The 64,489-nt window shown below is 32.8% G+C and overlaps 7 protein-coding genes across 16 annotated transcripts; 5 read left to right on the forward strand and 2 right to left on the reverse strand.

Annotated features, from left to right (window-relative positions):
* Nucleotides 1–9,932: 9,932 nt before the first annotated feature.
* LOC106770849 (protein LIGHT-DEPENDENT SHORT HYPOCOTYLS 4-like) lies at nucleotides 9,933–11,457 on the forward strand. The gene is made up of 2 exons (XM_014656678.2): nucleotides 9,933–11,123; nucleotides 11,261–11,457. Exon 1 carries the CDS (start codon nucleotides 10,517–10,519, stop codon nucleotides 11,075–11,077), a length of 561 nt encoding a protein of 186 aa, XP_014512164.1. The 5' UTR covers nucleotides 9,933–10,516; the 3' UTR covers nucleotides 11,078–11,123; nucleotides 11,261–11,457.
* A 6,390-nt stretch (nucleotides 11,458–17,847) lies between these two features.
* LOC106769711 (RNA-binding protein 42) lies at nucleotides 17,848–21,314 on the forward strand. Of its 5 annotated transcripts, XM_014655437.2 has the most exons (7): nucleotides 17,849–18,167; nucleotides 18,268–18,445; nucleotides 18,714–18,811; nucleotides 20,251–20,347; nucleotides 20,644–20,729; nucleotides 20,821–20,900; nucleotides 21,060–21,314. In XM_014655437.2, the coding sequence occupies exons 1-6, from the start codon at nucleotides 17,946–17,948 to the stop codon at nucleotides 20,872–20,874; spliced, it is 735 nt and encodes a 244-aa protein (XP_014510923.1). In that variant the 5' UTR covers nucleotides 17,849–17,945; the 3' UTR covers nucleotides 20,875–20,900; nucleotides 21,060–21,314. The 5 variants fall into 5 exon arrangements, 4 of the variants coding, with proteins under 4 accessions (XP_022640953.1, XP_022640955.1, XP_022640954.1 ...); XR_002669252.1 differs by lacking the exons at nucleotides 20,821–20,900; nucleotides 21,060–21,314 and adding an exon at nucleotides 19,024–19,081 and having other exon boundaries at nucleotides 17,848–18,167; XM_022785232.1 differs by lacking the exons at nucleotides 20,644–20,729; nucleotides 20,821–20,900; nucleotides 21,060–21,314 and adding an exon at nucleotides 19,024–19,081 and having other exon boundaries at nucleotides 17,848–18,167; nucleotides 20,251–20,348.
* A 1,447-nt stretch (nucleotides 21,315–22,761) lies between these two features.
* LOC106771816 (pentatricopeptide repeat-containing protein At1g08610) lies at nucleotides 22,762–26,904 on the forward strand. 2 transcript variants are annotated; one of them, XM_014657804.2, is made up of 3 exons: nucleotides 22,762–22,921; nucleotides 23,491–25,418; nucleotides 26,491–26,904. In XM_014657804.2, exon 2 carries the CDS (start codon nucleotides 23,576–23,578, stop codon nucleotides 25,346–25,348), a length of 1,773 nt encoding a protein of 590 aa, XP_014513290.1. In that variant the 5' UTR covers nucleotides 22,762–22,921; nucleotides 23,491–23,575; the 3' UTR covers nucleotides 25,349–25,418; nucleotides 26,491–26,904. The 2 variants fall into 2 exon arrangements, with proteins under 2 accessions (XP_014513290.1, XP_014513289.1); XM_014657803.2 differs by having other exon boundaries at nucleotides 22,763–22,921; nucleotides 23,472–25,418.
* Nucleotides 26,905–27,479: 575 nt separating this feature from the next.
* Nucleotides 27,480–29,499, reverse strand: LOC106771817 (pentatricopeptide repeat-containing protein At3g04760, chloroplastic). The gene has a single exon (XM_014657805.2). It carries the CDS (start codon nucleotides 29,332–29,334, stop codon nucleotides 27,622–27,624), a length of 1,713 nt encoding a protein of 570 aa, XP_014513291.1. The 5' UTR covers nucleotides 29,335–29,499; the 3' UTR covers nucleotides 27,480–27,621.
* A 434-nt stretch (nucleotides 29,500–29,933) lies between these two features.
* On the forward strand, nucleotides 29,934–41,030 carry LOC106771818 (probable serine/threonine protein phosphatase 2A regulatory subunit B''delta). 5 transcript variants are annotated; one of them, XM_014657807.2, is made up of 13 exons: nucleotides 29,934–30,311; nucleotides 30,897–31,133; nucleotides 31,772–31,877; nucleotides 32,144–32,240; nucleotides 33,526–33,631; nucleotides 33,846–33,936; nucleotides 37,693–37,834; nucleotides 37,948–38,095; nucleotides 38,272–38,381; nucleotides 39,422–39,578; nucleotides 39,818–39,943; nucleotides 40,051–40,202; nucleotides 40,286–41,030. In XM_014657807.2, the coding sequence occupies exons 1-12, from the start codon at nucleotides 30,162–30,164 to the stop codon at nucleotides 40,189–40,191; spliced, it is 1,611 nt and encodes a 536-aa protein (XP_014513293.1). In that variant the 5' UTR covers nucleotides 29,934–30,161; the 3' UTR covers nucleotides 40,192–40,202; nucleotides 40,286–41,030. The 5 variants fall into 5 exon arrangements, with proteins under 5 accessions (XP_014513293.1, XP_014513294.1, XP_014513292.1 ...); XM_014657808.2 differs by having other exon boundaries at nucleotides 40,472–41,030; XM_014657806.2 differs by having other exon boundaries at nucleotides 40,051–41,030.
* Nucleotides 41,031–43,617: 2,587 nt separating this feature from the next.
* LOC106771820 (phosphoenolpyruvate carboxylase kinase 1) lies at nucleotides 43,618–45,146 on the forward strand. The gene is made up of 2 exons (XM_014657810.2): nucleotides 43,618–44,552; nucleotides 44,648–45,146. The coding sequence occupies exons 1-2, from the start codon at nucleotides 43,775–43,777 to the stop codon at nucleotides 44,692–44,694; spliced, it is 825 nt and encodes a 274-aa protein (XP_014513296.1). The 5' UTR covers nucleotides 43,618–43,774; the 3' UTR covers nucleotides 44,695–45,146.
* A 14,728-nt stretch (nucleotides 45,147–59,874) lies between these two features.
* LOC106770559 lies at nucleotides 59,875–61,529 on the reverse strand. The gene is made up of 4 exons (XM_014656359.1): nucleotides 60,879–61,529; nucleotides 60,572–60,795; nucleotides 60,235–60,492; nucleotides 59,875–60,163 (listed from the first exon to the last, which is right to left on the reverse strand). Exons 1-4 carry the CDS (start codon nucleotides 61,527–61,529, stop codon nucleotides 59,875–59,877), a joined length of 1,422 nt encoding a protein of 473 aa, XP_014511845.1.
* Nucleotides 61,530–64,489: the final 2,960 nt, after the last annotated feature.

A 64,489-nucleotide genomic window follows, 5' to 3' on the forward strand; every position in this document is an offset into this window, starting at 1 on the left:
ATGAAATTGTATTTAATTTAAGTTAAAATTGTTTTGCACAATTCTATAACTTTGTATGCTTCAATTATTGAGATTTAAATGGGGCCATAGTTTTCTGAAAGTGAGCAGCAGAAGTAGTGGGTGATCTTGGGATGGTTGGAGTTTGAAAAGTTTGAATTCTGTAAGCTTGTACGTTTGTAGAAAAGATGGTATCTACTCCATTGTACTGTTGGATTCATCAGGTATCGGATTTTGCTGCAGATTGACTGGTTTCACACGGTTTCAACATAAATTGAACTAAATTGTAATTCTAGATAATTTTTTAACCTTTTTATAAATATTTTCTTTTTAAATTCTGAAAAAAAAAAATTGTAATGGTAGGCCTATTTTCGAAGGGTTTAATGGGCTTTTTTTTCTTTATATGATACCCGATAATCTTAAAAAATAAAAGACTAAGGTTAAGAGAGATATGTAACAGTAGATCAATTTTTGAAGAGTTTTATTAAATTCATTTGTGAACCATGTTTGTTAGTTATGATTAAGTACATAAGGGATTGGGGAACTTTTGAACAAATGATAAGATGCTATAAGAACTTTTTATTAAGGGAATATAATTCTTAAAACATAATTTTGAAAACTCCACGTACTCGATAACTCGTATGAATCTGTCCCGTAACAGTTTTTTCCCATGTTTATTGGTTCGGATCGGGTTTTGGCTCAGCCCGATTATCATTTTTGTTTTCGATTAGCGGCGACGAGAGGTGGTGACACGGCAACGAGAGTGACGAGACGGCACCGCGACGAGAGGCAGAGGGATATGGCACGTCTTCTGGGTTCAAATTCCAGGTCGAAGTGTTTTAGTGTACATCTAAGCTTGACAGGTTTTGTTCATGGAGTAAGATTTTGTTGAAAGGGAAGGGAGTTTTGGGTGTTTTGTTGTTGTTATTGATAGTGTTTTAGAGGATGAGGATGACAAATTACAACTACCACCATTAGGCCAAAGTGAAGAATTAGGATTTCTGTGTTTTGAAAAGGAGAATAAAGTTTGGGCCAGAAATTGGGCTTGGATAATAATGCATAGACTACTGGAAAACGGGTATCCAATTGGTATTCGTGGGTAGAAAAAAATCCACAGATATTTTTTATGCGGATACCCGATGAGTAACGGGACGAGTACGGGTATAATTTTTAACATGCGAGTTGACATTGTCTGTGTCTGACCCGACCTATTGTCATCCCTATTCACGTCTTTGTAATATCCGAAAAATTATGAAGTAAATAACAATTCTCTCACTTTTTTCAGTGCATTTACACGTATTTATGTTTATACACACAAAATATTTTAGGTTTAATTATGATTCTTTTATTTTTTGAGTTGTTTAAAGTAATTTCATCTCTTGTAAAAATTGTTTGATCATCTTTGCTAATGGCATTTAAAACGCTACGATGTAATCCAATTTTGAATGATTTGTCCAGTTTTGAAATATGTGGCATGAGAGTTCCTTCATTCTTCCATCAACCACGAATCCTCCATAACCTATAGCAAACCCTAAATCTCCAATTTTGATAAACCCTAAATCTTTAATTTCTAGAAACCTTTATCGTCAAACATGATAAACCCCAAATTCGAGAATAAATCTCGCGACTTTCTCCTTCATCATAAACCAAATCTCCAAAACCCTAAATCTCCAATTTCTAAAAACCTTCATCGTCAACCATGAGAACCCCCAAATTTGTGAATTAATTTCGCGGTTTTCTCCCTCATCAGAAACCAAATTGCGCTAGCAAAAACCTCACGAGCACCACCGCAAACCACTGTTCTCCTTCGACCTTCGAGCAACACTGTTCTCATGCAACCACACTCTTCCACCATGAAATCGCATTGTGACAAAACCCTCAAATTGTACCGCCACCATCATCAAGCTACTTGCAACCACAAATAAACCTTCAAATTCAACACATAAAGTAATCTTAATCACTGTAGCGCATCCTATTCGCGAGTCAACCTATAAGAAACCACAAAACGCAGAAAACCCCAATATCTGAAACCCAAATTGCTTAAATCGAACAACCCAGAAATAGGAAAATTGTCACGTCAATTGGGTTGATGTTGTCACGTATTACAAAAACGGACATCTCATTCAAAATTGGTAAGATAGACATTACGTTGTAAACGTCTTAAATGTCGTCAAGGACCAGGTTGAACTATTTTCACAAAAGATTGAAACACTTTGAACAACTCAAAAATAAAATGACTACTTTAAACAAAACTATCAAATAAGAGGACTAAAAATAAATATCAAACTAATATTTTATCTACTTATAAATTTGTCATCAGTTAACCACCATCAAACATATAAAATATCTTAAAAAACAGAATCTTTTTATCACTTTTAGATTCAAAGTTATTAATGACACTAACACAAAATCATTTATTCAAGTGAAAAGGTTTCGTATGAAGTAATGTAAAATGACATCTTATAGTTATTATGATACTTAAAAATGTCCTAAGAGTATGTATGTTGGGAAAGAGTTTTTGGATTAATTGTAATGAGTTGAGATCAAACTAATAAAAAAGTAGATGTGCTTTGAAAAGTCACAATTTTATACACTAAGGAATAAAATATAAAGATGGTGGGGTCTAAAAAAATATTTACCAAATAGGTGAGGATTTAGATAATTCATTAGATTTGACCTAAGATATTCTTAAGCGAAACTTGAAATCGTCTACTACCTCATCAACATCACCAGTGAGTATATTTCCATTTTGTACATCGATATACAATTTATATTTACGAGAAAGAAATAATTAATGATTATATCAATGATTCTAATGTAAAATACTTAACTAGATGATAACTTTGAAAAACAACTTTTAATGTTTATAGTGGATAATAAAATGTGAAATATGGATGCTTATGGATGATAAATTAAGATTAGTTTTATAGTTGCAGGTCAAGGTTTACAAAGACTTCAATCACTTTTATATTTTTACTTTCATATGTACTTCTGAATAAGTGAAGGAAAACTTATTCAATAAAATTTATTTGAGAAATTTTCAAAAAATACTTCACAACATCCACGTGTGAATATTAAAGAAATATTAAATATATAAATAGTCACACTGAATATTATATATATATATATATATATATATATATATATATATATATATATATATATATATATATATATATATATAAAGTTATATTATGACTAATGTTTTTTAAGTACTTGAAAACACTAAAATATGAGTAGAATAGTATTAATGGAAAAAAATTTCAACCTTTTTAATATAACATTCTCGCCAAATATAAAGATTTTTGTAAGTATAAGTTGTTAAACGCATAACCTTGCTATTAATTTAAATGATAAATTTTTTTGAGCGTTATTCATAATATTTGTTGTATTATTTGATGAAACTTTATCCTTAATGAATAGTTGTTTGGTATAAGAAACTCTTGTATTTAAAACGAAAATGTAATTGCACGTTTTTATAAAAGAAGTATTGAGAGAGAATAAAACAATAAATGCATAAATATTTTTTATACTGGTTCAGTACAACGAAACTGTGTCTAGTCTCTCCTCTAATCTTAGAGAGTTTCACTATAATCTTCAATAAGATTACAATTGAGTATTCTCACCACTCCTGGTATACCTAGGCAATTCTGGTATCCCCTGTCGTCTAGTTGAGTTTCGCCCACTCCTGATTGCGTAGTATTATTCACCACTCTTGGTATCCCTAGTCAGCGAATAACTCTTTTTATCCTAGACTAATTTAGTTTCACCCACTTATGGTTTCCATTAAAAAATCCTGGTATCCCCCGATACACCGTCTAGTATTCCTTAACTTTCCTGAGTTAAACAACAAATGTTTGAATTCTCTTCAAAATTTGCAATTACTTTAAATGCTTACAAGTCGTTAGACGATTACTCTCACAAAGAGGATATATGTTCAATACAATATTGTTTATAGACTCGCTAAGTGTTTCTTTCTTTTCTCTCTACTTATAAATAGTAAATTGATATTACAATGAAGCTTTAGAGTGTTTTTCAACGTTTTCTTTATCTCTTATCATATATTCTCTTTTGATCTTGAGCTTTTTTGTGTTTTTTCTCTGGACGATATTGTTTTTCATATGATATTATCTTTGTAAGCTATGCTTTTTTTCTTTCTTCAAATCTTTTTTTATTTAAAGGCTTCTGAAAAGATATCCATTAGATTTGAGCTTTTGCCTTGAATCTTATGTCTTCTTTGTATTATCATGGGAAACAGTTGTTGGTTAAAGTCAACTTGTCAGAGCAAACTTGTTTTTTTCAGTACTTTGATAGAAGTAGGTTGTACTATTTTCTTGGCATGACTTCTAATGGAAGAACATTCTGTGAATATCTTTTTTGTCTCAAACGTCCACTTTTGATATGTTTAATTTGAATATAGCAAGTGGATACGAAGTAGGTGATCTGCACAAAATAAAGTATATATGTAGGTTGTATGTATGTATTTTTTTTTATCACTTTTGTTGTTTTTAAACATTGCACATTTAATGATATTTAATGTTTGTTCATAACTATAGAGTGATTTTTACGTATTTTATCCTTCAGGTAACATTTTATCGTTTAATCATTTGTCTTAAGATAGTAGTTGTTGATTAAGGACTTCATCGTTGGACTAAGTATGATGTTTTGCTCATGGTATAGTCTAGATTGTTGTAAACGCTTTAATATTTTGCTTCCTTTAACTAGAGCGTTCAACAAATTTGTCTTCTATGGGTTTTTTGAATATTGATTGAGACTCTTAAACGACTTTATTAAAAACATTATTTCTGACAGTTTTACATTCTTTTGAAAGTTTGACTGATTATAGTTTGGAATGGTATAACTTTAGCACAACACTTATAGACACATCTTTGAGAATAGTTTAATACAGTTGTTTAGACTTAAGTGTTTTTCTAAGGTTTTCTTATGTTACTAGATATTTAAATATTTTGAGCTTATGATGTAAGTTTTTACCATCCTAATATTTTAGTATTGTCTTTTTTATTTTACGTAAATGTTATTTTGTTAAATTTCAAAATATATATGAAAACGTTGAGACATATTAGTTTTTTACATGATTTTCTCTTTAACATTTTTTTCCAACAAAATCTTATTATAAAAAAATATTTTTTAATTAAATAACAATTATTTATAAGAAAAAAAAATGGAGGAGTTACATTTGTAACGAGAGATAAAATTATAAATCAATTATTTTTTTATGATAGATACGTGTAAATTATGTTTTCTTTTAAATAAATGCATTATATTTAGAATGAAATTGGTATGGGTAGAAAATAATTTATAAAATAATTTTATTTAACTTATTTATACATAAATTAATTTTAGTTTGTAGAAACGTTTCATTTCTTTTCTTATTTTTTAAAGTATTAATGGAATAATTCTAAAAAAAACTATTCCGCTTTTAAAAAAACAAATCATTTAATACCATGGAAAACTGCATTTAATAAAATCCCTTCATGACAGAGGGAATTAAGGAATTTTTCCTTCTTCTAAGTTAAAGTTGTTTAGACATTTTTGGTATGGGTTATCACTCCTCCAACCAACAAAAAGTAATAGAGTACGGAATTTTTAACAGAAACAATAACGGGTTAATAATAATAGTTAAGGTGTGATTTAAGATAATTCAAACATACTTTTAGTTAAAATTGTATATTTCTTATTCTTACACCAATTTTTTTACTGAAAAACTGAGAAATTAAAATTATTCTTTAATCATATAAATAATGTAAAAAAACAAGCACAACTTAAACAGTATAAAAATATTATATATACAACTTTTAATAACATTATAATGTAAAATTTCATGTAACATGAGACATTCTTTTTTTCTAAATTTTATAACTTGAAAACTTTCAACAAAATTGCCATTTGCATTCACAAACTTTTATATTCTTTTTACTCAGTTTTCTTAACTTTTATTGTCATCATTCAGATTTTTTTAATTAAATTTTAGGGGCATTTAATTGTATATGTGTAAATTTATTTATTTAAGAGATTTGTCTTGAGTAGAAATTTATGTTGTTTTCTTTATTTTATTATTATGTTTATATGATAGAAAAAGGAATAAAAGGGAGGGTGAGAATAGAATTATTGCTGAAAGATTTTGGTTTGGCTTCAATACAACAATTCCTTTGTTTTTCTCTTTCTCTTCTCTCTCTTCATTTCACCTCTTCAAAGTTCATCTTCCAAAAATTTATTTATTATTTTCATTTCCGAAAATAAAAGGTCCAAACATAGAGTTTGTAGAAACCAGTTATTGTAATAGCTAACAAGATTTCTATCTTCAATTTTTAGACTATTTCCCTATTAAACCATTCTCTTCATTTTTTTTAAGCTTGCATGCAAGATTTTTGGAAGAAGGAAGAAATTCAAGAAAAATCTAAGTTGATCCATTGTGTTCTATATATTTAGGGTTTGTGGCCTTGGAAGAAAATTTGGAATGTCTTTAACAAATCCTAACTTTACTTTAATAAAAAAAAAGGTTAAATATGTTTTTTGTCCCTCAACTATTGGTCGTTTTTGTGTTTAGTCCCTCTTTTAAACTATAGTACAATTTAGTCCTTCAACTTCAGAAAACTCTGGTTTTAGTTCTTTTTACCAAATTTTTTTAACTTTATTTATTGTTTCAAACGCGTTTCTCAGTTAACATTGAAACAAAAATGTGTCAAACAGTATAAACAATCCAAATGTTATAATGTAACGTGCTTGAAACAGCAAATAAAGTTTAAAAAATTTGGTAAAAATGACTAAAACCATAGTTTTCTAAAGTTGAAGGACTAAATTGTACTATAGTTTGAAAGATGGACTAAACACAAAAACGGTCAATAGTTGGAGGACGAAAAACATATTTAACCCTAAAAAAAAAAGCTTATTATAAATTTAATTAACTGTCTTAGTAAGTGTTTTTCTATAGGTCCTCTAAGTTAATTTTTTTAAATTATATATTTTGATTTGTTGAGCATAAGTTTTGTCTTTGAAATCATACATTTGCTTTAACGGAAAAATATAACTTAATTATTCTAAATGTAACTCTCTTTTTTAACAGGACTAAACATTGTTTATTTTTCTTGAAGCTTGTTTAAATAATGTGTGAATAAACAAAGAAGATGCTAAGAATGTTTATACCATTATTTACAATTTTTTTCTTCTCATTTTCTACTAAATACAACAAAAAATTGTTTTTATTTATATTTTTCTCTTCCAATCAATGCATTAGTGCTCTTCTTATTTTCTTAGTTGTCCTTTTTTCCTTCTTTATTCTCATTCACAGTCAGATAAGTCAAACAAATTATTATAATAATTAAGATCGAGAAATTTGATTGTAATTTAATTTCGTTGAGCATGAAATATGTTTCTCACTATAAAAGAAGATAAGTATTTCTTTTAATCTAAGAAATATCTCCACCAATTAAAAATAATGTTCTAAAACACTTATATATGCATCAAGGATCATTCTCTTCAAACAAATATGTAAGAATCTTAGCCCCAAAAACATCTAACTCTTTAAGGAACATAATTACAAACCCACTCACAAAGTATATATATTTTTTTTAATAAAAGGAAGATAATTTAAAAAAAAAGTATTAATATTTCAAGCATAATTAATAAAAATATGTATCAAGGTTCAAAAATGAAAAGAAAAAGAAAAAGTTTAAATGAACAGCAGTGAATCATTTGCATGGTATATGTATATATATATGTAAAAGATGAACCATGAAGATGAGATGATTGGCAACATGCATGGATGTCTGAAAAGGTGGATGATATTGATGGCGATGATTCATTTGGTAAAATATATATAAATATTAATTTACCTGATATGTGATGGTGGCTCTTCTATAGATGTATCATGATGTTCTGCGTCTGTCTTGCGTGGTGCATGCACTGAGACAAAAAATGGATGACATAATTCATGCATTTTGATTGCTATTACATGGTGTTGAGGGTGGTGATTACAGTTTAAATGTTAATCCGTGATGAGCAGCAGCAGCAGCAGCATAAATGAAAAAAATCTGAACTGGTTTTTGTTGCTTTTGTTAGTCAAGTTTCTTTCATATTTTGGTTTTCACTTCCACTTGCTGCGATTTACCTCTGTCCTGGGAGGGAGTCTCTGACCTAAACCTGTCTCAGGTGTTGGTGCTTGTGGGCGGTATTGCTATCTATCTTCCATGAGGTTAACATATGTGTGTGGGGGGTCTTCTAGCTCACCTTAATTGGGCAAATACAAAAGGGAAAATCAGTGTCACATGTTGATACACCTGCAGAGCACATGATGAAGATGTCAGGGAGCCAAAATTAGGTTTGATTTTGTATAGAAGAAGGATGAAAAAGGTTGAGAAAGGAGTGGGTCCCACATTGGTGTAATGTAATTAGTATCTAAAAAGAAAAAGGATGAGTTTGTAGGAGGCACGTGGTAAGGAAATGGTTAATTAAAAATGCATCATGAGTAGACGCGCTGAGAAGCCATTGATGATTTGTGGAGTTGAGTTTTTATGGTTGGAGGCGATGAAGCACTAGCAAAATTTGCCACCCTCAAAGCAAATGTAGGAACATTAAGAAACAGAGGATGCCAGACTTGAGAAATGAAGGCGGGGACCATCTTATATTAGGCCTATTTAAATCTTTTATTCTTTCCATTTCAGGCGCAAACCTAGTTTACTCAAACTACAATACGTAGATCTATCTATTTATTGGTTCCTACCACAACCACATTAGCTTATAGGCCCAATCGTTGGACATCCCAAAATCACCCATGCTCCTCTGCCCCTATTTCTAGCTTTTGAGATTACAAATGCACCAAATCCACCACCACACCACACCTCTTTCTTACCCTAACTGGAACAAAACACATGCCAACACTCATACCATTTTTAACATCATTTTCACCACTTTTCACCTCATCAAACTCATACTTTTCTGCGCTCTTCTTTCCTAATTTATTATTAACTATTTCAAAAAATTTTAATTATAGTACAATGCCTGCCGTATATCTATCCGTATTTATTTAATATTTATACAAAAGATTATCAAATCTCTCCGTATTGCCACGGCACCCGGCCCCTACTGTCTTGATTGATTGATAGAAGGTCATAGAAGGTTGAAAGCTGTGTAAATAATACATTAAGGAAGATATTTTCTTAAAACTATAAATCTTGCTCCTATAATAATATATGTAGTTCTCTCTTTTTTTTTTTAATTAGTTACATGCATGTTTTAGCAGTGCCTTAATTAAAAATTACAATCTGAATAATGAGATTCCCTCTTTCTTAATTAGATGTGGTTTATATATTAAAAATACTTGTTATAAATTTTAGTTATATAGAAGTAACTATTTGTTTTATACTGTGCTTGAGTTAAAATACAGCTAACATAACGACATTTGTTATTTCAACGTTATTCATGTTGTTATTATGTACTTATTTTTTTTCACTTTTTTTTTGCTTTATAAGCACACGTATGTTAGAAATATTTAAAAGAGAACTAATATTGTCAATGCAAATAAAAAAAACGCGGAAAGTAAATGTCTATATACACTTTTTAGCCTTATCTTAATTATTTTTCTGTACTGCTAACCTTTATGACATGTTAAATGAAAAATTGAATACCTTTTTTTCTCGTAGGGATGAGAGAAAATTGTGAGAAATAATGTCTATAAAAGTGTAATTATTGTCATTGTTTTTATAAAGTATTGAAAAAGAAAATTTGATTTTAATTAAAAATTAAGAAAAAAAGATAAGCAACGTTTTAAAAGAATTTGTGAATATGTGTGGCATTTTATTTAGAAGAGAGTGTTGGTTGTTGTTTGATTGTTATAGTAGAGAGAAGAAAGAAGGGTGGTAAAAGTTGTAAGTCACGCGCTGAAAAGAAGAGTGAGGAATGTGCATAATTTGAAATGTCTGCTCATCTTTGGTCACCATCATCACTGCCTACTGCCAAACTTTGTCCTGTTTCGGCACAACACCCTCCTCTCCTTCCTTCATTTAACCCTCGGTTCTTCACCACTCTCCAACCCACCACTTTCTCTCACATAACTCTCAGTTCCTCGCGCTTTTCTGGAAACAAATACCTGAATACCTGATCCATCTCTAAGCTTTACCCAGGAATCATTCCACTTCCACCAATTACTGCCAACTTCCCACCCCAACCAAACTACACTCACTCCTCCTCCACTCTTCTCTAATCCTTCCCCCAAAACCTTCAAACCCCAACAATGGAACCTACCTTTCATCTCTCCTCCACCACCAACACCAACACCCATTCTTTCTTTCTCTGCATGATATAGATATATATAAATATATCTATATTATATGCAACCAAACCCTTTTCGCTTTTCCAGTTACTATCACTACTACACATCGTCACTATCAATATTATTATAAAACCAAAACCCTAGTCTTTCCTACAACAACCACCCCAAGATCTAAAGCAGATCCGAGGGTTTAAACCAAAAAACTCTTGCCGGATACATCAGATCAGATCCATGGATTTGGTTTCGGAATCGGCCATCGTTGTAAGCCCCAGGTACAAGATGGAGACCCCCACCACCAATCCTACCGCTGGAACCTCCGCAGTCTCGTCTCCTTCTTCCGGAAGCAACAGTGGCAGCTCCACTCCCAGCCGTTACGAGAACCAAAAGCGCCGAGACTGGAACACTTTCTGCCAGTACCTAAGGAACCACCGTCCACCACTCTCGCTTGCCCTGTGCAGCGGCGCGCACGTGCTCGAATTCCTCCACTACCTCGACCAGTTCGGGAAGACCAAGGTTCACAACCACCCTTGCCCGTTCTTCGGCCTTCCCAACCCTCCTGCGCCGTGTCCCTGCCCTCTCCGCCAAGCGTGGGGCAGCCTCGATGCCCTCATCGGCCGCCTCCGCGCCGCCTACGAGGAAAACGGCGGCCGCCCGGAGTCCAACCCCTTCGGTGCACGCGCCGTCAGGAATTACCTGCGTGACGTTCGTGATTTTCAGGCGAAGGCGAGAGGTGTGAGCTACGAGAAGAAAAGGAAGAGGCCGAAGCCGAAGCTCACTCCCGCTCCTACTTAGGCAGCCACCTTGAAAGAGAAGCTTTGCTAGCAATGTTTCACCACAGGTATCAAACATGAATCGTTCGTATATTCTATGGTGCTTTTGTTTTTGTTTTGGTTTTGTCCTTTGTATGTTGATCTTTATTATTGGTTTAGTAAACCGAGTGGTGGATGTTTTGTGCTGCTTTTTTCCAATTTTAAGGTGCTTTTGTCTCTTCGAAGACGTGCTTCGTCCTCTAGATTGTTGAGATGATGCCCTTGAAATTGTTCTTCTCGCTTCTTGAGTCGGGGGATGTTCAGAGCCACGACCTCTCTCTGCGTCAACTACTACTAGAAGATATCTTATCATATTTGTACTCAAGTTAATATTATATAGATATAAATATATCTCAGTCGTCATCTTCATCTAGTGTATATTTATGAAGCATGCACTTCAATCTCTCCACCCCCTCCTCCTCCTCCTCCTCCTGTAAGTGAGAGCTTCTTTGAAAAATATTTATTGACTTTTCAGGGGATTAATTAATTGGGTTTGGGTATATTAAATGTCTTCCATTAGTTACATGTATGCTTATGTACATGGGGATTGTATGAGCACGATGAGCAAAAGATAAACCTTTCTGTATTCACTTTGTTTTTCTTTCTCTCTTAGCATCCGAGAAGAAGTTCAGAGAAACAAACATATAACTTTAAACTTGAGATCGAATCTAACCTAGAAAATGTGCTTGAACAAGCAGCTAAAAGTTACGAAAATAAAGCGTTAATGAGTAGTATAGCTTGAGAGGACTCACGAGCCTAACATGTAAATGGTCTAATCCAGTTGAATAGTTAATTGGAGATTATTTAGCAAATTCTATGATATAGGGTATAAGACAAATATGTAGATTGTCTTTCTCTATTATAGATGCCAGCTAAAAGATGAGTATGTGAAAAGTAATTGGATATGGCTATGGAGAGATTAAGTTTTGTAGTATTGGCTTAGAGAACAACCTATTATTTTTTATGCAGAAAAGGTTGTTCTTTTTGGTGTGTTGATGAAGGACTGTCTCCCCTCGCTTCTTGGTTGGCTAGGTCATTTGGATGAAACGGTCCTATATTCAAATTATCACACTAAAGATCCAAACCTAATATATTGTTTGTTAGCTTGTTGATTGAATGGGAAAAGATATACATTAATTGCGCTTTAAAAGAGAGAAAGTTAGACCTTTGGTGACATGATTGATACTTTTCTTGATTCTGCGCAACACAATAAAATAATTCACAAAATTTCAAATTTTTAACCACTCAAATCAGCTTCATTTCAAAAAAGGCTTTGTTGACACAAGTTCATAATTATTCAGGAAAATTAACGTATTTTGATTTAGCTACTTTATCCCTAGCTACCAACTTAATTAAACCATGCTTTCATGTATGTTCATAATTGACACAATTGTTTTATTTTACCTGTAAATAATTGCATCCTGGGCTGTCATTAATTATACTTCAAAAGTTGGAATTTACTCTAGTTAATTATCACATTTTTTTTAAAAAGAAAGTATGTAAACAAGTGTGTTTTTTCTATATTTAGCAGTACATAACTTTTGACATTTTTATGATAATCAGTTTTAATTTTGTGGCAATGTAGGATAAAATTATAATTCCAAATATGATGCATGTTTGTGCTTATTATGCAAACAATTATCCGACAAAGATATTAATCAAGTCAGGACCAAAAAAGACATGGGACTGACTAGCTTCAACACTCTAAGTAGAAACTTTTATAGTTTCTTCATAAAATTTTGAAGAAAAAAAAGTAAGATTAATTTGTATTGAACTGGTATAGGAATTATTTTTAATTTACGAAATTGCTGGTTTTATTTATTTATTTTTAGAAAAAGAAAAAATCATCAAAAAGTTCTTTTAAATAAGGTAAATCCTAAATAAAAATCAAAGAAAATCTGTTTCTTCCCTCAAATAGTTTTTGTAACCCTTAATTAAACATGGGAATTGGCTTATTATTGCCAACTACGATTGCTACCAGGTGTGGACATAATTAATTGATGCACTGAAACTATAAAGCGAATTTTCTTGAGTAACAAAATGTTTTTTCTTTAAAACAAAAGATAGAAAAGAAATTACATTTTCCAATCTTTTTAGCTTGAAAATTGCATTCCTACCAATAATAGATTTGGGTAGTACCGAAACAAAATCTGAATTCCTATTTAAAAATGTTCATATTAATAACTTTTTTTTCTTCGGAAGAAAAATGCATGTATAAAGTAAAAGAGATCTTTTAAGAATTAACGTGTTACAGTTTAATGTGCTTTAGTCAGCTCTCAACATAATCAACAACGATTTCAAATCTACTTTTAAAAAAATAATTGTATTAAGGCTTTAACTTCAATGTGATTATTATATATGGTTAAAGTACAAATGTTTTTGTTACTAACATTCCAAAATCAATTATACAACTTACTAATTTTCGTAATGTGAATTTGAAATTTAAGATTTTTTTTTTTTTTTATCAAAAGTTATATAATAGCGCATTCCTACGTATTCCAATATTCTCTCCAGACAAACAAGGAAGAATAATATTTGCATTGACTTCAAACATATTATGTCATTTATTTTCTATTAGTCCTAAATTATATAACAATAAAGATATAAAAATAGCCGCCATTTGTGTATTATATATGATTTTAATACACTATAATAATTATTTCGGAAAATTCAGAGTAAATATTTCCATGTAAAATATTTACAAAGTTGTTTTTATAATGATTCAACATTACGATATAAAAATGAATACATAAAAAATACTATATATATATATATATATATATATATATATATATATATATTATATAAACGAATGAAGTACAAATTTTATTTTATTCATAAAAAAAATGTATCTATTCTTATGTTGGACATGTATAAGTTCATATGTGTTGGTTTAACAGAGAGAATTATATTCATCCATATCGATTAGAGATAAGACCAATTTATACTATATAAATAAAGTGTAAACATTATTTTATAAGTCAATTTTGTGGAATTAAGTTAGACTTAAAATTCACTTTTAACATGGTATCAGAGTCATGGTTAAAGTCTATCCTAGCGATATTTTTTGGTTTATTGGACATTTCTATTCCACTCGTTGTCGAACCACTATTGGACCACTCATTTCTACTATCACATCCGAAATGTCTATATCTCGATGTATGTTTGAAGTCCTACACCGACTAAAAATAAGATCAAATTATAATATATATATATATATATATATATATATATATATATATATATATATATATATATATATATATATATATATATATATATATAAGTAGGATAAAGACCTTATCCTAGTATTGTAGGGTTGAATTAAATCTAAAACTCTATTTCTTTAACATTTTTTGTTGTCCTATATGAAATAAGATATGACTCTTTCGTGCAGAAAAGAAAATAAACGGTAAGTCACAAATGAGAAGTGTTTTTTCTTTTTGATTCTGAATTAAACTACAGTGAATTTTGATGAATGTAAAGTAAAGATGAGAATAATATTTAGAAACACAGACCAACACACGCGGCGTGGTTCTGGGTTGGTTTGAATTTCCTGAACTAATTTTGAAACTCTTCCATTATTATTCGACATTCTACAGGAAAATCTTTCACCTTTTAGGAACTACTTCAATAACTTTATTACATAAGTCGTAATCTCTCAATACTCATTTTCTTGTTATCCCAAACACACCACTAACACTATAATTTCGTTTTGATAAAATAATATAATTGCAGAAAACAGTGTATCTTAAAAGATGATTTTTGAATTATTGGAAAACTACATGAAGAAGTTTCTATATATGCTTAAGGCTACACTTTGCTAGTTTTGGGGTGCCCGTGGCAGCTAAGCTCTCAGCCACGTGCTGCGTTTTCCGGTGAGCCTTTAGGGGTGCCAAACTTCAAGAAAGCAACAACAGCAAAATATTTTTTACTCTGTCTTCAATTTACGAGCATAGTTCCGCTTAATTTCACTATTATTAATACTGCTTACGGAGATATTTCTCACGTGACTTCATCATTTCAATGAACTTCGTCTTGGTTTTGCAATTTTCTTTTATCAATATATGTCTATAAACAATTTTCTTTTTAAAATTATAACTTAATTCAAATGCTTTTATGTGTCGCCAAACGTCCAATGCTAGTTTGCTAAATAACTTTAATAATTAAATCATACACGTGTCTTTTAAATAACGCCATGTTATCTTATCTTGCACCATTTTAAGCTGTGTTTTCAATAACAAATCAATAATTAATAGATGTTGGAAGTTAAGATAACATCCAACATATTTGAAAACGAATAGGTTGCAAAAAATCATCCTCGTTTGAATTCCTAGTGGTAAAATTAATAAAAAAAAATTGAATAGAAATTTTTGCCTAGTCAATTAGTATTTTTTAAGAATCTTCTTATAAAATCAGTAACTCACAATTTTAAATAGTTTACCATTGATTTTTCATGGAAAAACTATTATGAAGTGAATTTTTATCTTTATTTATAATTTTATAAAACTAGTTATATAATATAAGTTATTATTTATATAATATAAAATTATTTTATCGTTATTTTTTTATTTAAAATGTTTGAAATATTCTTGAAATTTTTTCACATTTTTTGGAAATATCTATTCCAAGAGAGATATACCTCGACATACAAAAATAGATCATCACTTTTTCATATTTCTTTGTGTTTTTTAAATGTTAAGTCTTTTTTATTTTTATTTTATAAATTATTTTTATGATTGAATTAAACTTAAAATTTATTCTTAACATAATTAGAATAAATATATCATAATGAAATTTTTTGTTTATTGAATTTATTATTCTATCAAATTAATCATTATTATTTATTTTCGTAAACTTATATGCTCAGCTTAATAAGAGTACGATCAAAATTATATATCGTTTATAAATAAAAATATTTATACTATATAAATAAATATAAATCTTATCCCACAAATCTATTTTGTAAAAATAAATTAAAATTAAAATTCACTCCTTAATAAAATTTAAACTTATTTTGTATTTATAAGATTAAATTAAAATTAATATTCACTTTTTAATAAAATGTATTGCATATCAATATACATATTATTTAATAAGTGAGCTTAACAATTATGTATGATAAAGGGTCAATCATTCGTAAAGCAACTTAACTTTTAAATGACTATTGTAAAACAATTAAGTTTAAGTTGCATTATTTGTTATAAAATAAATAAATTTATCTTTAAACAAAAAGTTTGTAGCTGAAAAATCTGAAAGTGCTTTTCTTTGCAAACTACATAGATTAAAAGTGTTAAAATCACATTAAAAGCAGTGACTAGACATGAAATGAAGCAGAGCCAGTAAAGATGGACAGACAACCAATATAGCGACTAGCGTTGACTGCCAAATATATATTTTGAGTGTGCGAAATACACATTTTCTTCCACTAAAATTAAAAACAGACGTAATATATTTCTTATATTTTAAAATATTTTTACATAAAGTAAAACTTGGAAGAGAAAAAAAAAGGTAAATTATAATAAATTAAAGAAATATTTGGGTGGACACGTTATCCTATGAGTGATGAACACCGTACAAACATCCCCGCAATCGCCGGTCACATGACACGTGCAATTCCTGTGGAGTCCACGAGGCGCGTGCTCCACGTGGCAAGTGTACTATGGATGTCGGCATTAGGCAACAGCATTGTTGTTCTTTTTTCCATTTTGGTTTCGGTCCGGTTTTACTGTTTTGGTTTAGAGGACTTTCACTTCAACGACGACCCATTTTTTTTATCGGCTCGATGACAATGGAATAATGGATCACGTCTCCATGCAAATGCTGCCCACTTCCTTCTTTTTCTTATACCAATATTTTACTACCTAACCCTAAAATCAAAATCTTTAATTTTCATAAAATCTATACAAAAACATATCAATCATATCTTTTTCTTATTGACTTTTAGGATATATTGAAATGATTGTATTCATGTATCATAATTGTTTCCCTTAATTGGGAAGGGCTGCAATTAGTATAAACAAACTTTATAATGTGTTTAGTTACGTTTTCTATATTCTTGAATTTAAATTAAATAATCGAGCTAACTTTTTTTTTTTTTTGTAAATACACAAGTCTATCTTATAAATAATCGAGCTAACGTTTGTGGCCAATGTAATTATTAATACGTACACGTTAATAAATTGTTTCTTAATTCACAAGTCTATCTTATAGAATTTTAATTTATTATATAAAATGTTTTTGTACAACTACTACTAAACTTGTTTATATAGTCCAAACTCAACTTTGAATTCTGAAATAACCTAAATTTCATTTTTTGTTCAGCACTATTTTTAGTGTTGGACCTATTTATCCATTTAGATATTTGTAAATAGTTTTAGTTAATTCAATAACAAATACTTTTATATAGTTTATTTCTAAATGTATTTATTTAGTGTGAGGTATTAATTGTCTATGTTTACTCTTTCTATAATGTTGATATGGAACTTGACTAATATCAAGGTGGAGAATACTTGTGATTTTCATGTTGGTGGTGGTGACGTGGTGCAATAGTGGAGGGAGTTTGAATCTTTTCCACAGTGTGAGGTGTGATTAATAATAATGGGGGTGCAAAACAAAATATCCAATATATTAATTGGTTTGAGTTATCTTTTCTTCAACTTCAGGCCCATTTCAGGTAACTTTTACTATTTCCGTGTTAAAGTGAGCCCACCAGGAAGAAATATGCTAGAAGTATTTCAAATTAATTAAATTGGCATAACCCAATTAGAACCCTAAGAAGTCCAAACGCTGTTTTCGAGTCCAATTTCTCGTTCCCTCTGCATTGTGGAATTCGATCGGAGTTGCGATCAATGACGACACCACCGTCTTCCTCATCGGCTTCGCAATCGCAGTTTGCCTATTCAAACCCTTCCTATTTTCCCGTCCCCTTTCACCTGCAGCAGCCTGCAACTACTCATTACGCTGCACCCTACGTCGCCGCCCCCTCCGTGCAAATCCCCGCTCCTCCCGTCGTCGGCCCGGTTGCGCCGGCGCCGGTTCCCGCTGTATACTCCGCCGTGCCGCAATACCAGGTCAGTCGTTTTCTTCCTTCTTAGAATACCAAGAGGGAGAGGTGGGGTAAATTGATTCTATTTATTTTATGATTAAAATTAATATTATGTGATTTAACAGGCGCAGCAGCTATTTGAAAGGGATGCACAGATAATTACGCCGGAGGCTCTTGAGAATGTTAAGGCAGCGATTGCGAGCAGCGACGTGGAACACAAAACCGATGCCAAAAGGAAAGCGGTTCCTCGCAAAGCTGCTGGCCAATCATGGGAGGATCCCATCCTCGCTGAGTGGCCAGAAGGTACGATGACGATGTTATGAATATTATGTCGTCATTACAATTTAGTATTTATTAATGGATGGTATAATTTTATGTATATTGAAGGTTTTCTTGTATTTTAAAATATCATCTAGTATTCCTGAATCCAGTTTTATAAATGTTTGGGTTGTGTCTGTGAGAGCGCTTGTTTTTGTTCTATTTTCATTGAGCCTATTTAGAATTTGCGATCGTGATTTTGATGTGAGATAAGAAATGATAAACTAATTTATCTTTTTTCTTTTATGATCAGATGACTATCGGCTCTTCTGTGGTGATCTTGGTAATGAAGTGAATGATGATGTTCTTTCAAAAGCTTTTTCCCGATTTCCTTCCTTTAACATGGCACGAGTAAGTAGATTTCCCATCTAACTTGAATTCTTTTTATGTTTGGCTATGATAGTCGTGCTAGTGTGAGCATTTTTTATTTCCTGTTCAGATTTTTGTTTGAAGGGATGGAGTTGTTAATGATTTGTGTATCTTAAGGTAGGTCTTGTTTTATACTTCACTTTTGATTAGACATTTTTTAATGATAAAATTGATGTGTTATTTTGTCATCTCAGGTTTCCCCTTCTTGTTGCTCGTTATTCACAATTCAAGGGCCATTGAAATTATATACTGGTGACCTAATGCACCTTAATTTTAACAATCAATTCATTTTAAAATCAGCGTTGTGATTATTATTTTGTAGTGTTGTGAGATCTCAATATCAGAAATAGATGAAGTCAGGTGTCCTTTGAGTATTGGCTAACCGGTTTGAATTTGGTAGATTTGGCATCAGGTTGATTCTTACATGGGATCTTTCTACTAGATTTTGTTTGCTTTTCCTGCCTGCTTCTGCTCTGTTTAACCTACATACACATAGTATTCTAACTATTCAGAATTATTTCGACCATTGTATTTTTGGGTAATGTTTCTAGTATGGAATTCTTTCAACATTATACGAAGTTAAGTTTAGGTGTGGATGAGAATAATGGACCATATGTTAAAATGACTTTTAAATTTGCATGGGACCGTTCCTGGACGGAAGCTTAATAAAACTATTCTGCTATTATTAACAATAATATGAGTGGAAATTCTTTTATTGTATTAGAATTTGATCAATAAATACAGAGAAGAGAACCCTAGTGCTGACCGTATCCCTACAGGGGTAATGATCCCACAGTCTATCAGAAGCTTCTAATTACTGAAAGATAAAACAGGGTAAAATATTTACTGCACGTGTCATTGACTAATGGTTGAAATACTTGAGCCAACTGCTGGCATAAGTGGAATTTGGGCCTGCTAGTTGTAAATGGGCATCTTGGACCAATGGCTTATCAGAGGGCAGCTGAGACTAGCTCTTATGCGTGTTGGCTGGAGACATCGGTGTCTTTTTAGAATGAGGAAATTGGTAAAATAATGTTAAGGAAAATATGAACTGAAAAATTAGTAATAGTTGTGTCTATTAATATCAATTAATTATTTATTCTCTACAAACCAGGTTCTTTGTGCATAGTAAATATTGTGAATAATATATTAAGTTGGTGCAAATCGGAAGTTAAATAGGTGTTTTTGCAGTAGTTCTCATTTGAGACCGAGCATTTTGCTTGGTGTCATGTTAATGGAAGTATGAGGGCATGCTATTTAATGGTGATGAAATCTAATTCCATCTAAAGAACTTAAGGTTTATATAGTCTTCTGTTTGTAATTTGCCTTGTTTTACTTGTTTGTAAGCAAACTAAACAATAATTATTTACACGGTTGTGGTGCATTGTAATGGGGGCTGATTAAGGTTTTTATCTTTTTAGGTTGTCAGAGATAAGCGTACTGGTAAAACTAAGGGTTATGGATTTGTGAGCTTTGCCAATCCTTCTGACCTTGCTGGTGCTCTTAAAGAAATGAATGGTTAGTAAGTTCAGATGGGCCTCTTCAAGTGATAATCTGTAATTTCTAAATATATATTTGCTCTTACTCTGTAATATCTGTTACTCTACTGACTTTTGCTCTGATTTAGTATAAGTATTTTAGTGGGATATAAAATGATAGCTTGACAATCCAAAACTTCATGATGAATTATTGTTTCTTTGAGTAATGAATTTCTTTAAGGCTTCCCATTTGTCACTAAATACTGCCAACATAAGGAGACAATATTTTACCAAATCAACGAAATGTGTATTTTGACTTTGATGTCTCCATTTCAGGAAAATATGTTGGCAATCGGCCAATAAAACTACGCAAGAGTAATTGGAAGGAGAGGACTGATTATGAAGCACTGGAGAAACAGAAGGTACAATTTTCTTTGTAAATGATTTGAAATTGTTCCGTTATTGTAATCCTCCTATATGTCCAATTTAATTCTTTTATTGTTTGCATGACAGAATCACATTCAAAAGAAACCAAAATTGTCCAGGAAAGGTGTGCTGCACAAGTAAAAAGGGCCAGAATCTGTGTAAATCAGGTTACCAACTTGCCTAAGTAAAACGGTGTTTACAAAATGCTATTTGTCTTTTCATATGAAATGTGGTCTACTTATACTTAAGGGCCTCCCATTCAGATGTTTATTTCCAAGGAACTGCATGCAAAATTCTATACCTTACTTCTGATGTTTCTATTTCAGGAATATGCAGTGAGGAATTAAACTCAATGTATAAAATTTGACTTCTGCATATTTTAATGAAAAATCTTAGATTGTGTACACATGTTGGCCCTTTGGGGAAAAGGGTAATACAATTTGAAGATCCCATCCGGCACAAACTGACTGCTGAAAACAGTGTTATTTAAATGGGAAAATCTAACTATGTATGAGTTGATGTGTCTTTTGGATATTTATGCTATACTATGTTCACATGTGATAGCGTGGTGCTTTGAGTTTGATTGATGACTATCGACTAACATTTTACGTAAGTTACCTGTAGTTCACCTGTACGGTATCTTCTCCAGCTGCGTTTTCAAGAACTTCAAAATTTTCATTACAGAAACGTTTGGTTAAGAATTAAAAACAAACTTTTCATCGAAAATTATTTGAAACATTAAAATTTAGAGGGTGTTTTATTTTTAGTATCCCATGAAAAGTTTACATTTAACTTGTAATATGTCGACAAATTTTCAAGTAAAATTTGTTTGACCTAATTTATTTTCATCTTTTTTTTTTCTCGTCCAGTGTTTCTACTATGAGTCAAATGAAACTTGGTAATGATGTTATACTTTTTGTAGGCAATGTATGATAACTTCAAGCTCAATCGCGAATAGACGTATAAATAAATAAATAAAATCGGTCGTTTATATGTTCAAAACTGAAAATAGTTATACATAGAAATTTTGGTTAACCTTGATTAAAGGTTCAAATATCAATTTTCACATCTCACAATTTATTTAGCTGTCGAATGCATAACCTTATACATTTTTTCCACCTATAAGTTATTCTTAAATTGTACATTTAAATTATAGTTTATTTTCAATTTGACTATATTTAGACTGTCCTTACTGTAAATTATCATAAATAATGTTTTTAAATAAAATATACTTGATGAAAAGAATTTATTGTTATAATATTTAATATATATAAATATAATAATTGATCTTTAATTTATATTATTCTAAGTAAATTACATTTTTGACAAATAGCTTGATGAAGATAAATCACTTACAATCAAACCAAACTTAGACAACTACTTCTTGGGGTAAGTGAAAAATGGTAAGGTTGGTTTTTCACACAAAAATTAAAGAAGTATTTTAGTACATTAACTTTAAAGTATTTTCATTTATAATATTTATTAATTAATATTATTAATAAAGAAAAAATTACTTTAAATTTATGTAAATGGATGAAGATCGAAAAGAAGTATTTATCTTACAAATTATCGTTTTTAATTGATCTCAATTTATATAAACAAATATAAAAATTCAAGTAAATCCGTCACCACTAATTTATCTTAAGAGTAAATTATAGTGAGTGAACAAAGAAATGAAGCAACGGCAACAAAAAAAAGTTATACAATTATGCTTAATTGTGTAATTTCCTTCCTTTAATGTTGGGAATTTTGGACCTATATTTTCGATAAAAAAAATGAAAACCATTTAAAATAGTTTGAGAACATGGATCGTGTAATTTAACGCAAAATAAAATATAAGGAATTTCACGTTTTGCTCTCGTGTAAAAAAAATAACATTTAAATTTTTTAAATCTAAATATGCATATTTAATAATTAAATTTTTAATCATAATTTCATTGAAAATTGAAATATTTATAATAAATCATTTACTAATAAATTATCATTTTAAAAAACATTCTTAACAAATTTTCTCTGATGTTGCAGGGGTAGGGTCGTTGTGGGTTTTAGATATAAAAACTCCTAAACCCCAACTACTTCGTCATCTTCATTGCTTTGCCGCCACAGCCATTGACCCTCCGAAGCTGCTGCGTTTCTCGACGGTTCTTTCTCAAGCCTTTGCTTCCACTGCTCGCTGTCACTACTACTGGTGAGTCTTGGCGCAATTTTCGCACTCTTAGATAACATTCAACCACAAACATTCAACCATAATTTCAATTTCTACTCTCTACAAATGTTTTGCCCCAACTATGGCCCCTTTAGAATCTCTAACCACTGATTGTTGCTATTTCTCTAATCAAAATTATCTCTCTCTTCACTCTCTCTCCTCTAGATAATTTTACGTTATCTTATCCTTTCCGTGCTCAACATATGCCCATATTAACTTCCATTTTCCATCAATAACCCCTAAATATGTATATATATATATATATATATATATATATATATATATATATATATATATGCTTGTAATGTACAGATAAGCAGTGTAGTTTTCTTTCGATATTTCATCTTTGCATTATTTGTTTTAATCTGCACTTTTGGATGATGCTAGCAAATGATGTAACTATATTGCTACGAAACTATTGTGATGATTATTGGAATTTCTGGTTATTTCCGTTTCCCATTAGTGGTGTTGTATGCTTCTTCCTTTTGTTTTTCGTATGTGTTTATTGTAACAAAGTTTTGAACTTTTATAGCTGAGTCCCGCCTTTCTAGGGAAACGAGGATAGGTGAATGAGAAGTGCGCCAGCCGTTTATAGCTTGAGAGTGCCCAATCAATATACTTGACCGAACAACTAAGATGGGACATATAGGTACTCTGCAAAACAATATTCTCGGCTCCCATTCTTTGAATGGTCTGCTTGGTTGTAACAAAGAAGAGAGCTGTATTTTTGGTGGTAATTCTGCTTTGGATCACAGTTCAAGGAAAGAGTCGCCTATCCGACACCGAGTCTACTTTGGTGATTACTTTTGTTCAACTAAATATCATTTTCCTTGGAAAGGATTGCGGTGTAAAAGTTTTCACGGAAGTGTTTTAATTGATAGAGTTGTTGAAGTTGACAATGGAGGTCGTGGCTCTGGAAGTGATTATGTTGGTGTAATGAGAAATTCCAGGGATTTAAAGGATTCGAACAATGCTAGAAACTCTCCGAGTCTGTCACCTGAGGAGGCACCATTTGTTGAAAACGATGAAACGACCAACAATAAAATTCTTCAGAGGCTCTGCAGTCTGGGAAAGTTAACAGTTGCGGCTAGGTTGATTGATATCATGGCACGGAAAAGTCAAATACCGCATTTCCCTTCTTGCACCAATTTGATCCGAGGTTTTATTAGAAAAGGTGTTGTAGGCGAAGCTTGCAAAATAATGAACAAAATGGTCATGTCTGGTGGCATTCCTGACACAATTACATACAACATGGTTATTAGTGGCCTGTGTAAAAAAGGTCATTTAAGATCTGCCCTTGATCTAGTAGAAGATATGAGCCTGAGTGGTTGCTCCCCAGATGCAGTTACTTATAATACAGTAATTCGCTGCCTATTTGATAAGGGGGATTATCATCAGGCAGTTAGTTTCTGGAGAGACCAATTGAGAAAAGGCTGCCCTCCTTATCTGATTACTTATTCAGTGCTTATTGAGCTGGTTTGCAGATATCGTGGGGCTGCTCAAGCCCTAGAAGTACTGGAAGATCTGGCAATGGAAGGCTGTTATCCTGATATCATTACATATAACTCTCTTGTAAATTTGACTTCTAAACAAGGGAAATATAAGGATACGGCTTTGGTTATATCAAATCTTCTATCCCATGGAATGCAGCCCAATGTTGTGACATACAATACCCTTATCCACTCTCTTATTAACCATCGATATTGGGATGAAGTTGATGATGTTGTGAGGATTATGCACGAGACTTCCTGTCCTCCTACACAGGTTACATACAATATCCTTCTAAATGGCTTTTGTAAATCTGGACTTTTGGATCGTGCCTTAAGCCTCTACAGCACAATGGTTATTAAGAACTGTTCACCAGACATTATAACATATAATACTCTTCTAAGTGGTATATGTAAGGAGGGGTTTATAGATGAGGGCAGCCAGTTACTTAACCTATTGGCAGGTAGTAGCTGTTCTCCTGGATTAGTCACCTATAATATTTTAATTGATGGGTTGGCTAGATTGGGTTTCATGGAGTCAGCAAAAAAATTATATGATGAAATGGTGGAAAACGGAATCATTCCTGATGAAATTACTCACAGTAGTTTGACTTGGGGGTTCTGCGGGGCGGATCAATTCGAAGAAGCTACGGAACTGCTAAAGGAGATGCGTAAGAAAGAACAACGGATTAAAACTACTGCATATAAATGTGTAATCCTTGGATTATGCAGGCAAAAGAAGGTTGATATTGCAATTCAAGTTCTAGATTTGATGGTGAAAAGTCAATGCAATCCAGATAAGAGGATATATTCTGCTTTGATCAAAGCTGTCGCTGATGGGGGTATGCAAAGAGAGGCTAATGATTTGCATCAGACGTTGATCAAATGGAATATTCTGAAAGAAGAAATCATCTTGGATTAGTTGAAGTTTTTGTATAAAGATAGGCACAATTTCACACTTCAGGTCACGTACAGATTATACGTTCTCGCAGGTAATTCTTTTGATCCCTTTTGCTCGTGGGAATTTGATCTTGCCTATTTGAATTAGTTTCACAATTCCTAAGTTCTCTCTAATTCTCTTTCTTTCTAATCATGGTAAAGACTGGAGTGAGATGTCGGTGTTACACACCCTAAGTTCTCTCTAATTCTATTTCTCCCTATTCGTGGTAGAGACTATAGTGAGATAAAGAATTTGGGGAACAAATCTTCCTCTGAACACAAGAGGTTGATTATTGTTTGAATGTAATGATGGCTAACTCCATAAGTCTTTTGTTTCTATTCTAGTTCATAATGTTTTTTTCTTAAAACAAATACGTGTTACAATGACATTGCTTTAGTGCATTTGCCTTTTTTTTTTGTTAATTTTCAACTTGCCTCGTTTTTTCAGGTCTATAATGACAATTTGCAACCACCCTGGGTGCTATTACATTTTACTAAATTAAGTACAATTGACTATCGTTGATCTTAAGCAATAATTACATTTTAAGTTGTTGACATTAATAAAAAGAAATGTCCATGTTATATAGGCCATAAGGCTACTAGAGAATTGAGTTTCTTGTAATAATGTTTAGGTTTATGTTTGGATATCTAGTGGTAAATGAAATGGAATGCGAGGTGATGGAGCAAAATAGAATAGAGTAAGATGGGGTAAACTTACTATTACTTTTATGATGAAATGTAAAAAAAAAAAAAGACAAATTCTTTATTATACCCTCAGGTTAGATGGATGAAAGAGGGGGTGTTGGATGTTATGGAAGGGATTGCGTTCCATCTGATTTCACTGTGCACTAACTTTAAACAATTCAAATAATGGAATCTATTATATTTCCATTCCATCATTTCTTTTGTTAATTCTAGCATATCCTTGAATTTTAATTTCATGTCTTCTGTCAGCTTAGCTTTTGATATCAGAATATTAGATCAAGTTGGAAGGCATTTTACTAGATTTTTATTTAGTAAACCTCTACTCTTGTGCTTGAGATTGTAAACATCGGTGAATTAATCTTTACTTAATTTGTGTGGCTAAGACTCTCTAATTTTTGCTGTGGGTATTTGCCAATGTAGGAAAGCATGTTGGGACGTTTTGACGGATAGTTGCGTGGGGCTGCAAGATCCGACGGTATTGACTAATACTGTCTCTCAGCATGAACTAGAATTTCGGTAGTTGAGGTTGACATGAACATTTGCTGGTGTTAAGTTTTTGAAGTCAATCCAATCTTCAAGTTTTGTCCATGTGTTAATTCTGGTAGTTTTAATTTCGTTCCGTTGACTTGTATAATACAATCTAAAGAGCAATTTCCCATTTCAATAACATTAAGATAGCATGTAGTAATCATGGGTGTTGTTGATTTTTTTGGAGTTATCTATGTCAAACATCTTTTGTAGTTCATTGCATTATTTAGATTGACAAATTAAGATACCTTGAAGTCCATGAAAGAAGGGTAATCTGTCTCAGGTCTCTGGGGATTTTCTGTCTCAGGTCTTGGAGTGCGATTTGCATTTGTGTTGGAGAATTTTACTGAACTCCAATTGATTTTAAGATGAAATCCGACATGTTCACCATCGTGAACCTCTCAAACTCCTGCGTTAAAACTTGTGAATTCTTGGCGAATGTATCTATTAGGTGATCCAAAAGTAGTATCATCTATAAAAATTTGAACTAAAAATATGTCATCGAATCATTAAGGAATAGAGTAGAATTAACCTTTTGAATTCTCTCATTACCTATCCATTCACATCAGTTCGTTGTCAAGTGAGAAGTTATTTTTAAATCTCCACTACATTATTTTATTTACTGCATAAATCATAGTATGTTGGAATTGTTAATTGTTACTGCTAAGAAATTAAAAGGATTTTTTTAATGATAAAGAAATAGGTTCTCGTGTGATATTTTAATCCAATTCTGGATAATTTTTAAATAACTTTTTTCTCTTATGATTTGTTAATCATTGTTTAGCAAGATCTGTATAAGCTATAGATTTTGACAGATTTCAATTTTCTGTACAAGTCATCGGAAAACAATGAGGCAAAAATTTGGCACTTGAAACAATAGAGACTTGGTAATGACAGTCCATTTGATATTTTCTGTTCTTCAAACTGCACCTCTAAAACAGTAAATTAACAAATGACGCATTAAAATGATCTGAACAAACTCTCAATTAGAAGACTCAAGTAAATCAGCTTTATGCACGAGAATCAGGCACGGAAAAAGCTTTGTTTGTTTAAACGTCTGAATAAATCTTGAGAAATAGCATTAATACTAGCAAGGGATTTTGCCAGCTCCATAGCATCACTTGGCCATCCAGCATAGCTAACCCCTTCGACCAACAACGTGTAGGTTGTTTCATTTGGCTGACATCCATTGTCAACCATAACAGCAAGCACCTCAATGGCATCCACCATTCTGTGTGCTTTGCACAACCCAAGAAGAACAATGTTGTAACTAATAACAGTAGGTTGCCACTCACTCCTTTCCATGTCTACCAACAACCCAATGGCTTCATCTACCATCCCATCTCTGCACAAACAAGATATGAGTGAATTATAAGTGATCCTATCAGGATCAACACCGTTGTTCATCATCTCCAAAACCATCCCCAATGCTCTAATTTTGTCCCCACTACTCCACAGTGCTCCTAACATTGTGTTATATGAACTCACATTTGGAGGACAGCCCACTTCATCAAGCTTCTTAAAGATGGTCAAAGCCTCATCACCTCTTCCCTTCTTACACAGAGACCCCATGATAGTGTTGTAGTTGACAATATCAGGTAACCATCCAGCAGATATCATATCATCCACAAACCCTATAGCCAAATCCACTTTTCCCTCTTTGCAGAACGCAGAAATCAACGGATCATAGCAATAAGCATCAGGGCTCAACCCTTTCTCCTTCATAACCTTTAACAAATCCACAGCCTCCCCAGTTTTGCCATCACGGCAAAGCGAATTAATCAAAACGCTGTAAGTCACAACATTCGGCTCACAACCCTTCAACATCATGTCAGACATCAACCTCTCCCCAGTTTCCCATCTTCCCTCATTCAAAAGACCCTTCAAAACCAAGTTGTAGAGGTTCAAACTCGGGGTGGTGCTCAAATTGCAAACAAAGTCAAACGCTCGATACACCAATCCTTGTTTGCACATGCCCCTCACAATCACATTGTAAGTGTACATGTCAGGTTGAAGCCCTCTTGACACCATCTCATCAAGAAGCTTCATTGCCTCATCAATGCCACCGTGTATGATAGTCGCTTCTATCAAGATAGTGTAAGTGATCACAGTGGGGTTGCAGTTATCTTTCATCAACTGATCCATAACCTTCATAGCCAAATCAAGCTTTCCCCTTGCACAGAGGCTCCCAATGAGAATGTTGTAGGTGACAACATCAGGGGAGAATCCTCTGTTCTTCATTCTTACAAGCACCCCATTTGCAGCATCAAATCTATCGCTCCTGCAGAACCCACTAATCACTGCATTGTAAGCAAAAGCATCAGGGTCACCATGCTGTTCAAGAATCTCCATGACTCGCACCGCTTTCTCCGTTTTCTTGGAAGTGAACAAGCCCTTGATGAGCTTGGTGCAGAGAATGACGTCGGGTTTGTAATTCCTCTTCACCATTTGCTCCAGAAAATAGAGGGCTTCGGTGTACTTGCCCGTTTTGCACAACCTGTTGAGGGATCTCATGTGATGGGTGTCTCGAAAGTCATAGTGTCGGGGTGCAGTGTCTGAAGAATTCACCTTCCCGTTTCCCTTATTGTAGTTGTTCTTTCGCTTCCTGGGGTTGTCTTCATTTAGAACAGGAATTCTGCATGTGATAACACCGTTGGGTTTTGGATGCCACGAACGCTTCGAGTTTGTTCGAAGTGAGAGGGTATGCGACAGGAATTCGGTTGAAACTGTTGTCATTGACGATGCTGTGAGTTCAACTTGCGAGTTTCTCTACTCATCGAGCAAAAATTAGGGGTTGGTTTGTGGATAAGGGGTTGAAAGAACCAGGAAAGAGTGCAGTTGGGGGCGTGAATCCAACGCCTACACAAAGGAAATCGATTCCCGACCGCAATTATTATTTTATGTTTATTTAAACTTTTTTTTTATCCTATCTTTTTTCGTGTTCATGGATGAGATCATATTCAATTACCATGTCTTCATGCATAAAATACATAATTACTAATTTTTTTATTAACGTTTAATATTATCTACCAAAGAATTACATTTTATATTTTTAGAAATTTTAAAAATATCTTATTTTTATACTTTTTATTAACTGAATGATCAAAGAAAATATGATTAAGTCTAATTTTTTTTTTTGTTTATTTTGCTTTCTAATTTCATTTTTCTTTGGAAAAAAAGAAGAAGAGATAACATGCAACAAATTCTCGCTCTCTTCCTTTTTCTTTCTGCACAATTGTTTGTTCCTTCTCTCTCAATAACCTTTTCTCGTTTTCCTTCGCTTTCTGTCCATTCCAAATATTTCATCACATCACCATTGCCGTACATATTTTGTGTTTTTGTTGATTGATTCTAAATTTTAATTGTGAAGAGATCTAGGGTTGTGCTCCTGAAGCTCACAATCTGAATATCTGAACCGCATTTCTTCCATTTCGATACAGCAGTATCAACTTAATGCATTTCTTTTAAAGGAGGAAAGAAAAATCAAACTTAGGATCAGCGTTGATCTCTGTGCGCAGTGATTTGGTTTGTGAATGAGAGATACGGTAACGAGATTGTTTTAGATGAACATGGAGGTCGTCACTGATGTGGCGTCGTTGGACGTCGAATTGTTGCTGCTCCCAGACTTTTCCGCTTTGGCACTTAAGTCTAACCACAATTTCATCGAGAAGCTCTTCGACCAATGGTTGTCGCTTCCGGAAAGTAATCGATTGGTAGGCTTCCTTCCGTTTCGGAATCTGAACTTTGCTGCATTACTGATTTGAGGAGTCTCCTTAATTAGCTTTTGTTCCCTTCGTTGATATATTTGTATGTATTCTTGTGCATGAAGAATGTAGCGATTTGAAATAAATCAATGGTGGTGGCGAAAGGTGCGAGATAGTATCCGTGGTTACAAGACAGTGATTATTTAGATAATTAAGGTTTGGGGAAAAGATGCATCAGTTTTATATTATGTTAACTCGTTGAGTTGTGGGTCCCGTTCCACAGATGTGAGAATTATCACTTTTAAGGGATGAATGAGTTGTTCTACATATTATTGTGTAGTAATCAACTTCAACTGCCATAGCTCTATCTCTTACGACAAATGACCATGGCCAATTTTCTGTATATCCTATCTACTCCAGAATAATATAAATAGATAGGTATAACTGAAATGTATGAAATGCTGGTTGAAAACGCTGTACCTTTTGTATTTTGTTTTTGGATTTCCAGAAACTGTTATGCCGTTCAACATTCCACAAAAAATCGCCTGCAAAGTTGGTGATATTGTTTTAACATCTCCCTTTTTAATTATACAGGTAACATCGTTACTCAATGAAGCAAAGTCAGGTGTTCCCTTGAATGTCCCGGGGAATTGCTCTAGTCCAAATGCTACCAATAATTCTGCACCTTTCATGTTTCCTGCTGGCACTGCTCCGCCTCTTTCACCAAGAACATCTGGTTCCCCTCGCATTCTGAAACAAAGAGTTGGCTTTTCCAATTTGGGTTCCCCTTTGAAAGTTGTCAGTGAACCAGTTAAAGAAGTGATACCACAGGTTAGGGCAGTCTGGTATGCCTTTTCTTTTAATTTGTAAAATGTATCATAGAATAGGGAAGAAATTAAAAACTCAAGAATTTGTAAAAGGAGGATAAGACATCCTCCAAAACAGATAAAGATAAATACCTCTCTGAGAAGAAGAAAACATTCAGCCAAGATGCTCAATCCCATAACATATATTATATATGAAATGGCAAATTTTACCTAGACAGTCTCGTGCAGAACACCAAAGAAAGGCTATAAACAATACTATCCCATATATTTATAGATGGTCCGCTGACAGAGACATCCTTAAATATGTTACTTTGCACAACAACCATATGTTGCAAAGAAATGAATGAACTGCAGATTATCACAAAAACTCTTACATTGTGGTTTTTCTTAAGCTTATTACTTAATAACAAAAAGTTGTTCCAAAGTAGAAGGACACTTCCAACCCTTCTGGCAAACCCCCCATGAATGTGTAGCAAATAATTTATACCAATCCTATTAAGAACTTCTGTCTAGTTCTCTTAGCTTAGGTTTTGTTTGATGATACCTTTCTATTGTACTGGGATTGTTATGTGTGTGTTTATCCTTCCGTTTTTCTCGTTTCCTGCCATTTTGATGTAATCACAAATTTTTACTCACTTGCAGTTCTACTATCAAAATGGACGTCCACCTACAAATGAACTCAAAGAACAGTGCTTGCTTAAAATTGATCGAGCATTTCATGGACATATGGATGGCCTGCAGGTGCATGGTGAGATATCACACATAAGTAGCTGATATAGCCTGAAGGACCATTTTGTTGCACCTGGGGAAAGTGATTTTTTATTAGTTTCATGTTTTAGTTTTCCAAGTAATCAGATATTCACACCACCCTCTTTAAGTTGAGTAAAAATAACTTATTTTGAGTATTGCCAGAGATCAAAAGGGGATGTTCTATATGAGCTCACTTTCTAATATAATAAAGAGTTGTAGCAGCCAGTTCTGAGAATCATTTTACTTGTTTTCTTTAAATGTCAGAATTCAAATCAATTACTAAGGAAGTTTGCAAGCTGCCATCTTTTTTTTCCACTACTCTTTTCCGAAAGATTGACAATGGAACTGGTGTTGTGACAAGGTGTGTAATTTATTTTTCTTAAACTTGTAAGTTTTTTGGTGTCATGGATTGTGATTCTTGTTTGAGCTGTTGCGAATTTCAAACTTTTAGGTCTAGGTAATGGGCTGGCATAACAAATATCATAAGTCATTCAAAAGTTTTTTCATAGCTGAACTCCCAATTATTGAATTATTTATTTTTGTAAAAGCATTTTGTTTTGAAATTTGACCCTTTTCCTGACTTGTTATCTACATTATCCATTTCCTCTATCTTGTTCTTCTTCTTTCCCTTTTCCTTTATTTTTTCTTTTTTTTTTGTGTTGAAAATATTTTCCATCACATTTTTATTTGCTTGATGAAATCTCTCTTAAGCCTATGGGTACTTTAATGCCTCACTATTTTATTGCTTCTTGATTTCAGTTTTGGTAATAAGTTTAATTTTAAAGGATCCACCTTGTATATATATTTCATTTTCTAAATCTGTTGTTTAATTTTGGGGGTGTTTTATTCTTTGCACCAATTTTTATAACACATTTTTTGGCATTGAACCATCCAAGGCTCAAAGGAAGGGAAGCTAGACAGTATTTAGGAGAGGCCAAAGTGAAGGAGGAAACAGCCCACGATATGGCATGTAAACTGGAGGACAGGATTACATCTAGTATACTCTTGAGTCTGTATCTGTTTAATCTAGTCTTGGATGTGCTTTCCAAAGATTTACGTTTGAGTCCTCCTGACTGCATTTTTTTTAATGGTATAGTTTTAATTGAGAAATCAAGGAAAGTTTAGCTTTGGAAAGAACCTTTGGAATCAAAGGGTTTTATATGCATACAAGTAAGGCAAAGTATATGTATTAGTATTGCTATTACAGCAAGCAATTATGGAAAATCAATTGGAAGTGAAGCTGGGAGAAGATACTGAACAAGTTTTAAAGTTCAGACATTTGGAATCAATTATGGGAAATCAAAGAGAATGTCACACACAGATGCAACTTGGACGACTAAAACAACAAAGACATTGAGGTTGTGGATGACACTATATGTTGTCATTTTAGTCGGGGAAGATGTTTCTAGGCATACTGATGAAATGTTTTCAGTGCAAATCCTTTTACATTTTCTGAATTTCCGTCTTTTGTCACCATATGTTATGCTGGTTGAATTATTGGGTGAAATTTTTGTATTTGATAAGGTATATTGGTCAATTTGGTTCTCTTCTTTAGCCTGATGCAGGCGATCATTGATTAATGGTCTTGTGCCTAGTAGTTATTATTTCCTTATACTTATTCTTAAATTTGTGAAATGTTCATATAGGAACGCATTTGTTGAATATTGGATTAATGGCAACATGTTGACAATGGATATAGCTACGGTAATATTCAAAATATTAAAGCAACCACAGCTGAGTTACATTACTCAGGTTTTTTCTCTAATTTATTTTTCTTTCCTTTTGCTTTTTCTTTCTTTTAAATTCCTTCTATTCATCCTAAAGGTACTATCAAAATATGTCATTTCGTATTTTAATTCAGTTTCATTCTAGGAGGATTTATCTTCTTAAAGGGATCTTGCTTGTTCATTTCTTTGGCTTTCGTTCATATCCATCTAGCTTAGAGCAATACTCTACTACATTTCAGGACGATTTTAGGCCTGTGCTACGTGAGCTTTTAGCAACTCATCCGGGGCTGGAGTTCCTGCAGAGCACACCTGAGTTTCAAGAGAGATATGGTTTGTAATTGTTTTTTTTTTTTTTTTTTTGTAAGCATATGGTTTGTAATTGTAGATTGATGCAATGATTTTAAATTCTTCTATCACATGTAGTTCTTTGAAACTTTATTTTTCCTATCGAGTGGAAATTTTGTTTCATTTACTAATCAGTTTCCATGAGATATACTCAGGCTTGGTCTTTTTGTGACTTGCCATGGTATCTAATAAGACCCCCATGCCTAAGATGTACATTAGGATACAGAAGTGGGGTACTACACTTGATCAGAATAACGATAGAATTGGGTGCCTAACTAACTGCTAACTTGGCATTAGTGGCCTGGGCTGCGCGTAAGTTGTTAAAGAGAGAGAAAGTATAAATAAGAGGTCATAGGGAAAGTTGACCAGAATTGTCTGAAACTTGGGATAGAATTGGGCTGTGTTGAATTCTTCCCTGTTATGATTTTTTTCTTCTGCTATTTCTATGCTCCGAATCTCATTTTCTGGCTGGAACCTCTTTATTAATACAACTGGAATTGGTTGTTCTATCATATTTTTCTGGTTCCTGTCCGTATCTTTGTGATACGTTCCTTGTTCCTGATAATAAAACAAGTTTAATTCTATGATTAGAAACAAGGATAGTTGCAGGCACTATATAGAAACTAACAATTTTTAAGATGAAGGCATATAAATGGTACTAAAAATGGGCATATTCTTATTTTTTTTGCCATCCTGTATCAGTTATCCAAAATAAATACGACAATAATATTTGGTTGGAGTGCATCTCTTTGTTATACAGATGATTGGACAAGACAAAAGTGAGCTTCATAAGGTGAGGGGTAGGGGTAAGGCTGAAAGCAATGTGTAATTTTGTATAAATAGGCTTTTGAACTCCAGTTGTGAGATTAATCGGGGATTTTTCCTGCATGTTTCACTGTTTCTGATTTTGTAGTAGGCATAGCATTCTTATGTTTCAGTCTCCATTCATGTATCTCATGTTTTGTTGATCGTAACAAAATAGTTAAGAAGTTTCCTATTTAACCTTTTTCATTTCTAGTTCATAATAAAATTGTATTAGTTTTTCCTTTTTCACTTCCATTGCATGTGCAAATAAATAAATTAAAAATTATTAGAGAATTAACTGTATAATTAAAAAATATTAATGTTATCTTATTTGAATAGAATAGACAAACAGAAACAAAAAATTTCAAAAAACCTGACACATAAAGGAACATAGAAAGTAATGGCCTAGGTGTTAGTCATCACTAAGTCTATTACTATATATATGGGTGATGTGTCTAACCTATGTGATACAAATTTTACCAAATAAGTTGTATCTTGTTTGTCTTTGAATTCACGTGCTGTTAGAGTCTGTCTAATATTAATCTTGGGTTACCTACAAATATCTCAACACACTTCCTGCTCTAGATGTCAAATGTCTAGCATAAAGGGTGTGCAAAGGTGTCTGACTTTGCTTAAATTGAAACAATATGGCTAGAATCTAGTCGCCTTATAACTTTAGGAATCTTTCTCCCTTGAGCCTACTTTTTATTTTGAGGGTGAACAAGCCCAGTCCATTTTAATATGGTATTAGAATTTAGAGCATTGGCATTCAATGGGAACTGTCCTGACACAGTTCCACTGCCAGACTCCTTATTTAAGTATGGAACCAATTTGTTTTTAAACATTTTTCCATAATTTCCAGGTTAAATCTTTAACAAACTTTCTGGTAACTTCTATTTCAACCCTAATTTTTAGTTCCTGCTGCCAAGTCCCTCCTTCTAGTGATCTGAAATTAATAGACTTCTTCTCTATGTTCTTGCTTCATCTTTAAATTCTCCCCCTTAAATCTAACTGGGTAAATAGGTCAGTTAAGCAGTTATTTAATTAAAGATTTAATTGTTTCTTCTGTTCCCAGTTTGGTTGAAGTGTGTCAAATTTTTTCTCCTTTTAGAAAAATGTCAATTTCGTCCACATATAGAAAAATTTTTGTCAATTAAGTCATCTCCGTTAAATACAAACTAACGGTGTTAACTGCATTATTTTCGCTTAGGTTAAACTTTCTCGCTTGAGCGAGATTTGCAGAAAACCAAAACACAAGTTTTGCTGATATTTTCTCTTAAGCTAAACAATTTTCGCTTGAACTAGATATTTTCGCTTAAGCTAAAATATTTTCGCTTGAACTAAAAATGTCCTGCAACTAAAGTTGAACCATTGTAACTCTTTCGTGTGAGCGAAACTTACTTCGTCTGGGGCTAAAACTTGGGGTGCTCACTAAACATAAGTTTAGTGGCTTCACGAGAATAAGTTTAGTGGGAGTATTACGATGAACATTGGAGATTTGGTCTCGCTGAGGGATTTCGATTTTAATGGGAATGAGTTTGTTGGGTTGATTCTGCGTGGTTTGAATGGGATGAAGTTGGAGCGGTTGGATTTGAATAATAACCACTTCATGGGTCCGATCCCTGATTTTGTAGCGGACTAAAATGAGTTTTGAAAGCAATGATTTTTTTTCTTGTCGAAGCCTAGGGCTATGTGTGCATTGGAGGTGATGGCGTTGTTGGATTTTCTTGGGAGGTTGGGTTACCCTCAGATTTTGGTTGATTCATGGAGTGGCAATAATCCGTGATGGAGGTAACGAATACACCATTCAATTATTAAAGACCATGCAATGGAGGTAACATTGGATTCTCTTGTTGGATAAAGTACCACTAAGGTTAAAGTTATTCAAAATAATAATTTCCACCTTTCCATCACCGTTGCACTTTATCCCCAACCATGGCCCATCACACGGATTATTGCCACTCCACGAATCAACCAAAATCTAAGGGTAACCCAACCCCCCAAGAAAATCCAACAGCGCCATCACCTCAAATGCACACATAGCCCTAGGCTTCGACAAGCTAAAATCATTGCTTTCAAAACTCACTTTATCCGCTGCAAAATCAGGGATCAGATCCATGAAGTGGTTATTATTCAAATCCAACCGCTCCAACTTCATCCCATTCAAACCACGCGGAATCAACCCAACAAACTCATTCCCATTAAGATCGAAATCCCTCAGCGAGACCAAATCGCCAATGTTCATCGGAATACTCCCACTAAACTTATTCCTGTGAAGCCACTAAACTTATGTTCAGTGAGCACCCCAAGTTTTAGCCCCAGACGAAGTAAGTTTCGCTCACGCGAAAGAGTTTCAGTGGCTCAACTTTAGTTGCAGGACATTTTTAACTCAAGCGAAAATATTTTAGCTTAAGCGAAAATATCTAGTTCAAGCGAAAATTGTTTAGCTTAAGTAAAAATATCAGCAAAACTTGTGTTTTGGTTTTCTGCAAATCTCGCTCAGGCGAGAAAATTTAGCCTAAGCGAAAATAATGCAGTTAATACCGTTAGTTTGTAATCAACGGAGATGACTTGATTGACACAAATCTTTTCTATATGTAGACGAAATTGACATTTTTCTAAAAGAGGGACGAATTTGACACACTTCAACCAAACTGGGGACAAAAGAAGCAATTAAATCTTATTCTTATCCCATGATAGCTTATATCATAAATTTAACTACGAACTTATTGGAATGTGCTAAAAGAAGCTTATGAGAATTATAAGCCATTTTCGATACTCCAGATAAATTAATCAGAAGCTTTTCCAGTGGCCACCTTAAGGTGATTGTTGAAACTTGAAATCTATGCCGGTTTGGTTTTAACTGGTCTTGATTTCTGGTGCAATATTATTTAGTATTGAGTACGCTAATCTTAATTTATTTTTTCAATGTCCCAGCTGAAACTGTAATATACAGAATCTATTATTACATTAATAGATCTGGAAATGGTTGTCTCACTTTGAGGGAACTGAAGCGTGGAAACATAATTGATGCAATGATGCATGCTGATGAAGAAGAAGATATCAACAAGGTTTTGAGGTAGATAAACTATGATTATCTTTAACCTTACACAATGTCTCTGTTTAGGTGCCAAAACATTTTCATACGAAAATATCCTGACTGTTTTTACTTTACCTGATAATTTATTGTAGGTACTTCTCTTATGAGCATTTTTATGTTATATACTGCAAGTTTTGGGAGCTGGATACAGATCATGATTTCCTGATAGACAAAGAGAATCTTATCAGATATGGTAACCATGCGCTTACCTACCGAATTGTTGATAGAATATTTTGTCAGGTTTGTGTAGATTACATGTTTCCTGTCTGAGATTTAATTGTTTCTAACTTCAGTAACAGACCCAATACCTACTCTCTTTTGAATGCAATATATTTAGTTCAGTGTCCATCAACTTTTATTTATCAAATCATTTATTGAAGATGCGGATTTTGACTTGCTTCAATATTATCTTTCAGATCCCAAGAAAGTTTACCAGTAAGGCTGGGGGAAAGATGGGATATGAAGATTTTGTTTATTTCATACTGGCAGAGGAGGATAAACCGTCTGAACCAAGTCTTGAGTATTGGTATTTGCTTTTCATCCGTTATCTATTTCATTTGTTGGTCTTTTTTTTTTAAAGGAGTTTTCAGATTAGTTTCTCTGCTTTGCTAGATTAGGCACATGGTTAAAATGTGCTTTATTTGATTGGATTTTGAATGGTGCACATCCCTGTGCTGGGGTCCATTCTTATGAAGCTTTATCTGTAGCTGGGCGTCTAGAATGTTATGTACATTAATCAAAGGCATTGTGCAAGAGAGAACAGTTCTATTTGTGCCAAGTAACCCATGTGCTTGAGACTGGGAATATGTTATTGTAAGTTTGGTCAACTGCATTCTATAGTCTGATCAAGTGTAGTATCAAATGATTATAGTATACTAGAGAGTTGCTGAAGGATGCTTGGCACATCAGAAAATTGGACAGTGGAAACTGAGCAATTGAAAATTTGGGCCATACTGTGCAGAACAATTAAAGGAAAATTAATAATGAGATGAACCTCTGCACTTTTCCATCTAAGTCTGAGTTGGAATATATGATAGGAACATCGAGTAGTATCGAATTCTCGTTGGAGGTGGGTCCCCATTAATAGCTAGGTAGCTTTTGAAGGTGGGTCCCTCAACTGCCTTGGTACTTATCAATTTAAGGCTGGTTGGTGATGTCTCGGAAAAAGTTGCCTGCAAAGGGTTCACCGAGTGAAGTGTTGTCGAGTGCAAGTTGCCAAAACGTGGACCCTTAGGTTGGTGCTAGGAACATAGGTATCATGGGGTGCCCAAGTCCCACATTGAGTTGTGTGGAATGCTTGGTGGAGTATTTAAGTGTTTTTTTCTCCCCATTCAATATCTTGCTTTTAAAGGTCGGTTCCCCAACTGTCTGGTACTTATCAGTATACTTTTCATCCTTTGCAAAGTGTTGGAGCAAAATGATATGCTTTACATTGTAACTGCTCTTTTATATCTTCACCAGAAAGCATGCTAATTGATAGACAGTGGATATTTTACATTGTGGTTAACATGTTTTCCAACTTTTTAACCATCATCGTATGGGCTGACTTGAAAATATCACTATTAGGTTCAAGTGCATAGATTTGGATGGAAATGGAGTTCTGACAAGAAATGAACTGCAATTTTTTTATGAGGAGCAATTGCATCGGATGGAGTGCATGGCCCAAGAGCCTGTGCTTTTTGAGGACATATTATGTCAGATAATTGACATGATTAAACCTAAGGTTTGGCTTTCCGTCTTTTGCTGATTGTTTGATCTGTTATTGTAACATTGTTAGGTAAGATTACCTGGAAAAAGTGAGTGCAGATCAGTGAGAAGTTTGATTTTTTTTTCCTGGAATAAAGCTTATCCCAAACATTTTGTCCCCCCTTCTCTTTTCCTCTATATCTTTGGTTGGTGTCATGTCAGTGTTGATTTATTATTTTGATGTTTTTTAATCAGTTGAAATTTTTCGCTCTGCAGGATGATAGCTTTATAACACTGCGAGATCTGAAAGGTGGTAAACTTTCAGGAAGTGTTTTCAACATCCTGTTCAATCTCAACAAGTTCATGGCCTTTGAAACTCGTGACCCATTTTTGATCCGTCAGGTGCATGAAATATTTGATAAATTTTATTGCATTGTTGAGTTGTATGTGGGCTTGGCTACTGTTAGTGACATGGTTAGTAATTGGTATGCATGTTTTTGTGTGATTAGGAACGTGAGAATCCAACATTGACAGAGTGGGATCGATTTGCTCATAGAGAATACATCAGGCTTTCAATGGAAGAAGACGTAGAAGATGTCTCCAACGGAAGTGCGGAAGTCTGGGATGAATCACTGGAGGCTCCTTTCTAAAGCTATTTTAGGTAAGTGTTTTTGAAATAAGACTTTTCTTTTGACTTCTGACCATGCTACATGCTTAGAAGTTTGATTTATGTTTACTTGAAAGGTGAAATCAGGAACTTGAGGTCTTCGTTCAGTGCAGTGTCTATTCCCTCTTCTCTCTTTTTTTAACATTCTGAATTTCTCTTACTTTGGGCGTTGTATATATGTGTGTATGTGTGTATGTGTGTATTAGCACACAGGGATGAAAAGAAATTAATGCCCCATAACTGATCGACTGGCCATTATTCAGAGACACTGGGCTCAGGATCAGCTTTTAACTGGGACTGTGCCAATTTTGCTTCAACTAGTGAGAAATTCCGAAGCTAAGAAAATGTGATTTTGGTGGGCAAGTTCCAAAAATATTCTGATATGCTGGTAGTGATAAAACTTTGAGCCATTATCATGGAAGTTTTGTTGCCTTCTGTGGCCATCCGTGCAAAATGAGGACGTTTTCTGAGAAGATTGAATATTATTAACATCAGTTAGTATGTTATTCGGGGGACCCAAGTTGTTAAGGAACATAAGTAGCAATATTTTCTCATCTTTGGAACTTTTAGTTGTTTGCTTCAGTGATCGACCCCCTTTTGCCCCAGATCTGTTGAGGAGTGCATTTGTTTCATCGTCTCTGGTTGCCGTCTTTCACTGAATATTTTTGTTAGGCATCGAAGAATTTAACTGAATATTTTTGTTAGGCATCGAAGAATTTAACGAGTAATGCTAGACAAATAAAAATGTCACAATTTTTTTTTCTGGATGATGAGATTTATCTTTCAAGATGTATGCAAGGATTATATTGATTCTTCCGTATACATACTTGTTGACTGTTTTTTTCTATTGGGAGGACGGTGGGCTGAAGAGGGTGTATGTTTCATCCAATCGCTTTGTACGTTGCATATATTTCTTTTGAATCATCCTACTTTTGTCTGGTATTTTTCTTGAAGAAAGACGTAGATATAGTGATCTCCATCGTTATTGCTAAATCCAGATGAAGTTTGAAGGTGACCAAGTAAGAAATCTAAGTAACTTTAGGTTTAGGAGCGAAAAGAAAAGTTGCTTTAGGATTTGAGATTGACTTATGAAAAAATGGAACCTGAGTAAGAAATCGGTGTCTGGAAAATGTTACCGAGACTATTTAAAAGGCAACTAGTGATGGGTTTGGGATTGATGAGTTCGATTGGTAATTAGTTGACACAGTAAGTATAGAGTCAGAATTTTTGGGCTAAGTCTTAATTACTAATCAATTGTTTGACTGGAGAGGTGCAGGCTTTATTGACTCATATTTGAACTTGTATAAGTGCATCTGGCTATACTCATAAATTGAAAATTATGGAAGTATTAACTTGTTAAATAAATGAGAGTTAACATAAAATTGTAGTGCATCCCTTCTCTCTTTTTGGGTCGAGAAAGAGGAAATTGGAGTGGCATAAAGCTATGCAACGTGGTCACTAATACTACTCTTCTCTCCAATATCTGAATCGATTGTCCTGTCTTGTACGTTGCACTGTCCGGTAAGTCATACGGAAAAATAAATAATCTTAATCTTTTTTAAGGTGCTCTTTTCTTAATGGCTACATATCCGGAAAAGCTGTGGTCCATATCCTTATCATCATTTTCAATGGACCCCAGCCCAATAACTTTTGTTTACCTTTCTAATACAAAATACATCTCACTATTAACAAAAGAGAAAATTGACCCCAAAGCAACCCATCCAGTTCTTGGATTTAGGCAAAAAAAATATTGCCATGGTGGAGGGAACACTCACTTGCTACCCTACAAATCTTCCACTTGTTTAATTCAATCAAAATATCTTGCGCTTTTTTTTTTTAAATTGGAATTTAATTTTTGTGGGCATTAGATCGTTCCAGTTTATAGATTAGACAGAACTCCAAATCCCACCCCCTTTAGTTAGAAAAATTAGTTTCACGTGTATATTCTGGAGAGAATATCTTGTTAATATATTCCTTTTGGTATACTTTTTATTTTTAGAATGGTATAATTGTATAGGCTGTATAGGATGTCCTGGCTTTTAGGATGTGTTTGGATCAATTTGGATTGAGAGTGGAATTGAAGAAGAGTGAGTAGATGAATTTTTGGAAATGGAAAGAGGATTGTGTTGTTTGGATTAAGGAATAGATTTGAGATGAAAGTTTGTGAAAATTTGTGTATAGTATAATGGATATGATATATTAAAAAAAAAATATTTTAATGGATAAAATTATATAACTATTATTTTATCCTTGGAAATAAAGGTGATATAATTTTAATTTTAAATGTAAATAATGGAAATGATATTAAAATTGGGAAGATAAAATTAAAATTAAAAGAGAAGGGTAGGAAAAAAAATATACCCATTTATGGTGGTGCTATGTTTCACATCCATTTAACAACTTATAATTGAGAAATTAAATTATGTACCAAATTAAAATTCATTTAATAACTTAAATAATAATATTTTAATTATATTTATTTTATTTTACTTTATTTTAAAATAGGTAGTAAAATGAGTGCGAAAGTATTATTTTCCATACACCCATAATGCATTCCCTGCCAGAATTCATCCTTTTTCTGGGAATGCAGCGCTCAAGTGAGACTATTTTTTACTTTGTGTATATTTCCTCCAAATCTGTTCTTTTTGAATGAATGTTTCTCACTTAAATCATCGCCAACAAATTGCTTCACAATCACCGAAACAAACAGTAACCTATCCTCCCATTAACACGTGAAGAATGTGACACCCTGAAATAAACACACTGTTAGGTTTGATTGTAAAGAATACATTACAATAACTTTTTTGAAGAGTTTACCAAAACTATACTTTTATTCTTTTTTTTTTTAATAATTTAAATCCAATCTAGAACACATCTAAAATAAATACAGAGCTTATTGCATATGAAATTAGAAGAAAAAAAGGAAGAAATATAGGAAATGGAATAATAATAATTGGACAGTTTGATGCGAAATCTAATTAAGAAAAAATAGTTGATAACATAAAGTATGCTAAAAAAAAGAGTGTGAATAAGTTGGAGTGGGAAAAGAAAAGGTGGTGTGACAGTATAAGTTAGGTTGTGAGCTTGAAATAAAACTGTAGGTATGAGCAGCCCATAGAGATGAAGTCAGCTACTTTACCAAATGTCATGCGAAATTCTGACTATTAAAGTAATTAAGACTTTAGGTTTTGAGGAGGTATATTCTAAGGATAGCCTTTTTCTTATTCCCTTCATATGCAAAGGCATCAAATTTATAAAAACCATTAAAATTCATTTGCCTAATTATTATTATTATTATTATTATTATTATTATTATTATTATTATTATTATACACAGAGTTAAAGGGAAGGGTGATAAGAGCGTGAAAGAAACGTAATGTGAGAGAGTGAGTTAAGTTGAGAGAGTGAAGAAGTGGTATCCAAAAACGAATATTCCTTTACAATACTCCGCCACAAATTCGGTCCCTTTCTTTCGCGCTTCCCCTTTTTTCTATAAAAACAGAGTAACCAAACAAACCCCACAACACAACACAAAAGAGAGAAAAAAAAGAGAAAAGAAAAGAAGAATGTGCGAAGCGCTGAAGACGCAGTACCAGGTAAACGAGGAGATCGGTCGTGGACGCTTCGGAACCATCTTCCGGTGTTTCCACCCTCTCTCCAACGAACCCTACGCCTGCAAGCTCATCGACAAGTCTCTTCTCGCCGATTCCACTGACCGTGAGTGTCTCCAGAACGAACCTAAATTCATGACCCTTCTCTCTCCTCACCCTAACATCCTTCAAATCTTCGATGTCTTCGAGGACGACGATTATCTCTCCATCGTCATGGACCTCTGCCAGCCCCACACCCTCTTCGACCGCATCGTTAACGGCCCCATCCCCGAGACCCAGGCGGCCCTCCTCATCAAGAGCCTTCTCGAAGCCCTGGCCCACTGCCATCGCATGGGCGTCGCCCACCGCGACATCAAGCCCGACAATGTTCTCTTCGACTCCGCGGATAATCTCAAGCTCGCCGACTTCGGCTCGGCGGAGTGGTTCGGCGACGGGAGCACCATGAGTGGCGTGGTCGGGACGCCGTACTACGTGGCGCCGGAGGTTGTGATGGGAAGGGAGTATGATGAGAAAGTTGATGTGTGGAGCTGTGGTGTTATTTTGTATATAATGTTGGCAGGGATTCCCCCTTTCTATGGAGACTCTGCTGCCGAGATCTTTGAGGCTGTTGTTAGGGCTAACCTTCGCTTCCCTTCTAGAATCTTCCGGAATGTCTCCCCCGCCGCCAAGGATCTCCTCAGAAAAATGATCTGTCGAGACCCTTCTAGAAGGTTCTCAGCAGAACAGGCCTTGAGTAAGTTCATCACTTTCTGCAGAAGGAGTCTTCGTGTTCGTGTTTCTCGTTAATTTTGGGGATTTTGTGCTGATGGGCTGTTTTGTTATTTGTAGGACACCCTTGGATCTTGAGTGCCGGTGACACAGCTCAGTTGACTTGAATGTGGGATGAATGCAATGGAGCTAGATATACATATATATATATATATATATATAGAGAGAGAGAGAGAAAGAGAGACACGACCTAAGCTGCCTTACTTGGTTGGAGTAGCTGATTTTGCCCCTTGTCTTTGTTCTCTTCTACTATGACAATAAGCTGGTCTACTCGTGGTGGCAGAGGAAGGAACGGAACAGAGGAAGCTTCTGTAAATTCTGGTGGTTGCAAGTAGATTTTTTCCCTTTTTGTTTTTTTGCCATGGAATCTGAGAGAGACTCTGTATGTATGTATGTATGTGAGTCCTGAGAATCTTGTTTTCTTCCACTCTCGATGATTTTCTCTGTATAGAAAGTGAGAAAGTGGGTAATCTCCCTGACTCCCGCACTACAAAGTGGAGTTTCAAACTGTTCTTGTAAATGCAATAACCATAATAATAAGGATAATTTTGAGTGAATATGTTACTGGCTTCTCGATCTCTTTTCATCTCAATGTATTCATTTCTCTTTTCTTTTGGTCTCATCATCAAATTAGATTCTGCTATAAAAGAATCGATTCAGACAGAGGAAGAAGAAGAACATTTTTAGTGGTTATTTTATTGATAATTTTAAGTTTTATACAGTTCGAACATTAAATTTGAGACACCAAGAAGATCTATGATGTGTATTTCAGATACTCACATGTCAAATTTTGTGTGTACTTTCAGCAACAATTTAGTCTTGCTGAAATTTCAAGCCACAAGGAACCAACCTGTCATCAAGGTTTGCAGAGTCTTCAGCACGACTAAAGACTTCTTTTCTTTGAATAAAATATCTTTCTTTAGTTAGAATTAATTCAACCCATTTTCATAAATTTTTAAATTTCAATATCTATTTTCAACCTATTATATATTAATATTTATATATCCTCCTCTACTTATAATTGCTAAAAAATGTTTAAATATTTATTTTGATATAGTTTAACTTTTACAAAATGAATCTTTTCAAAATACAAAATGTTTAATTCAACTCAACCCACTTACAATACAATCAAATTAAGTTGTTAAATATAAAATATATAAATCCAACTTATTAAATTCGATTATATATATTAAATTAAACTCCATTTAATCTCACCATATCAATTGAGTAAGAACTTACATTAAAATTAGTGTCTACAATGACCCTTGGATTTATCTTTGAGACCTTTAGAAAATAGTTTTCTGACGGATACATTTATAAAAGTTTAATATTATAATTTACTTTATTGTATTACTATTTCAACTACTTTACTGATATTTTTTATACACATTTTCTATTATCATACTTTTAAGAATATTATGCTTATATGTATATATTTATACAATCAAATTTAATTTCTTATAACTCTTTATTATAATAACACAACTAATAATAAATTTTAAAATAAATTAGTTATAATCTTTATAAATAAAAGTTAGATATTTAGTTTATTTTAAAAAAATTAATTTTCATAAAAAAATAAAAAAAAATACATGTTGTATTGTGATATATTTTAACCATAGTAAAGTGTATTCGGTTTCGATTGGAATAAATTTGGATGAATTGGTTAAGAAGGGATATTATTAGTATATAATTAAATTTTAAAATCTAATACGGATTACTTGATTGATTCTCAAGGATTTGTTAAATTGAACAAGCATTGATTTGGCTAAGTTGATTGATTCTATGATACATGTTATTCTAATTCAAATATTGATTCAACACTCATATTTCTTATGACATTAGAGAAGTTTTTTGAACTCATTTAAAACTTTTTAATAAATGGATGTCACTCGAAATTTGATTATACATACTCTGTAATGTAATTAACATGAAGATGCATGACATGTTTTTATTTATATTATATATAAATTAATTTTAAAGACTTTTATCTAAATGATATTATAATTACAATTTTATTTTACTAGTGTTGAATAATAATTTTAATGCGACCATGTATAAGAAGAACTTTTTTTAGCAAGTATTTAATATTTTATTTCGCATTCAAAATATATTCTTTTTGAATGACGTATCTCTCCAACTTCAAATTAATTAAGACACTCAAATAATAAACCAATCACATTTCACAACTTCTAAATGAGGTATTAACTATACATAGTATATGAAGATTTATATTTTTTGGTTTAGGAGGAAAAAGAATTATGAAGAAAATAAATCTGTTTTTTTATTTATTTTTGTCTTTTTCCTTTATATAGAAAATTTGGTGTGACATATAACCACTAAAAAAACCATGTGACTACATACAGTGCTCTGTTTTTAATAAACTGTTTAAAAAATAAAGTGTTATGTAATAATGTATGTTAGGTTTGACTATCAGCTACAATTCTAATTCTCTTCATCTTTTTCTTCTTTTCTTTAAAACTTGCGTGGGACTCGTTTATTTTAATCCATGGAAAAGTCTAAAAATATATTATAACAAATATTATCAATCAACACCATGTGATTTCCGATTTAATTATTAAAGTTCCAAAGCAGAAAATAAGTATTTTAGTTGAGGTCTAAAAAAAATGATTTTCATTCGATCTAATATTTAATTATAAATGTTAATATTTTAATTTCAAATTGATCAAATAATATCGATAAAAATCAATAATATAATATTGTTTGTTTTGAAAATTCGTCTGTTATATTTTATTCTTAAAAGCACTTTAAAGAATGAAAAAAATATATTTAAACTGTCATTTATTTTGATTTCTAAATAATGTATAATTATAGAGCGTGGTAGTAAGAAAAAAAATTATTTTTAAATGACATTGTTTAGTTGTAACGGTAGAGAGAATATAAGTTGATAGAAAAGTAGTCTTGCTTATGAACCTTAGCTTTATATTTAGTGAATATAATTAATTAAGGTGTGAACGTGATGTTATGTTCACTTCAACATAGTGTCTCATTATTATTAATTTTATAATGTTTTGAATCACTTTTATTCTTTTATTTTCATACACTGAATAAATTGTGGAGTGAATATTTTACTTTTTCCAAAAAAATAGACTTAAACTTTCTTTTATTTAATTTCTTCCTTAACCTTCTTCTTATAAAAATAGAAACCTAGTACCATATAGTAATTTTATTTTAACGAGGTCTGTATCGTACAGTTTGTGTGGTAAAGTTGGGGAACAAGATCCATTATAGTAGCATTTTGAAACATTCGATTGTTTTTATATTAAAATATTTATTATTTTATTCTATTAACATATTTAATTTAAGTGGAGGCAAGATCCGTTTTATTTCATGTTGAAAAATGAAAATAGGTTAAATCTTTTTGCCGTATTTGATGAGGTTGAATCTGGAAGGCACGAAATTGGTCGTGTTTCATACCCTTATGACGCATTACTGGTCAAGTCTTTAAAATAAAAAATTATTTAATCATATTTAATGGGAGGAGAAATCGAATAAAGATAATTTGTTAGATATTTTATAGAAATAGTCATCAACAAATATTTTGTAATATGATACTCGTCTTATCACACCTAATAGTTTTATATTATTTAAAAATTGAGATTAAATCTAATTTACATTTTTCTTTTTTAAATTAAAATTCTAAAATAAAAAATATTATAGTGAATGATCTTAATTACATCAAATTTAAAATAAATAAATAAACGTTTTTGCTTACAAGAGTTGATGGGTATGAATTGAGAAGCGTAAGCAATGACGTCATAAGAAGTTGAAGATAAGCAATTGTGTATATATATATATATATAGGCATGCCCTTATCATAGTGGGGCCCACTGTGAGTATAGGTTGTTGGGACCATGCCTCCCACATGTCACCCCTCATTTTCATTCTCCTCTTTTCAGTTTACTTCAAAACACCTTTTTTACCCATAAATTACTAACTTTCATTCCTTCCTTCCTACTCTATAAAGCGTTCATAATTTATTTACATCAAATAATTACTAAAATAAATATTGGTATAATAAAGAGTTCATAAAAATATTTTTTTTATCGTAAATACATTTTAAGAATTTGTAAAAGATTAATTATATGTTCAAGTTATATGTTATTTTAATAAAGGTTAAATATGTTTTTAGTCCCTATATTTTGAGGCGATTTTGGTTTTAGTCCATTTTCAAGCTATGGTACAATTTAGTCTTTCAACTTTAGTAAACTCTGGTTTTAGTCCTTTTTACCAAATTTTTTAAACTTTATTTGTTGTTTCACGTTTTATTATAGCATTTGGATTGTTTACACTGTTTGACACATTTTTACTTCAATGTTAACTGAGAAAGCATTTGGATTGTTTACACTATTTGACACATTTTTACTTCAATGTTAACTGAGAAACGTGTTTGAAACAACAAATAAAGTTAAAAAGATTTGGTAAAAAGGACTAAAACCAGAGTTTACTAAAGTTGAATGACTAAATTGTACAATAGTTTGAAAATGGACTAAAACCAAAATCGCCTCAAAGTATAGGGACTAAAAACATATTTAACCCTTTTAATAAATACATGTGACGTTTGTTAAATATTAAATTAATATTAAATTGTATTATTTATTCATAGAGTTAAACAAAACAGTGAAACTAACAATATAATTCTTTTACTATAATAAAAATATATACATCAAAATTCATGAACCCAATATTTATTTAATTATTTAAAAATATTATTGTTTATCAATAATATTTTTTATGAAATACTTTGTGAAATTGTTTATATTTTTATTTTCAAAAATAACGAATGGAAAGGTATTGATATACTACGTTAATATTTTATTTGAAAAGAAAAGAAGATAATTTTAAAATTTTATTAAACGGTGATAACAATTAGAGCTGTCAAAACGGGTAATCTGGCTCGATCCGGCCGGGCTCACACGGGTTGGTCACTTAGTGAGTCAACCCAACCCGGCTTATTTATTAGCGAGCCAGAAAAATTTGAACCCGGTCCGACCCACCACAGGTTAGTAGGTAAACGGGGTTAGCTCACTAGCCCATTTAATTACATTTTTTTTTAAAATAAAAAAATACAAACTTTCTGTAATTTAAATTTAAACAATTTTCACTCCCAAAAAATCATGTTAAAGACAATTCAAAATAATAATAAAAATTACAATATAATCCAAATATCATTCAAAAACAAACACAAAAAACTTACAAATAAGTTTCTTATATTTATCATTTTTTGTTGTTGTTGTAACCCTTGACCATTGTTCTTGGTGTCTCCAAATTTACTAATAAAGATTTTCCTAATATCAGAACAATTCCGACAATCAATAAAAAAATATTAGTAAAAAAAAAGAGAACTAGTACTCAACAACATCGACAAAAAAATAATAGTTTAATCTGTAACATAATTTCTCAAATTCAAAGATATCAAAAAGAACTTATTCAAATAATGTATNCTCAAATTGTTTAAATAAAATGAACAAAATTTGATACAAGCATGTCAGAACATGAAAAAATCATTCCATGTCTTCAAATCCCCTAGAACAAAAAACAAATTCGCAAACCCCTATTTTTGTAATTATAGGGTTTTTGAAAAAAAAAAGAAAGAGAAGTGAGAAAAAAATGTGGAGAAAAGAGAAGAAAAAAGGAAGGGTGTTTTACCTGCTCCTTGAAGAATTTAAGTGAAGTGAGGGTGAGAGCACCGTCAAATGAGAGCAAGTACCGTGAGAGTGATTTCTGAGAGCAGATGTTACTTTTTTTGTATGCACAGTGAGTGAAGAAAATATTTTATTTTTTAGGGTTTCATAAATAAAATAATAAATTAAAAAAAATAAAATTAGGTAGGTGGGTTGGTGGGCCAACCCGGCTCACCACGGGTTCAACCCGCATGAGCCGGGTCTAAATGAGCCGGGTTGAAATCTGACCCGCATATAAGTCGATTGTATTTTTCAAACCCAACCCGGCCCGAACCAGTGACGGGTCGGGTTGGCTCGCGGGTTGTGACCCATTTTGACGGCTCTAATAACAATAATATATTCTAAATGAAAGATTTGAAAGAAATCGTAAAAACTTAATCCATCATTGAAGTTGAACCAAAGTTTCCACCAATAGATAATGTTTGTATTTGTCTTCGGTATATGAAATAAATTTATTCAGATTTTTATGCTAGTCGATCAATAATAAATTCACCACTAATCCTAAATCCATAAACCTTAAATTTAATCTTAACTTTAACATAAACCATAAATCATAACCATAACCATAAATATAAACATAAAACTAAACCCTAAATCCTAACCATAATCTTAACCCTAATCTTAACCATAAATCATAAACCTTAACCCTAAACCCTAAACAATAAATCCTAACCTTAAACCTTAATCCTAAAAACTAACCATAACACTAACCCTGACCCTAAACTATAAACTCTAAACCCTAACCTTAAACCCTAAATAATAAATCCTAACCCTAAACCTTAATCCTAAAAACTAAACGTAACATTAATCCTGACCCTAAATCCTAACCATAACCATAAAACCATAAACCCTAACAATAAACCCTAAACCCTAACCCTAACCGTAAACAATACCCATAAAACTAACTCTAACCTTAACCCCGAACTCTAAACCATAAACCATAAACCCTAAACCCAAACAATAAACACTAACCTTAACCATAAAACCCTAAACCTTAATCCTAACANTGGCCCTAACCCTAAACCATAAACCTTAACCATAACCCTAAACCCAAACGATAAACATTAACCTTAACCATAAAACCCTAAACCCTAAACCTTAATTCTAACACTGTCCCTAACCCTAAACCATAAACCTTAACCATAACCCTAACCCCAAACTTCAACCCTAACCATAAAACCCTAAACCTTAACAGTAAACCATAACCCTAAACATAAACCCTAACCCTAAACCCTAAACCTTAAACCCTACCCCTAAACTCTAACCTTAAACCTTAACCCTAAACCCAAACCCTAAACCATACACCCTAACCATAAATCCTAACCCTAAACCCTAAACCATAACCCTAAACACTAACCATAACATTAACCCTAACAGTAACCATAAACCTTCAGCACTAACCATAAACCCTAATCACTAACCCTAAACCCTAACTCTAACCCTAAACCCTACCCCTCACCCATAACCATAACCATACCTTAAACCCTAACCCTAAATAGTAACCCTAACTCTAACCCTAAACCATAATATTAAACCATAGCTTTAAACCCCAAACACCAAATCCTAACCTCAAACATTAGCCTTAACCCTAACCATAAGTCCTAAACCGTAACCCTAAATCATAAATATAAACCCTAACTCTAAAACCTAAACCCTAACCATAACCTCAATCATAACCCTTAAATCTAACATTAAACCTAACCTTAATCCTAAACAGAAAACCAATAAAATTAAACCCTAACCACTAACCATAACCCTATCCTTAAAACCTAATAAAAAACTTTAACCCAAACCCTAACTCCAAATAATAATATAATCTCATAACCACAAACCTTAAACCGTAAATCCTAACCATATTTTAAGGTTCAAAATTTAGTGTTCAAAGTTTAATATTAAGATTTAGGATTTAGTGTTAGGATTTAGAATTCAACGTTAGAAATCAACATTAGTGATCAATAGTACATTCCAACTATATTTTAAATATTTTAATTGAATATTGGATAAACAAATACTCTAATTTAAGTTCATTTTATTAACTATATTAATTTTAATCTGTCCGTGATATTGTTACTTGATTGATTATTTAACGGTAAAAGTTTCATAAAAAAAAAAACTTACTATATATTTTTATTAAACTCACGTCATAATTTAAATAAAATAATGATTACTTGAATGATTATGAGATACTCAAACAATACATTTATACAAAAGTAATAAATATTTTGAGACATATGCAATTAAAAAATCTAATAAATAAACGAACCTATTTAGTAAATTCTCTTGCTTTAGGTAAATCACATTGCAAATATTTCTCCATGGTTCATCGAGTTTTCCTCGCATGGCAGTAGCTTTTAAAACTTCAATCTAGACAAGCAACATTTTCTTTTATTCCAAGCATCCGTTCAATTAACACACGCGTGGACTAATTAAAAATTATGTAAGCCTGCAAACTATAAGAAAGTAATTAATGTGTCTTTAATTTAACAATTAATACTAAAGAAAAAAAGTCAAATAATGAACAAGAAAATAATATAGTTAGAAGAGTTAATGTTTGTTTGGTGATTAATAAGTATTGAACAAAAACATGAAAATGATAAGATCCTAAAAGTAAAAGGTAAGGAAAATGTTTCTTTAACATCTTTATTTTATAGTAATTTGTGATTATTTTGTTTCAAATATAATAAATTTAAACAAATTAATAAAATAGTACATATTAATAAAAAGTTGTTAAAAAATGTTCCACAAAATTCTAAAAATAATAAATAAAAAAACTTTTATTTTTGAGATATTAACAAGATGTGAGAAAGACATGAAATGTCAAATCTATATATCACAAAAATCCATTTTAACGATCAAATTATTGACAAATGGATGACAAGTTGGACAAAAGATAGAAGTCATATTTTTAGTCCATAGATATTAATTCATTTCGTTTACAAATAAATTATATTTCTCCATATATTAGATCATCGATCTTGGGACCACCATTTTATATTCTGTATGTGATTTCACTGGTTAAATTAAGAATTATGGGATATTTTTTTAGGTTTTTTAGTTTTTTATTTTACTCAAAATAAGAATTTTTGACAGCTATAACTGATCAAACTTCCTTCGAGCTATTAATGCGAGACACTGATAAAAAAAAATCGTTGTTTCACCATCGTTGTTGCATAATATTCCAATAAAATATCTCATTCTATGAGGTTAACTAGACGGTAAACATATGACAAATCAAAAAGACAATTCAAATATAAAAATAGAAATTACAGAAACAATGAAAAAAGAAAGTTGGTTTTGCGAGATAGAAATAATTACTTGCTCTACACTGGTCATTCTTCTAAATACCAATTCACTCATTCTTATTGTATCTATATCTATTTTAAGAAAAAAAATATTAGATGTTTCATTACATATCATGTTTTACTTTAATACAAGGTCAATAATCATGTAATCTTATTTAACATAATAATCTTGGAATAATTTCTTAATGCTACTTTAGTTATGGGTGTCGGTATTAGTGGACCGATCGGATTATATTCTGTACGCAGTGGCTACAAAAGTTAAAATAAAAATAAAAACTAACCTTTCATTTAGAAAAAAAGTGTATTTACGAAATAAAGGGCGGGACCATGTTAGATGTGAAATGAAAAAAGAAAAAAAGAAAAAAAAAAAGGAAAAAGAGCGTAGCGTACGTAATGGCCGTTATATTGTAAGTTGAAACGGAGGTTCTAGAAGAGAAGGGAAGGATATGCTCTTTTGCCTATTTGCCAAATTGTGAGGTTTTCATACTCTAATATTCCCATAAAGTAATTCAGCGATGATAAGTTGATATGGCTCCAAAAATACGAGTAGGAATCTTTTTTAAATAAAAAAAAATGAAGGAATCTAATTAAAATTGCCGACCACGTACGGTGTTGATGGAAGCACGTGGGACGTGTGGGACGTGTGACGTGTCTGTTCTCTAGGTTGTTCTAATTCTAAAGGTCCGTACAACATGACCGTGGTCTTTCTCTTATTTCCACACGTAATCCCATCATTCACGCAGTCGCACAGAGTTCGTAAATCTCACGCTAACTACGTTAACAAAATTTCCACAAAGGAAACTGCAGAGACGGTACAGAGAGAGAGTATGTGAGTTTTTAAAAATATATTAGATAAAATAAAAAGTTAAAAGCATTTACGGGATCTATTGTTGTGTCGTTCTTGCACTGATCTTATCTTGTCTGATTATAAGGAGTGAAGGAAATTAATGTGATAAGGTGTGGAAGAGTATGAGTTATGAAATATGAATCGATTTGGTATCTGTGTGCTGTTTGGTTTTCAAATTTAAAGTAAGTAACTGTTGGATGGGGTTTCTGTCCCCACACCACGTGATTCCTGTCTGCGCCCATTAATCTTCTTTTACCTTTCACCACTTTTTATTATTTTTCTAACAATATCAAATATAAATATTCCTCTAAAATTTTCAACTTTAACTATTTTTATTTTGGCTTAATACCGCTTTTGGTTCCTAGTTTGGGAGATTTTGTTTAATATGCTTCTATCTTTTTCTTTTTAGTAACAATTGATTTCACTTTTTGAAAAAACTGTTCAATTGGTTCCTTTTTTGTTTCGACGTCAATTTTCTAACGGTTATGGTTACGATGTCAATAAGTTCTTTCATGCATTCACCTACCCAAATGTTATTTTAACAGTCCTAGCATAATGTTATGTTAAAAATCATGTCATCATCGTATACAATAAGAACTATAACAAACAATTTAAACTTGAATATGTGACGATAATAAACAATTTAAACTTGAATATGGGACAACTATGAACAAAAAGGACTCAATTGAACAGTTTTTTCAAAAGGTAGGATCAATTATTATGAAAAAAAAAAAGGTAAGACCATATTGAATAAACCCTCCCAAACTAGAGACCAAAAACGGTATTAAGCCTTTTTATTTTATTATACTTTACAACGAAAAATCATAATGAACATGAGCGGGTTATGTGAGTTAATTCGCATTAAAACTCCTAAAAAAATGAGTTAAATACTTTTCTCTATTTGCTTGCTTGATAACATATAAAATAAAAATTTATGATAAAATGATAAAATTGGGTGAGCTACATATATTTGAGTGGAGAGTGCATTTATTGAGGAAGAAGGACAGAATGAGTTGCGTTGTTTGAATGTTATAAGAAGTGGACCCCACCACAGAGTTATTGTTGCATTCGATAACTTATCTTTGCTTCGCCTAACGTGATTCCTCGTTCCAACACCAGAATATACAATAGTACCACTCTCCTATGTGGGACCCACACTCCCTACAATTTACTCATCAATTTTACTTTTTTCTCCTTTTCGCTTTAATTTTTCAACCGAATAAAATTCAGTTATAAGAAGACAAAAATATTTGAATCTAGGAAACCCAAACTGAAACTGATTCCACCAATTTTTATATCTCTCTGTTTTGGTTGCCGAGCAAGATTCCATCTTGCAGTTACTCGTATTAATTAAAGAATGCTTAAAGTAATATTAGATTATGTAGCAATAATTGCAGCAAAGTAGAGATGTTAAACCCACCACATGTCCCAACCACCAAACACGGTCCTACCCATGTGGTCGTAATGAAAGCAGTATCTGAGTCCAACCAAAATGGATAGGATTAATACCAAGAACAATACAACAGTTAGGCATAGTTCTTTATGGTCCCCAAATTTCAATCATACCAAACAACCACACATTCAACATCTTAGGTTTCGCTGGTATAATTAACAACTGGATTTTTAATACATTTTCTTTTCTCCAATCCACGCACAAATAGTAAATAATCGAGTGACGTGACGAACAAGTAACACTGTGAAAACCTCGTTTTCTCGTATGCTTTGGCTGATGGCTATTTTCGTGAGAATGCTATAATGTCTCGACGTTTGGCGTGAGTGACATGCATTCATGATTCAACTTTTAACATTGTTCAAACGACACAAGCAGCAATCCTTTTCCACTCATTACACAAGTTGCTGCATATATATGTGTAGTCACCTTTAACCTTCAGAAACAAGACACATTGCTCATTGTCGTCAATTTCAATTTCAGTACGAGGCATATGGCATCATCGACAACACTCACAATATTAAACAAATACTCATTATTCATCATAACAATATAAATAATGTCACTGAAACCATGGGCTTCACAAAACCATGCACTTTTTTTTTATACTTTTAAATTCAGTTCTGTCTACTGTCGCATTCGCAATGCTTTCGGTTGCTTTCTCTTTTCTTTATTCTGCTTCACCTGTCAATATAACAAACATCTATCTTATTTATATTTTATGTTCGTGTTAAACTAATTTTAGTTCTAAAATTACACAAAGCTTGTCAAATAAAAAGAAGAAAAATAGGTGAAAAACGGAAGAAAATGAGAATGATTTAGATTATAAAGAAGGAAGAAACTTGAACTATTATAATATTATTAATTGATTTTTTTTAAAATTATTTTCATATAATCATATTTAATGTCTTATATTTTTGACATTTTTACATGTTATTTTCATTTTTCTTTGAAAAGCACAACTTTTTCTTTTTCTCTTTTGTATTTTGTATGCCTTCTCTTTCTGAAAACAAACACCTATTCTTTTACTTATGCCTTGTCCCTATCTTCTAACAGAAATAAATAAGATGTTAAAACTACAGGAAAATCGATGACAAGGAAATAATATACAAATATATTTGTGTACAAGATGTTAATTACAAATTATTATTAATCGTATAACTATTTAGGCTACGAAGCCTACCTTTGTTTAAAAAATTCAGAAAACCAAACAAGAAATAAATACATCATATTTTATTTCGATTGGAAATATTTATATAAATAGATGCGAGAGAAAATTTTGGGAAACTTTTATTGTATAATTGTTCAGGATTTCTTCTCAATATACTTTATTGAATTAACCTTGTTATGTCTTTAACAAAAAGAATCATATCAACCTTAGCAAAAGATGAACTTTAGCAAAATCACGGCAACCAGTTAAAGTTACTTTTATGGCGGCTTCTTCCTGCACCCCCATTTTTTGTGATTCAAAAAACAATTCTGGAATTTTTGTTTTGAAAAGTATTTTCAAATCTGAAAATGACTCTCAAAAATCGTGTTTTGAAACTTTTTTTATATTCGTATAAAATAATTTTCTAAACGAGTGTTTTAGAAAGCATTTATAAATTTCAAAATACTTTCTAAAATAGATATTTTAAAAATTTATTTTTTATATTATGTAATAGACACTCCACAAGACATTTTCTAGATTCGAAAATACCTTTTTGAAAGTTTTAATCTAGAAAACATTAAAAAATAGGTTAAATCACTCAAGAGGTCTCTATTTTTACGGTTTTTTTCTAATTTAGTTTCCGTCTTTTATTTTTTACCAATTTAGTCCCAAAGATTGCAAAATTTAAAGAAATTAACCATTGTCGTTAAATCAAGTTAATGGGGTTAACTTTTAGGTGATTTGTGAGGCTGAGGTGGCTATTATTTATGACGTGGCGTGACAGAAGCTTGGAAGTGTCTTTTATTATGCACGTGACTGTTATTAGTGAAGTTAATCACAAAATTTAGAAATTGGGGATTTGGTTTCAGATTTAAAAGCTTCGATAGTTAAGGTTCGCTATTGTTCAACATCTGGATTGAAAAGCAATTGAAGGTTGGAAAGAGGGAAGTAGGAAACGAAGGCGCAAGCATGTCTATGCAACATTCATGTTCATGGTCCACTTGCAATGATTGTCGGAAACAATTTCGCTTTGTGAGCTCTCGAGGAGATGGAGGCTGGACTAGAAAGGAGGCGTCACCGATTTGTCATTGTGGAGAGATGCCTGTGCTTAGGACTGCGAAGACCACTAAGAATCGAGGCAAACAATTTTGGAGTTGCCCAAGGTATAAGGGTGGAGGTAAAAATGCTGGATGCAACTTCTTCAGATGGTGGAGTGATTTTGGAACTTAGAAAAGTGCTAGTTGTGAGCTGTTGGAAACAAATGATGTGAGGCTCATGAAGACTTTTGAAAATGATGACAGGTTGATGAAGACTGTTGAAAACGAGAGGGACAACAATGTAGTTGTTGTGCAGAAAGCTGTTATCACTCTTGAAAAGTGGATAAAATTTTTGGTTGGGGTTGTTTTTATTCTATGTAATCAACATGATTGCAGTGGCAATGTTGATGGGAAGGGCATGAAAATATTTGTCTAAGTAGTGTAGCTGTGTAGGCCTTCTTGCAAATGTAATAGTTGCAGATGTTAGTGTAATGAAATGAAAATATGAATTGAACATTGTTCTTGTTTTAATGATAATAGGTTGTTCTTTTAACTAGGCTGATGTTCTTTTAATGGTATCATTGTCCAACAAGCATGAAAATGATAACTTTATTTATTTAAATAAACCATGATCATTATCAGTGCAAAATGAAGATCTTCTGCTGTGACAGCCAGCAACATTGCAGACCCAAAATGCCGTGAGCTGTTATTCTGAAATTTGAACTTTTCCCTTTCCAATCTTCTTCCTAGGATGCTACCAATGTTAGGAAACAACCTCGACTAGTTCCTGCACCAATCTAGAACTCACATAGGCCACCAATACTTAGTTAGGAATCCAGAAAATTAATCCTGCTGCTGCTCAAAACTAATACTAGTACTGGTACATAATTTGTAATTGACACTGGTTTTGATCAAATTTTTAAGAATTCTTGCTTATCATTTCTTTTTGCATTTGAGATTTCTTTTAATGAAATTTGACCAAGCTTTTGCTACCAATTATCACGCAATTGTGGATGTACCAAATCAACAAACAGTTATGCAGATAAAAGCAACTTGTTTCAGAAAATAGAAGTGCTGAAATTGATGTTTAAAAATTCAATTTGTACCAGATTGCTTAAAAACTCAGTTTTTGCAACACAAGCAAGTCCAAATTATTGGTTTAAGTGTATAAGTGCTGCCAATTGAGGCTAAATAGCAGTAATTCAAATTTCACTGGTGAAGTTCCCCTTTTATCACTAATTCACGCAACTCTAACACCAATTTTAAATTGTAACGGTACAAAGGAATTTCAAACAATCAATAACAATCAGATTCAACAAATTAAACTTGAGTGAAGCACAAAAAATGCATTTGAAGATGTCCAACAATGAACTAAGTATTGAACCAGAATTTGACACTTGCAGCAGCTTGACACATTGAAGAAAATGACTCATGTTTCATTTAAAATAGACATCCATACAAACAGAAGACATCCAGCTAAAGCATTGTTTCCAAAAGTCTGGTGTTAAAACAGATGTTCATACAAATAGGAAATCTATCTATTACATTTCCTTTAATAAAACAAAAAACATTGGACAGTGTTCTGCACCCTAAGCCAGTGAAGTGGGTGCTTCTCCCTGGGACTGCAAAACAACTTGGTCCACTGTCTTGGGACAACGTTTTTTGTTGTGACCAACTTCCCTACACTTGCTGCATTTCTTAAGCAATCCTCCTTTGGTCATCCTGGTGCTATCTTTCTTTAACTCCCACTGCTCTAACCTCATTTTCTTCTTTTGACGACCAGACAACTTTCTTTTTTATGGAGGCATGACATCTTCATATTGGGTTACCTCCCACAAGTTGTGTCCGTTAATTGGATAGATAATGGACGAGTATATTTGTTGATATGTTGAAGTGTGAAAGCAAGCAGGTATGTAGTCCTCTTCATTGAGGTTGAGAAATGTCATTGCTGTCAAGGCATGAACACAAGGTATTCCACTGAGGCTCCATTTTCTGCATGAGCATGAAGATTCATTTATGTTCACTACGTACTTGTCCCCAGTGTGAGACACATGTCTTACTTCAAATATCTTTTCTACAGACCAGCTGTCAACATGAGGCAACATTAGTAATGCATAGGAGGAACTGAAAGTAGTAAATGAGTTATATCACTTTACCTGGGAATCCAGTACTGTGTTAGTAGGGCCTCCTTTCGCAGTCTACTCAGAATTTTTGGACAAATGGCAGACTTAAATGAATTTACCCTTGACCTATTAGTGGCCCATCTCTTCATGATATAAAGTCTGATTTCCTCCAATATTGTAATAATTGGTTTTGTCCTTGTGTGAACCAAAATGCTATTAAACGCTTCTGACATTTTATTGACCAAGGTATCACATTGAGCTGTGGTTGTGAACCTAGATCTAGACCAAAACCTTCAATGTAAAAACAAGTCATACAATTACTTATAAAAATCATCACTTTTAAGAAATCAAAATTGGGACAATGGAATACCTTGGAGCAATTGCTATCAAGTGACGAAATGCATCTAGGTTAACTTCTCTTATACTTCTCATTTCACTCTCCCATTTCTGTGGGTGTGTTGCCAGTGCTGCCCTCCACATCAGCTTCTTAAGATTCTTTCCAGGGAATTTCTTCCTGAAATTGGCATATAAATGCCTAACACAATATCTATGTGCAATTTCAAGAAGTAAATCCTCTACAGCGTGTAACAAACCCTATGAATAAGACATGAATAAACGTTGGCAGAATTTCAATTATGCAATTTATATCAAGTACCAATAAACTGATAAGTTCATACCTTTTGTTTGTTTGATATCAATGTAAGTGAAGAACACATCTCAGGTCCACCTAGGTCTTCAATGAATAGCTCCATAAACCATGTCCAAGTCTCCTTGTTCTCGACCTCTACCGCAGCATATGCTAGTGGCATCATTTGATCGTTTGCATCTCGAGCAACAGCAGTTAACAGCTCACCACCATATATACCTTTCAAAAAGCCTCCATCAACGCCAATGATTGGTCTGCATGAAAGAAAGCTATCTTTGCATGCCTTGAGGCATGCGTAGAACCTTTCAAAAACTCGCATTTGATCATTTTCCTGAAGTTTGACCTTGATAGTGGAACCTGAGTTTCTTGCTAATAGCTCATGAGCGTAGTCGTAAATTCTCCTATATTGCATAGCGAAGGACCCTTCCACTTCATCTGAAGCATGAGCTTTAGCCCTATAGGCCATATTTTTACTTATTGCTATGTTCCATTTCCTACTTATTTTCTCTCTAATATCAACTCCCTTAACTGCAGGATTCTCTCTAACTATTTTTTCCAATTTTTTACTTAACCATTTTGCATTGAATAGCCCTAACTTATGCTCCCTGCTGCATGTGTGTCCATCCACCACAATCCTTAACTGCCATGTATCTATTGCCTCTATGTACCCAAAATAAGTCATCCATGGACATTGTCCTTTTGCTCCCATACACTCAATCCTTATTCTTTTTTTATCATTTTTAATAAATTTGAGCCTTCTTCCATTCTCTAGTGTGTAGGTTTTTATGGCATCCAAGATGTCTATTTTCTGCCCAAAATATGTTTCAACCTCCCACTTAAAGTCAACCATCTTTTTTGGCATAGTGAATGTAACAAAATTTCCATATCCCTCTTCAACATCACTTTCATCATCACTGATATCAGGAGAACTTAACTCCTCAAAATCTCATTCATCATTGAATAAACTACTATCACTAATGTCATGTTCTTCCAAATCTGACCCATCTTCTTCCAAATCTGACTCAGAAAGCACAATGCAATCAACTTCCATATTACCACAACTATCTCTTTCTCTGAATTCAGACTGGATGTTTATGTCTACTAAACCATCCATACTATGTACTTCACCATCCATAATATTGACTTCACCAATATCATCATCTGATGAAGTCCATTCATTGACTTCTGTTCTGTTAGCCTCAACATCAGCTTGTATTGTCTCCTCAGCATGAACTTGAACATGTTCTATTCCTTCACCGTGAACATCAACTTCTATTCTCTCCTCACCATCACCTTCATCATCTTGTTTTCCATCACTGTCAACATCACCTTCTATTGCCTCCTCAACATGAACTTCAACATGTTCTATTCCTTCAGCGTGAACATCAACTTCTATTCTCTCCTCACCATCACCCTCATCATCTTGTATTCCCTGACCAACATCAACCTCAACAACATCAACTTCTATTTTGTCACCCTTACCAACATCACCACCTACCCCCTCATTCAAGTGTTTTGTGCCATCACCAAACTGTGCACTTACACCACCATCATCCAACTCTGCACACTCACCACCATCATGCATCTCAGGATTCACTTCCTCAGCTTGTTCTATCATCTCAATGACATCAGGTTGAGACACACTGTGTACAACATATAAATGCACACGACCATTTAANCTAGCTAAATNGACCATATGCATANCTCCTACGTCATCAACCAACGCTTCTAGCTTATCATCTAATTTTGGACCACATCCTACAGAATACCACAAATCCTGAAATTCTGCATATCCAAGGGCTTTTACTACGCTCACCACAATAAAGTAACTCCATACATCAGGGTCAAAATACATAGTATCACACTGCCCTTCATACTTTACGTACCCTTCGTTGACCAACTTCCCCCATGGTGAATCACAACTTCTATGTCACCCTCCATCACAAACAACACAATGTAGAATATTCTACACCTACACCTATAAATAAACGTAAAACGACAATAAACAACCAATATTATAACATTAGTAATGACAGCAGAAAAGCTACATTAACTATGGGGGACATGCGGGACCACAACCGCATTATGTATACAACTTTCTTTTTGGACAACACGAACCCCACAATCTAAAAACAATAGGCAGATAACAACAAAAAGCACCGAATATTAAAGCACACAAAACCTATCTATAGTAAACATACTAACCTCCAACGAAAATCCACACAAAAAGCTTGCGATCACCGATCAGGGCCTTCGCGATTCATGTGATAGCAACCCTTACTTCGCGATTCACGCTTCTACTTCACCAAATTCCACATGTACTACTTCACCTATGCTTGCGACACACTGCGATTCAGAGTTCTCTGGAAGATTGTAATCCAAATTCTATTTTAATATAACCCTAATTTTAAAATATGGAAAAAAACCCCAATTCTTTAATTTTGTGATTAACTTCAGTAATAAAAGGCACGTGTATCATTATAGCCACCTGATTGCTTCTGTGCACGCCACGTCATAAATAATAGTCACCTCAGCCTCACAGATAAGCTAGAAGTTAACCCCGTTAACTTCATTTAACGGCAAGGGTTAATTTCTTTCAATTTTGCAATCTTTGGGACTAAATTGATCAAAAATAAAAGACGGGGACTAAATTGGAAAAAAATGCGAAAATATGGACCTCTGGAGTGGTTTAACCTAAAAAATAAGAAAGTGTAGGAATTTTTATTCTATTTTTAAAGAAAGGTAGTTTAAGAAGTAAAAACGGCCTCTTTTATTGGTTCATGAGGAAAATTGTGAGGTGTTGTTCCCTCCACCTCCCCAAGTGCTCCTCCATCTTCTCATTATTTTCATTTATTTCAAAAAATATTTTTCACCTTCCCACTATTTTCTTTTATTCCAAAAATACCTTATCCTTAACAATTTTTCTCTTTCTCTCTATATTAATGGAGCATTTACATGGCTCATTAATGGTGCATTTACATGGCTCAAATTTGAACTTATGATATATTCCCTTAAATAAGTTTGATTCAATCTTATTTTTGTTGTTCAATATATATTTTTTCTTCAAATTACTTAATAAATGGTAAATTTTGTTCTAAATTTCTAGAAAAATGTTTATACATATATATATATGTGTGGGTTTTTTTTACATTTAATATCTATAATTTTTAACATTATATTACACTAATATTGAAGTTTTCTCTAAATTTTATATTTTGCAGTATATCACAAATTCAAATTTGAACCATGATGTGAATGCTTCATTAATGTAGAGAGAGAAAGAGAAACATGGTTGAGAATAGTGAAGATATAGGGTATTTTTGGAATAAAAGAAAATAGTGGAGAGATATAAAATAGTTTTAAAATAAATGAAAGTAATGAAAAGATAGAGAAACACTTGGAGAGGTAGAAGGAGCAACACCAAAAATGTGTTGGGTCCAAGTCTTTAGGCTTGCCTGGCCTCTTTTACTCCTTTCACCATTACACACTGCTTTTTCCACTAATCTGTCTCTCTTTTATCCTTTATCCTTTTAGTAATATTTAAAGGTGTTTCGGATGGAGGCGAGATTACAATAGACCTCTGAAACTCTGCTCTTCGTTCCTGACTTCTCGTAGTAGCTGGGATACCGAACGGGAGTACCT

The sequence above is a fragment of the Vigna radiata genome, chromosome 8, assembly GCF_000741045.1.
Source record: "Vigna radiata var. radiata cultivar VC1973A chromosome 8, Vradiata_ver6, whole genome shotgun sequence".
NCBI lineage: Eukaryota > Viridiplantae > Streptophyta > Magnoliopsida > Fabales > Fabaceae > Vigna > Vigna radiata.

Bases quoted from the DNA above. Each gene is read 5' to 3' on its own strand.
- LOC106770849 (XM_014656678.2), top strand. From the start codon at position 10,517: ATGGATTTGGTTTCGGAATCGGCCATCGTTGTAAGCCCCAGGTACAAG.
- LOC106769711 (XM_014655437.2), top strand. From the start codon at position 17,946: ATGACGACACCACCGTCTTCCTCATCGGCTTCGCAATCGCAGTTTGCC. The intron at 20,348-20,643 runs GTTAGTAAGTTC...TCTCCATTTCAG, and splicing joins TGCTCTTAAAGAAATGAATG to GAAAATATGTTGGCAATCGG. The intron at 20,730-20,820 runs GTACAATTTTCT...TTTGCATGACAG, and splicing joins AAGCACTGGAGAAACAGAAG to AATCACATTCAAAAGAAACC.
- LOC106771816 (XM_014657804.2), top strand. From the start codon at position 23,576: ATGGGACATATAGGTACTCTGCAAAACAATATTCTCGGCTCCCATTCT.
- LOC106771817 (XM_014657805.2), bottom strand. From the start codon at position 29,334: ATGACAACAGTTTCAACCGAATTCCTGTCGCATACCCTCTCACTTCGA.
- LOC106771818 (XM_014657806.2), top strand. From the start codon at position 30,162: ATGAACATGGAGGTCGTCACTGATGTGGCGTCGTTGGACGTCGAATTG. The intron at 39,579-39,817 runs GTTTGGCTTTCC...TTCGCTCTGCAG, and splicing joins TTGACATGATTAAACCTAAG to GATGATAGCTTTATAACACT. The intron at 39,944-40,050 runs GTGCATGAAATA...TTGTGTGATTAG, and splicing joins ACCCATTTTTGATCCGTCAG to GAACGTGAGAATCCAACATT.
- LOC106771820 (XM_014657810.2), top strand. From the start codon at position 43,775: ATGTGCGAAGCGCTGAAGACGCAGTACCAGGTAAACGAGGAGATCGGT. The intron at 44,553-44,647 runs GTAAGTTCATCA...TGTTATTTGTAG, and splicing joins CTCAGCAGAACAGGCCTTGA to GACACCCTTGGATCTTGAGT.
- LOC106770559 (XM_014656359.1), bottom strand. From the start codon at position 61,529: ATGACTTATTTTGGGTACATAGAGGCAATAGATACATGGCAGTTAAGG. The intron at 60,493-60,571 runs GTATTCCATTGT...TTTACATTGAAG, and splicing joins TTGATAGCAATTGCTCCAAG to GTTTTGGTCTAGATCTAGGT. The intron at 60,164-60,234 runs GTAAAGTGATAT...TCATGTTGACAG, and splicing joins ACACAGTACTGGATTCCCAG to CTGGTCTGTAGAAAAGATAT.